Raw genomic sequence first — 72089 nt, 5'->3', positions numbered from 1 at the left:
CCATCTTTATTTCTTTCTTTGGCTGCGTTTTTGGGTGAGATTTGGGAAATGGAAGTCTGTTTTAGAGAGAGAAGTTAAGGAACAAGGAAATAATCGAACTAAGCTTGCGTTGTTCTGATTATGGTCGCCGGGTTCGCTGATAAAAGGCTACAAGAAGCATGTTTTCTTGGTTGCATGTTCCTCTCTGTGCCTCTGTCTTGTGTTTCCGAAACAGGGGTCAATAACCCATGAAGACAGTATCCGGTTCTGCATGTTGAAGTTTAATCATCGATGTTGCTATATCTAGTTTGAATGGAATCGGGTTCCTTGTTGAGTATGTGTGTTGTTTCAGATTTGATGAGAAAAGAAGTTCAATGTTTGAAGATGCTTCAAACTTGCTGATATTGCACCTGGGAGCCCGATATTATAATCAAAGTTTTGTGAATGTAAATAAATAAATAAATAAATATATATATATATATATATGTAACACCTATTCCTTATACACCAAGAGAGTTATTTTATTTAATCTCAAATCATTAAAAGCTAGGTTTCAATCCCGGGACAGACAATTTTTTTTTATAACTCCCAAACACAAGGTCTGATCTGTTCAAGAAATGAGATTTTTTGAAAAGTTTTAAACCTTTCAAAAACTCACTTTCAAAGTAAGTAACTTGTTTAGTAGTTCAAATACCCGATTTAACTCTTTTACAAAAACAGTAAAAACCGTCTAAAACCCGTGGTTTGTATTCAATCATTGAACCCATTCTTTTTCCATCCAGCCTTTTAAATCTTGTATTAAGTCAATTATAGTCAATAGGGTTTAACATTCAATACCTTGATCATTGGCTCATACAATGGGTTACATATACAAATACACCTAATTTTAGGCAAAACAATAACTATATATCAAAATATTAATCATTTCCTTCAATAGTAGTTATTATGGTTACCTACCCTTAGTTACCTCCTTATAGAGGAATATTTACATATCAAAATATATATACATTATATCTTCACTCCAAAATAAGATACATTTTAAGCAAAATACACACACACACACACAAAATAGATTTTCAGCTTCTTTCACCTTCAAGCTCCACCAATCACTACTCCTTTGCCCTTAGAAGTACTTGCTTTTGCTGTATTACATGGAAAAAAAGGTGAGATTCTAGAGAATCCCAGTAGTAACAAATTTCCTTCAAGTAATCATACAAGATCACAACATGCTACACAAGCCAAAGAGAACAACACCTTGCATCTAAATAAAATCAATGATGCACATACACCATACAGCCATATAGCCAATCGCTAATATCGTGCCCACATTCCAAGAAAAATGGAAACTAGTGCATATTCTCATGACAAATATTATCATGCAAAGGCAACTTATATATTCTCATGCACAATCAACATAAAGGCACATCCAAGCATGTGGCAATCAATGCACAATCACATTAAAAGAAAAGAGTTACTACCTTTTGCTTTTTCTTCCGTACTCCCTTCCCCTTGTTTCCTTCTTAGCTCCTTTCTTAATGGACTCAAACAAATATCAAATCCTATAAGTTATTTGAGCAAATGCAGATTAAAATATATATATATATATATATCTAGATATTCATCTAGAGTGTAACATTAACACATTCCTTATAACTGAAATTCTTTATGATCATCTTAACAGGGGCATGACATTTAACTTCCATCTTCTTAAGACTCCTATTTTGACATACATATCTATAACATAACATTTTTATAAGTCTATAAAATTCTTATTTAAACATTCTGCATTTAGATACCCCAAACACCTACTATAATTCGAACAGCACCATTCTGCCACTGTTCCTGAATTTTTCCAGCATCAACCTTCAACTAAAACATTATTTTTACTCCTCGTTATACATATATATATTCACCGTCTACACCATTCCTTCAAAAATCCCAGATTTGCTCTATCACTCATGTATACATAATTAATACCATGGTATTTAGTTTCATCCCTCACATCCTAACATCAACGCTGCTGAGAATACACCAAACATATACATACATATCATGCTTTAATTAGTTCCCAGTCTCAACAATTTATTCGCTTATGAAGATTCCAGATTTTGGCATCACTTTTCCATTTTAACTCCAAGGAAATCTGTTCACTATAATTCAGAACGTGGAGCCAAAACCAAAAGAATATATAAAGAGCTCAATTCTTTCTCCCATTGCTTCGGTCTCAACAGGCTAACTTGTTATATATAGCTTATGCGTGTAGCATTCACGTGCTTCTTGACCAGCAAAATCGAATAGCGTCCTTCCATCATTAAGTCTGGAATTTTCTTTATCCAAAGCACACCTTGTCCAATCCCTCAATAACCACATAGAGCTTATAAAATCAACATATTATAATCATACAACCAGAAAATAATTAGTTATATTTAGTCCTTATTAATCATCTATTACCCAAACCAGAAGCCATTTCCTTAAATCCTCAAAACCATTTCAGAAAGTATAACTAGAGCAAACAACCGAAAGAAAGCAAGTGCAGAAATTGTAACCACAAACTTCATCCTAACCATTAAGCATGATTTCTATAGTTTTGCTGTCATACTCTTCACTTTCTCCCTCAAAAACCAGATTTCATCTTCATCATCAACTTGAAACACATGACCAAATAACAGAAAACAAAGATGGAAGAAGATTCACGAGACTCACCTTACTTGATCTCTCTTGAAGTCTCTCAACTCTCTCTGTGTTTTCCCTTCGAATAGCAGAGGAAAATGAGAAGGGAGGAGGTGTTAGGGCATATTAGATGGGTGAGGGATGTGAAATGACCATTTTGCCCTTTGGTCTTTATTTTCTCTTCAATTTGATCCTTCTCTATTTGTTTTTTTAAGGATAATCAAATAATTCCAGAAATCAAACCTGGATATCTATATGAATTTTCTTCTTCCATTAGCTTCTTTATTCCATAAAATAATTATCCTAAAAATCTCATCTAAAAAATTATCCTCCAACTGTTTTTCCTTGAATTTTCCAAGAAAAGAGGTCCTAAATTCCTGAAATTAACTTTGTAATTATTTAGACCATATTTTAAGGGTCTTAATTTCAACAATTTCTCTAAAAATTTTCTCCTTTATCATGCTTTGTTTAAATCCATAAAATTTGGGATATTATAATTCTCCCCTTATAAAATAAATTTCATCCTCAAAATTTAAAACGTACCTTAAAGCATAAAATTTGGGTATTGTTTCTTCATGTCTTCCTCTAATTCCCAAGTTGCTTGTCTGGGAGTCAATCCCTTCCAAACCACTTTCATATATGGTATATTTTTGTGCCAGAGTCATTTTTCCTAGCGATTAATAATTCTTCTGGCTCTACTTCAAAGGTTAGATCATCCTATACACCTATCTCTTCATGTTCAATTATATGTTCAGGGTCTAGTTGATACTTTTTCAACCGAGACACATGAAAGACATTATGCAACTTGCTTAATTGCAGAGGTAAAGCTATTTGATACACCACCGGTCTAACTTTACACTACAAAAAAACAGGTGACTAGCAACGGAATTTGCAACGGAAACAAATTCCGTTGCAAATTAGCAACGGAAACAAATTCCTTCGATAATTTCTGACAGAATTGTGACGGAAATTCCGTCGCTAATTTTTTTGACGAATTAGCGACGGAATTTCTGTCCATCACTAAATTCCATCACTAATCCGTATTTAGTAATGGAATTAGCGATGAAATCTTTTTTTGTCAGACAATTCCATCGCTAATCCATCAAAAAAATTAGCGACGGAAATTCCGTCGCAATTCCGTCAGAAATTAGCGACAGAATTTGTTTCCGTCGCAAATTTTAAGAAAATAAATTACATAGGATATATATATAAGTAGGAAAATACTGTTTATCATAATCTATTTAAATCATTTAATTTTTATATAGAATAGTTTATTAGATTTTATTATAGTAGTTATTTTTTGAATTTTTTAAATAACAAGATTTTTTGACTAATTGTAAATGATTTTCTTCAAATATATAAACCACATATACATAATATAATATAATGTAATATAATATATATAAAATTAAATTGTATATCTTATCAATGTTAATTAAAAAATAAATTTAAAAATTATTTATGAAAAATTATTTATGATGTAAAATTCAAAATTAGTGTCGTTAGAAATTAAAATTATATTAAAAATATTTTTTTAAAAATAAAACATTATAAAAATAGTAAAACAAATATTTAAAAATTATTTTTTCATTAAAATAGTTATGATTAAAATTATCATATAGTATATTTTTAGTTTTTAATAATATATATGTATATAATTGTTTGTGTAAAATAATATAATATATATATATTTAATTTTACATAATAAGTCAACAGGTTCATTGCAGCTCAACTGGTAAAGCTGCACATGCGCACAGAGGAGGTCTTGGGTTCAAGCCATGGAAAAGTCACTTTGAGAAGGAATTATGTGGTGGTGACACGTGGGTGCACACATGGCAGGCAGAGGTGAGGTGGCAGGCACGCGTGGTAGGCAAAGGTGTGACACGTGGCACACACGTGGCAAGCGGATGTGAGGTGGCAGCACACGTGGCAGTAGACGTGAGGTGACAGCGACACATGGATGTGGTCCCCAGTGATGATGTGGCAATTGGTAGAGGTGTCATGTGGCATTTTATTTTATTTTTTAAAAAATCGAGTTAGCGACAGAAAAATTCTGTCGGTAATTAGCGACGGAACAAATTCTGTCGGTAATTAGCGACGGAACAAATTCCATCGCTAATTCCGTCGCTAAAAGCATGTTCTTTTGTAGTGTTACCAAAAATCTCAAATGGACCAATGTACTTTGGGCTCAGTTTCTTCGTCTTCATTGCTCGTCTAATGCCTATAATCGGTGAAATTTTGAGGAAAACATGATCTTTGACCTCAAATTCTAACGATCTTCTCCTCTTAACAGAATAGCTTCTTTGTCTACTTTGAGCAAAAACAAGTCTTTTTCTAATAATTTTGATCAACTAATTCTAGACCATACAACCTTCTCTCACTTAGCTCAATCCAGTACAATGGAGATTAACACCTCCTTCCATACAATGCTTCATATGGATCCATTTGAATACTTGCGTGATGACTATTATTATATGTAAATTCAGCGAATGGCAAGATATAATCCCATCTTTTCTTAAAATCCAAAACACAAGCTATCAACATGTCTTCAAGTGTTTGGATAGTTCTTTCTATTTGACCATCAGTTTAAGGGTGATAAGCTATGCTAAATTTCAATTGAGTGCCCATAGCTTCATGAAGAGATTGCCAAAACTTTGAAGTGAACCATGGATCCCTATCTGATACAATGCTAATTAGTACACTATGGAGTTTGACTATCTCCTTAATATATACATGCACCAGCTTCTTTAAGGTATAATTAGCTTTAATTGCAAGAAAATGAGCTGATTTTGTCAAACAATCAACTATCACCCAAATGGTGTCATACCCAGCCGCTGTTCTTGGCAAACCTCAAACAAAGTCCATCATCACACTTTCTCATTTCCATTCTGAAACCCCTAGTGGTTGTAAAGGTGCTAGAGGTTTCTGATGCTCTACCTTAATCTTTTGGCATGTGAGGTAGCAAGCTATATACTTTGTGACATCACTTTTCATTCCTGGCCACCAATATAACGACTTCAAATTGTGATACATCTTTGTCATGCATAGGTGAAGAGTATGTTTACTTTTATGTGCCTTATCAAGAATTCTCCATCTAAGTTTAGCCTTTAGTGGAATATAAACTCTTTTCTTGTATCCAACTAGCCCACTAGGTGAAAATTCATAATCTTGCGTCTCTCCTTTTTCAATTTTAATCTTGATTGATCTCACTAAGTCATCTTGTTCCTGGGCTGCTTCTATTTCATCTCTTAAGTCACTTTCCACTTGAGTGGCATTGTAACCTCCCAATATCATCTGATTTGACAGATTAAAATCTCTAAATTTCTCTAATAATTCTTTTTCCTTAATCATTAGAACTGCCACTTGCACTATTTTTCTACTCAAGGCATCAGCAACAACATTTGCTTTGCCTGAATGGTATTTAATTTCATAATCATAATCTTTCAATAGTTCCATCCACCTTCTCTGCCTCATATTCAATTCTTTTTGCTCTTGTAAATACTTGAGGCTCTTGTGGTTACAGTATAATTCTATAGTTGCTCTCTAGAGATAATGTCTCCATACCTTGAGAGCAAACACTATTGCTGCTAGCTCTAGATCATGTGTAGGTAATTCTCTTCGTGAGGCTTAAGTTGTTGAGAGGCATATGCTACCACTCTGCCCTGCTGCATCAAGACACACCCCAAGCCATGTTTACTGGCATCACTGTAGACTACATAGGTCTGTTTAGGATCAGGAATAATCAAGACTGGAGTGGACGTGAGCCTTTTCTTTAACTCTTGAAAACTAGCCTCACACATATCATCCCATACAAAGGATTCTTTCTAGTGAGCTTAGTCAGTGGCAAGGCAATTCTGGAGAAGGTCCGGATAAATCTTCTATAGTAACCAGCTAAACCCAGAAAACTTCTCATTTCTGTAACCGTTTCAGGCTTTTTCCATTTTAGCATTGCTTCTACTTTACTAGGATCTATTGCAACCCCATCATGTGAGATAACATAACTTCTGTAAGCCAAAATTCATATTTACTAAGCTTAGCATATAACTACTTCTTCTTAAGAATTTCTAAGACAATTCTCAAATGCTCCTTATGCTCTTCTCTATTCTTAGAGTATATTAAGATGTCATCAATGAACACCATCACAAACTGATCCAAAAACTGTCAAAAGATTCGGTTCATGCAATCCATGAATATCGCCGGTGTATTGGTCAGTCCAAATGGCATTACCAAGAACTCATAATGCCCATATCGAGTTCTAAAAGTAGTTTTTGGTATATCTTCTGCTTTCACCCACAACTGATGATAACATGATCTAAGATCAATTTTGGAGAATACACAAGAACCTACCAATTGATCAGGTAAATCATCTATTCGGGGAAATGGGTATTTATTCTTGATAGTCACCTTATTTAATTCCCTATAATCAATGCATAATTAGAGGCTTCCATCTTTCTTCTTTACAAATAACACCAAAGCACCCTATTGCAAAACATTGGGTCATATAAACCCTTTTTCTAGTAACTCCTCCATTTGTTTCTTTAGTTCTGCCATTTTATTAGGAGCCATATGGTACGGAGATTTTTGAATTGGTCCTACTCCAAGTATTATATCAATTGCAAATTCCACTTCTCTTTTAAGGGGTAACCCACTTATATCATCAGGAAATACTTCAGGAAATTCCTAAATCACTGGTATCTCATCTAAATTATATTTACTGCTGCTTCTGCTTGTAATGAAAAGAAAATCATGTACCCTTGACACCCTTTCTATAACCACTTTGTTGCTTGAGTTATAGAGATGAAGTTTAACTCAGGCTCTATTTCATTAATCTTTTAGGGATTAGGAAACACAAGCCTTTTATTTCCACAGTCAATCCATGCATTATTAGCTGATAGCCAGTTAAGGCCTATAACTATATCCATGTCTTGGAATGGCATGCAAATAAGATCGATGACTGTATCATTTTGCTCATACTGAATCGAACAATTTAAACAAACACAAGCAATAATAACTTTAGCACCCATAGGTGTTGACACAACCAAATCATAAGGCAATATATAAACCTTTAACTCTAGTCGTCTAGCACATTCCTAAGCAATAAAAGAATGACTAGCACCAGAGTCAAACAACTCTTGTACTAAATTGCCATTAAGTCGAATTGTACCTTAGATCATATTTGGAGACTTACGAGCATCCTCATGGGTCATGGCAAAGACTTTACCTTGATTTCTAGGCCTGAACTCCTCCATTTTTTGCCCACATTCTCTAGCAAAGTGACCAGGCTTCCCACATCTATAACAAATATTAGGCCCAAACTAACATGGCCTGTTCCCATGGTTTACACTACAATGTAGGCATTCTTTCACTTCTGCAACTCTTTAGGATCCTGGTTTCCTTAGATGGTTCATTCTTTTTGCATCTCTCCTATCCTAGGGAGTCAGATTACTTCTCTTCCTTAATGGTCCTTCAGAAGCTTTTGGCTTGCTGTAGTCCTTGATCATATTTTGAGGTTGCAAGCTACTTTTAGTAATTTTGCATACCTCCACTGTTATGTCAGAATGAGCTAGCTGCATAGGAGCCAGCTTTTCTCTTAAAATGGGCTTCAATCCATGAATCAATTTCCCAGTACTCCAACGTTCATTATTTCACTCTTGCAGTTGAGTGAAATACCGAGACAGTCGGATGAACTTAGCTAGATAATCATCAAATGATTCATTTTCAGCTTGTGCCAATGTCAGGAACTCAGCTTCTTTACCATCCCTGATTGACTGAGAGAAATACTTCTCATTAAACTTCTCTTTAAATACTTCCCAGGTAAGTAGAACGTTTCAAGCTTATAAAAGCAATTTGGTGTTTTTTCAACATCTATCTACATCACCTTCTAGCTTATATATTACCATTTGAGCTTTTCTTTCAATAGAGCACTCCATAACTCTGAAAATCTTCTCCAATTTCATTATCTAATCCTCAGCTGCTTGTACATCAAATTTGCCCTTAAATGATAGTGGTTGATGCTTACAGAATCTGGAAATCCAATATTGTAGACTTTTTTGCTCTGCCAGTAGTCTTTTAGAAGCCACTTAAAGGACCAGCTATAGGGCTCGTTGTGGTTGTAGTTCGTGTTGTTATTGTAAGCCTCCAATAAGAATATCATTTCTATTCTTTTCTTCTCTTTCTCAGTCTTGTCTAGTCTAAATCTCTCTGATTTCATTTATCGTTTGCTGTTATTCATTAAGTCTGTCCAAAATTTGCTACTTTCATCAACCCGACCTCCACTTCTACCTCCTCTAAGTATGACCATCCTTTACTGATCATGAAATAAATCATAATCAATAATAACAGCAACACTAAATTTCCAATTAACAAGCATAGGTAGACAGTTATAAAATAATAATAGAAATCAAATTCCTAAAACCACAATATAAACACCTTCATTACAATTAACCATAAGAAAATTATGTATCTCAAGTGAGTAGAGCCTTTTAACCTCTTTTCAGAACCTCACTCTGATACTAAAAATGTAACACCTATTCCTTATACACCAAGAGAGTTATTTTATTTAATCTCCAATCATTAAAAGCCAGGTTTCAATCCTGGGACAGACTTTCTTTTTTTACAACTCCTAAACACTAGGTCTAATCCTGTTCAAGGAATGGGATTTTCTGAAAAGTTTTAAACTTTTCAAAAACTCACTTTCAAAGTAACATGTCTAGTAGTTCAAGCACCCGAGTTAACCCTTTTACAAAAACAGTAAAAACCGTCTAAAACTCATGGTTTATATTCAACCATCGAACCCATTCTTTTTCCATCCAGCCTTTTAAATCTTGTATTAAGTCAACTATAGCTAATAGGGTTTAAAATTCCATACCCTGGCCATTAGCTCATACAACTAGTTACATATACAGATACACATAATTTGAGGCAAAATAATAACTATATATCAAAATATTGATCATTTCCTTCAATAGCAGTTATTATGGTTTACCTACCCTTAGTTACCTCCTTAATGAGGAATATTTACAGATCAAAATATATATACATTATAACTTCACTCCAAAATAAGATACATTTTAAGCAAAATATATATACACAATAGATCTTCAGCTTCTTTCAACTTCAAGCTCCACTAATCACCACTCCTTTGCCCTTAAAAGTACTTGCTCTTGCTGTATTACATTGGAGAAGGGGTAAGATTCTAGAGAATCCCAGTAGTAACAAATTTCCTTCAAATAATCATACAAGATCACAACAACATGCTACACAAGCTAAAGAGAACAACACCTTGCATCTAAATAAAATCAGTGATGGACATACACCATACAGTGTAATACCTATCCCTTATATACTAGTAGAATTATTCTATTTAATCATGATCCATTAAAAGCCAGGTTTCATCCTGGGAATTATATATATATATATATATATATTTTTCCATCCGGCCCTTCGAATCCTGAATTAAGTCAACTATAGCCAATAGGGTTTAACATTTGACACCCTGTCCATTGGCTCACACGACGAGATACATAATTAGATACACATAATTTTAGGCCAAATAATAATTATATCAAAAAATTTGACCATTTCCTTCAATAGCAGTCATTATGATCTATCTGCCCTTAGTCATCTCCTTATGGAGGAATATTTACATACCAAAATAGATATACAATATATATCTTTACTCCAAAATAAGATGCATTTTAAGCAAAATATATATGTACAAATGATCGCTAGCTTCTTGCACCTTTAAACTCCACCGATCACTAATCCCTTGCCCTTAGGAGTACTTGCTCTTGCTGTATTACATGGAAGAAGGGGTGAGATTCTAAAGAATCCCAGTAGTAACAAATTTCCCTCACATAATCATACAAGTTCACAAACAACATGCTACACAGGTCAAAGAGAACAACACCTTGCATCCAAGTATAATCAATGATGCATATACACCATACACCCATATAGCTAATCGCTATCTATCGCGCCCACATTCCAAAATAAATGGAAACCAGCGTATATTGTCATGACAAATATTATTATACAAAGGCAACTTACATGTTCTCATGCACAATCAGCATAAAGGCACATCCAAGCATATGGCAATCAATGCATAACCACATCAAAGGAAAAGAGTTACTACCTTTTGGTTTTTCTTCTGTACTCCCTTCTCCTTGTCTCCTTCTTGGCTCCTTTCTTAATGGATTCAAACAAATATCAAATCTTATAAATTATTTGAGTAAGGGCAGCTTAATATATATATATATATATCTCTAGATATTCATCTAGAGCGTTACATTAACACATTAACACATTTCTTATAATTTAAATCCTTCATGATCATTTTAACGGGGCATCACGTTTTGACTTCCATCCTCTTAAGACTCCTATTTGACATACATATTCATAATATAACACTTATATAACCCTATAAACTTCCTATTTAAACATTTTGCATTTGAACACCCCAAACACCATCTATAATTCAAACAGCACCATTTTGCCACTGTTTCTAAATTTTTTCCAGCATCAAGCTTCAACCAAAACATTATTTTTATTCCTCATTATATATATATATATAGATATTCACCCTCTACACCATTCCTTCAAAAATTCCAGGTTGCCCTATCAATCAGGTATACGTAATTAATACCATGAGATTTAGTTTCATCCCTCAAATCATAACATCAACGTTGCTGAGACAAACACCAAACATATACACACATATCATGCTTTAATTAGTTCCCAATCTCAACATTTTCCTTCGCTTATGAAAATTCTAGATTTTGGCATTTCTTTTCCATTTTAACTCCAAGAAAATCTGTTCACTATAATTCAGAACATGGAGCCAAAACCGAAAGAATATATATAAAGAGCCCAATTCGTTCTCCCCATGTTTCGGTCTCAAATGGCTTTGTTCTCTCTCTCTCTCTCTCTCTCTTTGATAAACTCTCTCTCTCTCTATATATATATATAGAGCTGATACTTTCAGCGTTCAAGTGCTTCTTGACCAGTAAAATTGAACAGCATCCTTCCCTCCTTAAGTCTAAAATTTTTCTTATTCAAAGCACGCACTCTTCGATCCCTCAATAACCCCACAGAGCATATAAAATCAACATATTATAATCATACAACCAGAAAATAATTAATTATATTTAGACTTGTTAATCATCTATTACCCAAACCAGCAGCCATTTCCTTAAATGCTCAAACCCCTGTTTCAGAAACTTTAATCAGAGCAGTCAACCGTGAAAAGCAAGTGCAGAAATCTCAACCACAAACTTCATCCTAACCATTAAGCACGTTTCTACAGCTTGGCTGTCATGCTGTTCACTTTCTCCCTCAAAAACCAGATTTCATCTTCATCATCGTCTTGCAACACATGACCAAATAACAGAAAATAAAGATGGAAGAAGATTCAGGAGACTCACCTTGTTTGATTTCCACTTTTAGATGAACCGATTCTCTCCTCTACTAGCCTTTCCCTTTCTTGATCTTTCTCAAACTCTCTCAGCTCTCCCTCTGTCTGCAATTCGAATAGTAGAGGAAAATAAGAAGGGAGAAGATATTAGGGTAGAATAAGTCGGTAAGGGGGTATGGAATGACTATTATACCCTTTGGTCTTCATTTTCCCTTCAATTTGATCCTTCTTTATTTTTCTTGGATAATCAAAATAATTCCAGAAATCAAACATAGATATTTTATATGAATTTTCTTCTTCTATTAGCTTCTTTAGTCCATAAAATAATTATCCTAAAAATCTCACCTAAAAAATTAGCCCCTAACTATTTTTCTTGAATATTCCAAGAAAATAGGTCCTAAATTCTTGAAATTAACTTTATAATTATTCAGATCATATTTTAAGGGTCTTAATCTCAACAATTTCTCTAAAAATTTCTCCTTCATCATGCTTTACTCAAATCCATAAAATTTGGGATATTACATACAGCCTATAGCCAATTGCTATATATCACGCCCACATTCCAAGATAAATGGAAACCAGCGCATATTGTCATGACAAATATTATCATGCAAATGCAACTTACATATTCTCATGCACAATCAATATAAAGGCACATCTAAGCATGTGACAATCAATGCACAATCACATTAAAAGAAAAGAGTCACTGCCTTTTGCTTTTTCTTCCATACTCCCTTCCCCTTGTTTCCTTCTTAGCTCCTTTCTTAATGAACTCAAACAAATATCAAATCCTGTAAGTTATTTGAGTAAGGGCAGATTAATATATATATATATATCTAGATATTCATCTAGAGTGTTACATTAACACATTCCTTATAATTGATATTCTTTATGATCATCTTAACAGGGGCATTACATTTAACTTCCATCTTCTTAAGACTCCTATCTTGACATACATATCTATAACATAAAAATTTTATAAGTCTATAAACTTCTTATCTAAACATTTTGCATTTAGACACCCCAAACACCTACTATAATTCAAACAACACCATTCTGCCACTGTTCCTAAATTTTTCCAACATCAACCTTCAACTAAAACATTATTTTTACTCCTCATTATACATATATATATTGACAAACTCAATTATTTTTATATGTTTTGATATCTTTTTAGTGGGTTTTTGTCAACTTAATTAGTCATTTTTTTGCATTATTTAATTATTAATTGATTTAATATGTTTTATTTTGAATTATCATTTTAGAGGGGCAAAATTGTTATATTTTGATTTAATTGTGGTTAATCGATTTTTAAGGGCAATTAATGTTACCTTATTCTTGAATTTTGTTTGCAAGTTTTTGGAAGATTTAGTCTAAAAATAAATAGAGAAAATTAGTTATTTGGTTATTATCAATAATGTTAATCTTTCATTTGGATTTTTGTTTATTTTATTTTTGATTGCCCCCTTAATTTGGAAAAGTTCTTTTTTTTTTTTTTTTGCCTTAATCGTGTTTGAGGAACAAATGGACACTAACCCCTCGTTTGGAAGAAGAGAAAATGAAGAAGGAAAAAAAATTAAGAAAAAATAAGCAGGAATATTTTTTAAATGTAGACAACTCTTTCAATAAAAATTCAAATCTTGGTTCACTATGAATAATTGACACTTTCTGCTAAACCCGACTCAATTGGTCACGAAAAAGTTATTCTAAACTGCTCTAAACAACAAAGAAGAATCAGCACTTATTGTGAAAAACCATCAACATTATAATTTAGCAATTCACAAGTTTTATTAGCTATTCATAACAAAACTTTTGCGATAAAGTTGCATTCTCTAATAAACATCTATTATTATTATTATTATTATTCAACCACAAGATAAATTTAGAAATTAATAAGCCTAATTTAGTACTTCACAAGTCGCCCATTAGCTATTCATAAAAAAGTTTTGTAATAAATTAAAATTGTGCTCTTCAATATATAAACCGTTATTGATATTCAATTACAACAACACAATCTTAACAATTAACGAGTTCCTATTAGCTATTCGGTACAAAACTTTATAATAAAATTGTTGTCGGTTGTCGGAATTCTAGTTGCCAACAGTAGCAGCAGCAGGTCATTGGCAAAGGTGGCTTTAAAAAACGAAGAGGTGCCTTTTTTTGGCGGGGGGTGCTTTGCCATTAACACGATTTGGGATTTTTCCACTGCAAGAGGCTTTATTTTGGACTTTCCACATAAAATTTATATGTAAACAAATTATTCACTACTCCAAAGAATTTTGGGTGTGGCTTAACGTTTTGACGCAGCAAATATTAAGAAGCACGGTAAATTTCTTGAATACGTTAGTGGCGCAACTTTATATAAAGGCAATAACAAAAACTTTATATAAATAGATCGCCCTTCTGTGAATTAAAAAGAAAACGACAGCAAGTTAAAACGAAATAATATAACTTTGGTGTAATAATTACTCTCGCAACGTACGTAATATATGTTATTAATTAAAAACAAAAATAAAATGCTTTCCTTTTTGGTTTTCAAATTTGAATAGATCTGAAATTTTTTGAAAGACAACTTACATCAACTTTAGGTGTGGTTAACTTTAGGTGAAGTTCCCTAATCATGTTTTTTGTTGTTGTTGTTAGTTGTTAAAATGTATATATACACTTATAAATTTACCTTAGAATTTCTTGTAAATTTTTGTATCAGTTCTTATAATATAAATTAGAATTTATAAATTTTCATATGGACACTTATTATTGTGATATTGTTAGTTATTAGAATGTGTATATGCATTCGTAAATTCATCTATTAGCTGATATAGATCTAAGTTTTTTTTTTTTCAAATCACTCAAATAATGCATATTATTCACTCTCTTTTTATTTCACCTTTTAACTGTATGCGGGAGACCGAAGTCAATTTGGTTTATCTCCAACATAATTCTGGTATTAAGCATTTTGACCAAATTTTGCCAGTCCAGAATTATTTATTTTCATTGAAATGTTTTAATAATATTGATCTTATAAAATATTAGTTATGAAATGTATAAATTTGATAATTGTAATAATGGCTACTTATAATTCTGGTCAAGATCGATCATGATTCATGACTAAACTGGCAGATTGACTTTGGTTAAACTAATTAACCAAAGTCAAACAAGTTGTGCGTGAATGACACGTGCAGGTCATTCAGAGGAATTGTTTTGAATTTGAAGGTGACATTGATTTTATTCCTAAAATCAAGAGGAGATTGCATTAAGATTCCACTCAAGAAAAATAAATAATTTTTGTCAAATCATCAAATTGATATGAAATTTTAAGGAAGCTCATTGTAAGAGACTCTACTTAGTTATTCAATTAATAAAATATTCTTATCTTTTTTTTAAGTATCATCTTTTTTTTGTCACCATGCGTTAACAACTCAAAAGGCAATTGTTAATAACTTAATGTGCAACAAATAACAACTATCATCGCAGGTATTAACAATACATTTTCTTAGCGCATCACAAGGATTTCAAGTTAAATATGTTTATATGTCATGCGTTGAGAAAATATATTATTAATACTTGCTATAATAATTGTTAATTGTTGCAATTTAAATTGTCAATAACTATTCTTTCAGTTGTCAATATATAGTTAAAAAAAAATAAGGGCAGTTTAGTAATTGAATAAGTGAAATCTCTTACCAATGAGGTTCTTTAGGACTTCAAATTAATTTAATGATTTTAAAGGATTTTTTTATATTTATTTTTCCCAGGCAGAACCTTAATACAATTTTCCCTTGATTTTTTTTTTCGGTGGTTTTGGCAGAAGATATCGATGTTGATCAATGAAAAGAAAAGAAAAATCAATTTCCAATTGTTTATTATCAGTGAATTACACCAACATCTTTTGCATTTTACAATATTCCTCGGAATATTGGATTATCAAATATGAGCTGAGCGAATCAATTAATAATAATTTCGAATTATTTCATTTAATTAATATAAGCATAGCATTTTAATCATATGCTTGTCCAAACTAAGTTACAGAGGTACTGTACTGACTCCTGTACTAAATATAGAAGTTAGACGTAAAATTCATTTTGATTTTAAATATAATACTTCAATCCATTTTGACTCTCAAATTGATAATTTTTGTTCAAAATATCTATATTAATTGCATATTTATTATATGTAACTAACTTAGCTAATTTTTTAATACTCAAAAATTGGTTATTTAAATCTTATATTAAGTACCGGATGTACTACTATATTGTTTATAAGAGATATTCTTGCATGCACCCAGGTGTACCACCTCAATTATGCATTGGCCAGTCATATTTTGACAGCTTGATGAATCTTTATCCTACTTGTCTGTCCTCATGTCACTCCCCTCCCTCTATTATTTTAATTACTGTTTTTTGAAATACGTGTTCCTCTATTTTCTTTTTCTCCTACTCTCTCTCCTGTCTGCAAAATTTTTTCAAAAACTTCCATTTTCCCTCTCTGGCTCTCTACGTCTCAGTGCCCCGCTCCTCCCATCTCTCTTCCCTCTCTCAAGTACCGCCGCTTCTCCCATCTCCCTCTCTCAGGCAAGTGGATATCATGAGACCCACCTCAGTCGGAGTACGGGAGAGTGGCCTAAACCGCCGATGCCAGCTGAAAAATGGGGCGCTCCACGGAGGGATCAGGGTCTACGCAAATCGTGCCCGCTGCATCACCGTCTCTGAAAAGTGACGATGCTAATGTCTAAGCTTGGTAAGCTAGTAATCGGTGACTAGCATGTGGATACCGGAGGAGGTATAGAACAAGATACTGATTTCTCACAGGCCAGAAACTTCTCTTTCTTTTTCATATTTTCCGAACAAATCAGACATCATATGTGAGAGAGAGATGGTGGGGAGGGGAGAAAAGATATGAGCAGTGAAACCCACAAACACATGAAGAGTGATTTATCAGAACCTCCACAGGGCCTCTTACCGCGACAAGATCATATATGAGAGATGGCAGGGATGAGGAAAGGTCGGAAGGGAAAGACGAAAGAGAGGGTGGCGTGCTGGGGGGAGAAAGATGGGAGGAGCGGTGGCAAATAAGGGAGGGAGAGTGAAAGTTTTTTTCTTTAAAAAAAAAATTGCAGATGGGAAAGAGGGCAGAAGAAAGAGACAATAAAAAAACACATATTACTAAAAAAATATTTAGATAATAAAAAGGGGAGTGTCACGTTGGCGGACAAGTAGGATAGAGATTTCTTAAGCTGTCAAAATGTTACTGGCCAGTGCACAAATGAGGTGGTACGCTGGGTGTATGCAAGAATTTCTCTGTTTATAAAGAAAATAAGTTATAAAAAGGGAAACAAAATGTAGGTGAGTTTTAGGACTTCGTTATCAAATTGTTTAATAAACAAGTCACTAAATGAATCAGAATGTACTTTATAACAAGAAAAAATATATGTAATAAAATTATAGGGCTGGTTGTTATTCCTCTTGTAAGCTCAATAATTCACATTAAAACAAAAAATTTTAATATGCCGCCCCATTCATAATTTATATAGATCACCTGCCATAGGAAATCAATCAATCGTCTCTCTCCAGCAACAATATTGTTCACCGTCCTAACTTTTTGTTTTCTCCATCCAATGCATTTTTTCCGCTACACACAGATATCATTTATTTGAAAACAATCTTGTTCAAGGCCTATTAACTATGAGTAACTCTTTCAGAAAAATTTGACTTAGTTCATCACACTGTGAGAAACTAGCCTTTTCGCCGAACCAAATCCCGACGGTATTATATGTGTATTTTACTGAACATTTCCTCACGGTTAGTTTACCTAAAGGGCCATCATTTGCTAATTTAGCTTTTTTAATGTTTTGAGAATTTGGCTCTTCTAAATCATCAAATTGTGTCACACGAACAATATTGTTGCTGGAGAAACGATCCTGAATCCTATATACTTAATTCAATTTTAATTTCCAATCGCATTGAGCATAACTTGATCAGGTATCACTAAAATGATTTGGTCTCTTAACTCTTCAATAACCAGAAGAGTTCAAAAACTGATTAGACATTACCTCATCTTCAATGTTTAATAATTGCCACAGATAGAATAGGTTAAAAAATTATCACAAGAAGTAGAAAATTTGCCGTCAACCAAATCATAATTGAGTATTATACATGGGCCGGCCGGTAGTAATATCAAGGAACTATGATGTTGAATTGCAGTTTTAAATTAAAGACATACAAACTCAACTTGTTATAAGTTATTACTTCAGTTCAGTCGAGATAAATTAAATTAGGAGCCATGTACAAATTTACCCCTAAATTAGTTTAACAGAGGCTTTAGAAATCATAAATTTTTTTTGGTTGCAGAAGTATACATAAAATTTTTTAAATGGTGAAAAAATGCCACAGCCTCGATTAAAACAATTATGGGTAGATTTGCAGCTTAACCCCATAAATTAATTAGGTAAACAAAAATAAAATTATTAATTGACAGGGAAATTTTTTCCCAGTTTATGCAAGGGTATCTTTCATAGCCCATATATAGTTAAAATCTTATTCCTTTCGAGACGTGAAAATCACAGAAGTGAAGAGAATTTTAATTTGCCTCTCCTATTAAAGTTTTTTTTTTCCCGGTGTACATAATCAGGGATTAAACTTCTAACAATTGCAAGAGAAGAGAAACTTTCATGCAAGGGAAAGCAATTTCCTGCACCAACAAAATAATCAATAGTAAATTATTGCAAAAAGAAGGAAGTATACATGGAGATACAAAGTGTCGATCAAAACTTCATATTATTAGTTGTCTAAATAATTAACATATATATGGGTTAAAGTGCTTTCTCATCTGGGAAGTATTATCAAATGATGTGAGATCCTATAAATGATACAGAGGCTCAATCACTTTTTATTTCTTTAACCCTTATAATAGCTTTCTTTTCAATGTAATGAATATATATAGTAAACATCTATATCTTTTTATTATATGAACTTTACAGAAAGTCTCCTATAATTTCAGCCGTATATCATGTGATGATGATGATAATATATTTTATTCTATTAACTTTAGTTATTTTCCGGGACCTCCAAATTAAATCCTTATGACTTTACCATGGAGAATAAATTTGTTGGTTAAAGTAAATTATTCTAAAAAAGCCTCTGGGAGTTGTGAGAGAGTTTTTTTAAAAAAAGGTTATGCAAATTCCTTTATTCAAAGTTTTTCTGTTTACAAGTTCTTGTTACCAAACTTTTTAAACTTTTAAAGTGCAATCAACTTAATGTAATTTAATTAAAAATAAATTATATAAGCTTAAATACATTAGTTTTTCCTTAAAATAAACCAATTTTTACACACATTATTATATTTCCCTAATAATTAATTTTTAGAAAAAATTAATTTGTATTTTACAAATTTTTAAATAACAATATATCGAATCAGTTGAATAAGATTTATTGTTTTACTAATGGATTTTTTTAATTTTAGACTGCTAAATACATCAATCAATAATATAAAACTATTAAAATAATGCTTCATTGAAATTTGGATGTCGTTTTTCTTTTTGGCCTGATGAGATGTCTCGTATAGTTTTCAATTGATATTGCTGTGTAAAGCTTGCTATAGTACGAAGGCATGGTGGATGCTTTGGCGAGAAGCCGCAAGAAGGTGCGAACGGGAGCCACGGTGGTGGCCGGTGGAAGGCCGGTCGTACCAAGGGTCGAAGACTGGATGGCTTTGGATGGGCAAGGGGTGTGCGAGGAGGGGGAGTTTGCACTACGGGGTGAGGATGGGAAGAAGAAGACATATAAGGAGGCCTGCTCGAGTGACGCAAAGTCCACTGCCGCAGATGGGGAACACGAAGAGGACTGGTGGTGCAATGAAGGATGGTGCTCTAGGATCAGAGTCGAACATACTGCGAAGGGCCCGAATATTATTCTGCTACCGGAGTTCAGGGCACAGCTTGCTAAACGTTGGAGTCGCTCGTTAATTGTCACGGTCCTAGGGAGGAAAGTCCGGGAAGATGATCTGGGCACCAGGCTGCAAAGAATGTGGGGGGACGTGACTATAGTAGACATCGGGGCCGGTTATTTCCTCGCTACATGCAGAAACGACGAGACCTACGAGCTGGCACTAACCGGTGGACCATGGCTCATGTTCGATCACTATATCAGTGTGCAGCCATGGAAAGAAGACTTCGAGCCTGAGGAGGAGGAAATCACGACCATGACGGCTTGGGTCAGAATCCCAAAACTCCCCATGGACTATTACAACATTGGTATCCTGCATGTGGTGGGGGAACAGATTGGTCACGTCATCAAAATCGATAAAAACACATCGAACCGAACCAAGGGGCGGTTTGCAAGAATCTGTGTGCAACTTGATCTGACGAAACCTCTACAACCTTGCATCTATCTTAATGGCAAGGAAAAGAAGGTAGAATATGAGGGTCTCCACTTGATATGCTTCAACTGCGGCAAGTATGGACACAACATTGACCACTGCATGATGGGGAAAAAACTAAATGAAACACCAGTGGATGAAGAAAAGAATACACGGAACATGAGCACGATGGCCGGTGACCAAACCTACAGTGACTGGATGGTTGTTCAGAGACCGTGGAGGGGAAGGAGAACAGAAGGGAAAGGGAGGAGTCAGCGGGGAGATGGACGTGACCTTGCTGGCATCAATCCAATACAATCAGGAACGAGATTTGCGGCTCTAGACTTGGTCCCAATAGAAAAAAATATGCCAAAAAACAAGGAGGTTATGAGCGTGATACCTGGGGTGCCGAAATTAAGATTAACCACAAACGGGTTGGGCAAGGGATCAAAACCAATAAAGGGAGCACCATCTAATCACATTAGCAAAGCACAAGGAAATGGGCCGGCTCGATGGATCAAAACCGTCAGCCCGATGGAAGCATACGTAAGGATTAAAGAAAAAATGGGCTTGGAAAACGTCGCACGCGTGGGTTCGGAGACACATGCAAAAGGGACAAGTGACATGGACGTAGACGCTAGACTCCAAATCATTAGACCAGCTAATGAGGTGGAGTGTAGTCGTTTCCAGGCGGAGAGGGAGAGGACGTCCCTCAACAGTGATTTGCTAGACCCAGGTGCGCCTAACCATGAACGGTATTTAACTCGAATAAATCCCCTATCAGATGACGAGATGGGCGTGGACGACGTTGGACTCGTAGAAGACTCCCAAGGTCATGCGAGTAGACCCCCGACGTGCTAGTCGCTCCTGCTCTCTATCTCTGCACTCTAATATGTTTAATCTCCTAGTATGGAATTCCCGGGGTTCAGGAAAAAAGCATTTTGCCCAGCTTGTGTTGGATCTACGTAAGAGGTACGAGATTCAGTTTTTGGCCATCTTAGAACCACGTCAGAAGGGAGAGAAGGCCGTTAAGCTTGCTCGTCGTTCCGGTTTTGACATGGTGGAAGTGGTAGAGTGTGATGGTTTCAGAGGGGGTATTTGGTGCATGTGGGTGAAAGAAGTCAGCTTTAGAGTCTTGGGTTCATCTAATCAGCTCCTTCATGGGATCGTAAATGAAGGATCAAGGGAAGAATGGTGCCTCTCGATTGTATATGGAAGCCCGAATGTTGCAAGGAGGAGGGAGTTATGGTCGGCCCTATTCAGGATAGTTGTCGTGGGGATTAACAAATGGTGCGTGACAGGGGATTTTAATGCAACGTTAAAGAACGATGAGAGAATTTCAGTCGCGCATCGACAAGTGGGGCCCGATAAAGACTTCAGGGAGTGGTTCATGAAACACGACATGGTCGACATGGAGTTCTATGGACCAAAGTATACCTAGAATAGAGGCCAGAGCTTTAGTCGAATTGATCGTGTAGTAACCTTGTCTGGTTGGGTCAACTCCTTCTCCCATGTGACAGTCACCCATCTCCCACGCTTCGGATCAGATCACTGCCCCTTCCTGATTTGTACGACAAGGAAAAGTAACAAGGAAAGATCAACCAGGCCATTCAGATTTTTCGCGCCGTGGATAACTCACGAGTCGTTCTCCGATTGTGTTCGCACATCATGGGTGCCCTCGAGAGATTGGAACGTTAATGTGTCTTGCTTCATAGCTAACATTTCACAGTGGAATAAGGACATCTTTGGAGACATTAATAAGAGAAAGAACGTGCTTCTTAGGAAAATGGAGTTACTTAATAAAAAAGCTGTGCTGGGTCTTGAAGCGGGGAGACAAAAATTGTGGGATGAGTTTGAGATAATCCTGGTGCAAGAAGAAATTATGTGGTTGCAGAGGTCAAGATGCCAATGGTACAAGGATGGGGACCATAATACCAAATTCTTTCATGGCATGACAAACTCTAGACGTCGGAGGAACGTTGTGGAGGCCCTTAAGAAGGATAATGGAGAATGGACTTATGACAAGGAAGAAATTATGAGCGTGGGGACGAACTTTTTTGAAAACCTCTACAAAGAAGGGAACCAGGTTGATGTGCCTATTGACTTCAGGAAGACCTTCCCATGCATGGAAAATCGCTTGCTTCAGGATATGGGTCAAGACATTAGAGGTTACAAGGTGAAGCGAGCCCTGTTTGATATGGGGCCCCTAAAAGCCCCAGGACCAGATGGCCTGAACCCTCTTTTCTTCCAGAGCCAATGGGAAATTGTGGGGCCCATGGTCATCAATATGGTACAAAAAATGGCTGTTGACACGTCAGAAATAAGGAAGGTGAATGGTACTAATATTATCCTTATTTCGAAGGTGGACCACCCAGAAACAATTAGAGAGTTCCGACCCATTAGTTTATGCAATGTCATATATAAAATCTTGACAAAAGTTATAGCCATGCGCCTCAGACAAATAATGCCCGTAGTCATCTCTCCAAACCAGTGTAGTTTTACCCCGGGCAAACAGGGGGTGGACAAATTATTTTAGCACAAGAGATTTTCCACTACATGAAGCAGAAGAAGGGGAGGAAAGGATTTATGGCAATAAAGATTGACCTGGAAAAAGCATACGACAGGGTCAAATGGTCCTTTGTTTCCAATTGCCTAATAGAGCTAGCAATTCCCTCAAATATTAGGCAAATTATTGAAGCTTGCATTAGCTCGGCAAATATGAAACTTGTCTGGAATGGTGAACATGGCAATAATTTCCAACCTTCGAGGGGGCTACGATAAGGGGACCCACTATCCCCATATCTATTTGTCTTGGTCATGGAAAAGTTGGCACACATGATTCAAGCAGAGGTAGACAACCAAAATTGGCTTCCATTCTGTCTACACAAGAATGGTACGCCAATCTCACATTTATTTTTCGCCGATGATCTCATCCTGTTTGCAGAGGCTTCGTTGGAACAGGCGGGCCTCATCAAGGCTTGTTTAGATGATTTCTGCTCAGCTTTTGGAGAGAAGGTCAACAACAATAAATCCCGTATCTTCTTCTCTAGAAACGTGAGCCACACAAGAGTTAATGAGATCAGTGGCTTCCTGGGTTTCACTCCTTCAGCCGATCTCGGTAAATACCTAGGGGTCCCCCTTCACCATAAGAGAGTCTCCGAGTCTACATACAACTATATATTAGATAAAATGGATGCCAAGCTAAGTAGCTGGAAGTCAAGGACCCTCTCGTTCGCCGCACGAGCCACTCTGGTGTCATCTGTCATGACCATGGTACCGTCTTACGCAATGCAATCTACACCTCTGCCACCTAGCTTATGTAACGAGATTGACAGGAGGTGTAGACGATTTCTGTGGGGTGGAACTTCGGGAGATAAAAAGGTTCACTTGGTCTCTTGGGACAAAGTGTGTTTGAAGAGAGAGGAAGGTCGCTTGGGGATAAGAGGTGCCAAAGAACAAAACAACGCCTTCATGATGAAGCTTGGATGGGCAATGATCAAGAAAAGGGACACTTTATGGGTCAAATTCATGAGAGAAAAGTATCGTTGTGGCAATGATGTCCTGCCCGCCTTCACTTCAAGGCGGTCGGGTTCTAGCGCGTGGAGAGGGATTAAAAAATGCTGGGAGTCAGTGGCTTCGGGAGTGAAATGGTCTATTGGCAATGGCAGAAGCGTCAAGTTTTAGAAGGACGACTGGTGTCCTAGGATGGAGAATCTTGAAAGGGTTGCCAGCAGGCCAATACCTGAGCATAGTAGAGACGTGACTATCTCAGACTTTTTAGATGCTAATGGCGAATGGAGGAAGGAGAGACTGGAGTCACTCTTACCAGGGAACATGGTTCAAAGGGTTATGATGGTTCGCACAAATGTTCATGATGTTGATACCCCCTTGTGGAAATGGTCGGCATCAGGGGAATTCTCCACACGGTCAGCTTATGACAGCATTTGCTGGTGAGGCTCAACTGAGTTGAAATGGCTATGGAAGTATATTTGGCATTTATAGGCCCCTCAACGGTGCCGATCGTTCCTCTGGTTAATGGTGCAAGATAGGTTACTAACAAATATAGAGAGACACCGTAGAGGGATGACCCATTCAGATTCCTATTCCCTATGTCCGGCACAACGGGAGTCTGCGATCCATGTGTTACAGGATGTGGGCCATCGTTAGAGGTTTGGTTGAGATTGACACCGAGACAGTTTCTCGGGAGGTTCTTCTTCTGTGAGGATATGAAGGAATGGGTTCGATGGAACCTAAGTCAGAAACTAGAGGTGCAGGGTATCCGTTGGGGTATTTTATTCACCCTTACATGCAGACAGCTTTGGTTGGCACGTAACACAAGAGTCTTCAGCAACGAAGAAGACTCTCCGACTAGAATCATTGCTAGGGTGCTTGCGTGTGCGAGGTGGGGATCCAAGAGCCAAGAACCTAACCCAGTTTGCTTAGCTTCGAATGACAGTTGGTGACCTCCGAAGAGGGGTTTCATAAAGGTGAACGTCGACGGGGCGGCAAATGTAGATGGTGCCAACGCGGCCTGTGGTGGGATCATGAGAGATAAGAGAGGGGAGGTACTGGGGGGGTTCCTATGCAATATTGGAGGAGGGAATAGTTTCAAAGTTGAGGAAAGTGGGGTCCTATGGGGCCTGAAGGTAGCATGGGACCAAGGTTATAGACAGGTGGTGGTAGAGAGTGACTGTCTCGAGCTAGTGGAACGAATCAAGGCGAGTGGGCTTACGGAGGTCAACGAGGACGAGGTGTTGCAGGAGATTCTCAGCATCGTGAACCGCGATTGGGACATCCACATACTTTGGTGTGCTAGAGAGAGCAATACTGTCGTCGACACGTTAGCTAAGGAGGCCCTCTCGGTCTCGCAAGGTTTCTTCTATTTCACTAACCCCCCGCCACGGGTTACGGACTTGTTACGGAAGGATATATATTGTATGGGCTAGTTTTAGCTGTCCTTTATTCCATAAAAAAAAAAATAGTACTTAGTTCAATTCTAAGAATTAAAGAGAAAAAATTTAAAATTTTAAAATTAAATTGAATAACAATAAATGATAAAAAGACAACAATCACATCAAAATTAAAACCAAATATATTTCCTAATAATACTAAATATCAAAAAAAAGTTTAAAATCTTAATTAATTATAATTATTTCATAGTTACATCTATTAATTGAAAATTGTAAAAACTAACAACAGAACGTGAATAAATCAAAATTTAAATCTTATACAAACAAGTTTAAATGTTAAAGTCATAACAAGAGGAATCTAATAATATAAAAAAAATTGGAGTTTTTTCACCAACATAATTTCTCAGGTCAGCTGATAAAAAATTTGACAAATTTTCGATCGTCTTCCTGAGCAGTGAAGTCATTAAAACTTTACTATTACTAACACACAATAATAAAGAAACAAGAAACTCAACACATAAGAAGTAGTTCTTCCATGAGACTTGATTAATCAAAGGAGCAATTATGCTGTCTACGAAGTCGCTCTTCTTCCTCTGGGGTGAAATCGTTCTTTAAATTGAAGATCTTTCGAATCTGTTTTAGGGTCTTTCCTTTGATCAAATCCGCCACAGTTTGACAAGCCAAATCAAACAACCCCTTAATCTCTAAATAGTTTGCTGCCATTAAACTATGAAACAGCCTATCCTCCACATCTACCTTCATAAACTCAGCGCCCCATTTGTTTAGCTCCTCCGCCTTGGAATCGGAGGCTCCGCTGCCGTTGGCCTTGGCGACGGCTTCATGATCCGCATGCTTCTGGCAATATTCGATCACTTTCACCAATATTTCAGTGCTTACCTTTTCCATTCGGACTTTGTCAATCGAGATGGAATCATCCGTTGGCATTTGCTTCAGCTGCTCCGATTGCACCGCGGCAGCGACCGTTATCTTGAACTCGTCGCCGTCGCTGCTCACCACTGTTATCTTCTCCACAGGTGACGACATTGTTGTTGTTGGAAGTAATAGGAACCCTCTTGATTGCTCTAAAGAATGAAACAGGGGTCGATGATTCTAAATCACATAACCTTCACCGTTAGGGGGCTCCATTATTTATAATGATGATTTGAAATGATTTTAACTTTGAAAATTGGGATAGGATAAAATTTAAAGGATAAAGATAATTTACAAATATTTTGATTTAAAATAACTAGATTTTCTTATGATTTCACTATTTTAAGAAAATATTATTTACGAGTCAATTTGTTTCGATTTTTTTTATTAGGCTTGGGAGTCATAATTTTATTCACGAAATGTTATGTTGAAATGATTATATGTATATGTATATATATGCATACTACATATGATATCCATATGCAATATTAGCCATACAATATGATAATTTTGATATAACATTAATTCAAAGCAATTTAAATTAATCATTTAAATTGAAATTAGGTCAAAGATTTAAAGGAATTCAAATTAAAATTACTTAGACATATAAACTTGCCTTCTCACGTTATTAAGAATTGGATCAAATGTAATGACTTATCTTCATGGTTCTTCATAATTTGAAAGGATTTTAATTTTGAGATAAAATATATAAGCTTTCAAGGACAAAGATAATTTACAAATATGTTAATTTAAATAACAAGATTTTCTCATGAAATTTCTCTCATGACGATTCAATTTGTTTAAATTTTATTATTACAATGATTTAAAATTACAGCCCTTAAATCTTATTTTGCAAAAGAAAAGTCCCAAAATTTGGGTCACGTGCCATAACTAACTAATCTTCTGGATTCTTACAGGTGGCATGAAGATACCACAAACACAATTACCACTCGAGATAAAAAATTTTTTATTTTTTTATTTTTTATTTCAAAAATTATAATTAAAAAATTATTTATAAGTCATGTCAAATTGGTCCTTATTCAAATTCATATTTTCTTATCATTATTTGTCTAAAATAATTATGAGCATAAAATCTAATATAATATCATTTTTAAAAATTTAATAGAAAGAAAATTTAAAATAAAGATAATCCTATAACTAATAATTTTTAAAAATAAATTTATAATTAAAAATTACACATTAAAAGTTTTTAATCTGAACTATCTAAATCAGGTTTTGAATGGTTTAAATATCATCATGTCAATGAGTATATGGTGCTTATTACTACGACAAGCAATGCGTGAGAACTGACTTCTCTGGGTCCCATATTATCCACTTATTTATTCTCACCATTAGATCAACTTTGGATAGTTGAAATTTAATATTTTACAAAACTATTAAATCTTAACCGTTTACAATTCATCTGCGAGATCCAAATAAAAAAAAAAAGTGGTGGGAAGTGGATAATAAGAGAAGTGAAGAGATTCTTTTCCTAATAACTCCTAAAACAGACAACTCCTGCCCTCTCTCATCTCTCCCTATTCTCTCCCTTCATTGTATTTTTGCTGTGTTGCCTAATCGGAGTCTTGTGATCCAGTTTCATATGGAAACCAGTTTCAATACTTATTGAGATAATAAGCATTATGATGCTCATTAAATCTCAACCATTCAAATTTAATATGAATGGCCATATTTAATATTTAATATTTTTGTTTTCTGAAAAATATTTTTCTTTAATAGGTACATAATCCAAAATAAATATAATCTATTAACTATGAGTTTTTTCAAAAGATAATTCTTATTTAAAAATACTAGTTAAAAAATTTTAAATCTAGACTATTAAAATTGTCGATCGAATTCTAGATTTTACTATAATGGCGAGCACCGAAGTTGTTTATATTTCACATGGGCGCTTCAATAGGTTGGTCCAATTCGAAGTATCCCTAAAATCCTACACTATTTACTACCAATTTCTCACCATATAACATACATAGACATAGGGAATCACACAACATAATTACAACAAAGCATGCGGGCGATAGATTGAACCCTACTTTCCTTTTTTCGATAATTCTTCTCAGGTTTCTTCGATAATTTGAACCGTACTTTCCAATGCTTGCTTATTATATCATCTGGGGAAGTGTTCCTCCTTTAATCGATTCATCCCGCATAACATTAAAACTTCGAACAGCTCCAGAAACGACGTTCACTGTCCAACACCAAATCCTACGAAACACGTGTTTGAGCAATTGACGTAGGAGTATTACAGGCAATGATGCCCAGACGATGATCAAGAACCGCACAAGCAAGTCTGGAAGCAAGATTGACATCAGAGAAGCTGAAGAAAGCGATCCAAAGACGAGAAGGATATTGTTGAGAACATCGTCATAGTTGCCACTAGGACTTGGTGCATACTCTTCTTCATGCCAAGAACTGTGCTGTAGAAACAGATGGCTATTATGAATTGCTAGCAGGTGGCTACCACGGGTTGACTCATGCGAACTAATATTGAAGTCACGGGGTAACGCCCCAAGAATTCTTAGGTGTGTGGAGGTTAAGTTGCTCTATTATCAGTCACCTTTTAAATTCATCACTTTTAAATCGCCAAAAAAAAATATTTTAATCTCAAAATTAAATGACACTGTAAAATAAATCTTATGTTTAGAATAAAAAAACTTAATATTATAAAGTAATTTTTCTAGCACTCAACATCCTAAAATTTAGGATGTTTATTGCAACTAAAAAAATATTTCAAGGGCAAAGTTGCAATAAAAATTACTTTCAAATGCCACGTGCTATTAAAAAAATATTTTAAAATGTTATGCGTATTAAAAATTATTTGAAGATACTCACTCTCATTAAAAAAATATTTTAAAATGTTGGATTAATTTGAAATTAGAAATTTCTTTGATGTTTTTTAAAAGTTGAGAGTCAAAAAAGTGACTAAAAAAAGAACAAATTAATGTGCACACACTCAAGATTTCTAGTCACGTTATCCTATGCCTTGAATATTGGTTCACATACACGAGTCGACATATGCAGAAGCCACCCCACCTCCATAGTTTGCCCTCTAGAAAGTTATAGAAATTAAAACAAAAAACAAAAAAAAAAGACTGCTCGATCTCTCCACAATGGAGAGATTAAGGGCATGTAAAAACCTAGTAATCCGATTTAGTCTGGTCTAATATGAAGTAGTACAATCCAGGTCAAATAAATAATGTGATAAAATCAGATTAGATTGGACCAAACTAGTTAGTCAAGTTAGACTAGGCTCTAAATTAAGTAGTTAGACTATCTAGACTGCTCCGATTTGGTCTAAGTAATTTTTTTAAAATAATATTTTATAATTTAAATTCTTTTTGTTGTTGTTTAATATTGTTGGAGATTCTTATGGATTTATAACCAATTGGTAAGACCATCTAGATTGAGGGTGTTGGTGGACCAAATCCAACCCAACCTGTTGTCACGTTATTATCGGACCAAACAAAATCACGTGCTACCAAACCTAACCAAACCAAAAATTATACTAAATTTTGGGTTGGGTTTCAGTTTAATCCGTCTATTATGCAAAGATGCCCTAGGACAGACCAAAAGGCAAACAACGTGTATAGGAGAGTCAAGTTATTACGTACAAAATGCTGGAGATGCAAATTAAGAGGGCAATCAATGGCATTATATTCAATTACGAAAAAATGGCCATATATAATATCCCAAACCAAGGCCTCATGATATGAGGAAAAATTGACGCAAACTACCGACTCACTGCAACAAGTATTAAAGATATTAAGCACTTGGACATTTTTTCCATCATTCATTCATATACTCTTATGAGAAAATTGATCATTTATTCCTTATCGTTTTCATTTAGATGCAATCCTTTAAGTCTTAATTATTTAATCTATTGATTCCTATGCTTTCTGAAAATATCTAGAGTTATAACGAAAGTATAAAGAACTGACAGATTAAATGACAACTATTGATTGATAAAGTATAAAATTGATTGATAATCGAATTACAACTATATGGGTAAATTGTTGATTATATTTTTCGTAGTATATTTGTTTAAGCAGTAATGTCATCCATTTCTACATTATTAGTATAACCCAAAACAAAAAAAAATCACTCCATCCTGCTTATATATCTTCATTTTATTTTTTATTTGAAAAAGTTATATTATGCTAAAAAATAAAATACTGGAGGATAACCCATGTATCGCTCTTACGATTAATCTTACTTTCAGGATGATGTTGAACTAATTTTTTTTTTGGGAAAATTAATCTTATTTCTTTAACTTTTAATTTATTTATAATTTAATTCCTTAATTATGACTAGATATGTAAGAATCCATTGAGAGATATTCGGAGAGATATTCGAATAAGTTAGAATCCGTTGAGAGATATTCGGAGAGATATTCGAATATGCAATGATTTAATGTATATGGGATATGAGAGAGAAAGAATCGGTCAAAGATATGATTTGTATAGATAGGATAGATAGTGGCCCACGTCCGCTGTGTATATATATACATAGACGAATGAGAAACAAATATACAATTTCAATCACTAAATCTTTTATGGTATCAGAGCGGAAGGTCTGTATATAAGATTCAAAAGCTTAGGGTTCTGAGCTATAATCAAAACACAGAGCTTAGGTGTCTGAGCCGCACAAAAAAAAACGATGACCGATTCAACCTCATCAACAGTGGACGCAATGTCGCCTTACTATATCCATGCTTCCGATAGTCCAGGATAGATCTATGTTGGTGAGCTCCTTCATGAGAGCAACTATGGTGAATGGATCGGTGATATGAGCAATGCTTTATTTGCAAAGAATAAGATAGGATTTGTTGACGGAACAATTTCGATGCCTGCTGCTGACTCACCGACATTGCACCATTGGATGCGTTGCAACGCCATGGTGAAAGGATGGCTTAAAAGTGCCATGAATAAAGAGCTACGAAGCAGCGTCAGATATGCCATGACAGCACGGGAGATATGGATAGACCTTGAAGAGAGGTTTGGTAAGGGTAGTGCACCAAGAGCCTATGAGTTACGGCATGCAATTGCACACATGCGGCAAGAGAATCAATCTGTGCCCACATTCTTTACCAAACTAAAAGGCTACTGGGATGAGATTGATTCCATAGCACCATGGCCGAAGTGCACATGCGGAGGATGCAAGTGTGATCTGCAGAAACAACTAATGGAATGAAGGAGAAGGATCATCTCTATGATTTTCTAATGGCTTTAGAGGAGAGGTATGCAACGATCAAGACGCAGATACTCAGCATGAACCCTTTGCCAAGGCTTGGGGTGGCATACCATGTAGTGGCTGAAGACGAGCAGCAGAAGCAGATCTCGGCCATCACCAAAACAACTTCTGAAGCGACAGCTTTTCAAGTGAAAAGTGATCGTGTAGACCGTAAAAAGGATCATCCAAGGTGCAACCACTGCAATAAACTTGGACATACAGAGGACAAATGTTATGACCTTGTTGGATATCCAAGTGATTGGAAAAAGACAAGGAGAGATCGACGAGATAAACGTGCCACACCAAAGGCAGCACAAGTGCATGGCGAAGCAAACGGAAGCCCGATCCCCGGTCTCACGTGTGATCAATATGACAAGTTGATGCAATATTTAAGCTTAGACCCTAAGGAAGGGAAGGTAACTCAACCAACGGCAAACATGTCAGGTAATTTCTTAACTAATGAGTAGTGGATAATAGACACAGGAGCTTCGGTCCACATCACCAATAATAGAACACACTTGACGGCGCTACAAAAGGCGTGCTCACCGCCTGTAAAGATACCTGACAGACAAGCAATTCTAGTCAATGGGATAGGGAGTGTTGTACTCTCACCACAAATGAAAATAGATGATGTTTTATATATTCCAGATTTCAAGTGCTGCTTATTTTCTATTAGTAGATTTACTAGAGATTTCAATTGTGTCGTGGCATTTCATGCTGACTTTTGTGTGATTCAGGACTTGAGTTCAAGGAACCTGATTGGAGTGGGTAAATGCAGAGATGGCTTGTATTATTTAACACTGCTATAGCAAGGGGGAACGGTGTTGGCAGTACATGGAAGTGACACACAAGATCTATGGCATTCAAGATTGGGTCATGCATCTTTAAACAAGTTGAAGCAGATTCCTTTTTGTTTTCAATTTTTTAAGAATAAATCTGATATGGGTCATTGTGATTCATGTATTCGCGCTAAACAAACTCGTTTGCCATTTGGCACTAGTTCAATAAAATCTACTTCTTGTTTTGATTTAATCCATTGTGATATTTGGGGCGGTTACAGAACTCTATCGATATCTGGCGATCATTATTTTCTGACAATTGTAGATGACTTTAGCAGAGGTGTTTGGGTATATCTCTTGAAGAACAAATCCGATGTTCCCTATTATTTGCAGCGCTTCATCAATATGGTTGCTACCCAATTTGATAAACAAATTAAACAGATACGGGCAGACAATGGCCTCGAATTTCAATCGACTACTATGATGAACTTCTATGCCGAACGAGGAATAATACTACAGACTACATGTGTACACACACCGCAGTAGAACGGTGTCGTAGAGCAAAAGCACCGACATATTTTAGAAATTGCAAGGGCTTTGAGATTTCAAGCCCACCTTCCAGTAGAGTTTTGGGGTGAGTGCGTATTAACTGTTGTCTACATCATCAACTGTTTGCCTTCTAAAGTTCTCAATGGCAAAACACCATACGAAGTCCTCTTTCAACAAAAACCATTATACAACCACATGAGAGTGTTTGGTTGTCTCGCGTACACAAGGCATCCAGTGCAACGTGACAAAATGGATGAGCGAGGCCTTGCTTGTATCTTCGTTGGCTATCCATCTGGTAAGAAAGGGTACCTGTTCTATGATCTTTCTACACAGAAGAAGCTTGTCTCCCGTGACGTCATCTTTGTTGAAAGGGAATTTCCCTTTGCCAAGTCGGCACCACCTACCATGCGAGTACATTCTAAACCTCCCATCATTAATGACTCACACGATACTTCAATTCCACAACCCACTCTGACTATACAGCAACATGACGAAGAACACACACGAGACGCACCTGTAGACGATGGTTCTGCCACATAGCCTTCAGGTGATACCGTTACTCAACCTCGTCATAGTCAACATGCTCACACCCAGCCACGTCACCTTGAAGACTATGCCATAGATCTCCCTCCTTCCGTCGTTCCCCCCGATCAGCCATCTTGCAATACCACTTCACCACGTTCCCCGGTAAAGTATCCTATCACTCAGTTCATTAATTATGATCAGTTCTCTCCTTCATACAAAGCTTTCTTGGCGGCCATCGCAGCGCACGATGAGCCCAAAACTTTCTTTGAAGCATGCAGACATGCTCACTGGCAAGCTGCCATGAAGAAAGAGATTGCAGCTCTTGAAGCCAATGGCACTTGGGAGTTGGTGCCTCTCCCTCCTAACAAACATGTTATTGATTCCAAGTAGGTTTTCAAAATCAAGTATCTACCCTGCGGAAAAATCGAACGTTACAAGGCCCGACTGGTTGCCCGCGGTTTTACACAAATTCCTGGTGTTGACTTTCATGAAACTTTCGCGCCAGTAGCAAAGCTTGTTACTGTCCGTTGTCTTCTTGCTATCGCTGCTAAACGCAATTGGCTTATCTGTCAACTAGACGTCAACAACGCTTTCCTTCATGGCGATCTCGATGAAGAAGTATACATGCGCATTCCTCAAGGGTTCGCTCGTGAGGGGGAGACACGAGTATGCAAGATGAAGAAATCCCTTTATGGCTTGCGTCAGGCTTCACGTAATTGGTATCATAAGTTCACTCAAGCATTGCTTCGTATTGGTTACAAACAAAGTAAAGCAGATCACTCACTGTTTGTCTTCCGAACTACAACGTCCTATGTTGCATGCTTAATATACGTGGATGATGTATTGCTAACTGGAGATGATAAGAGTAAGATAGAAGAGACAAAGCAGTATCTAGACAAAAGATTTAGCATTAAAGATTTGGGAAAACTAAAGTTTTTCTTAGGAATCGAAGTGGCACACTCTCCACAAGGCATTGCTCTCAGTCAACGAAAGTACACGCTAGACATTTTAAAGGAAACAAGCATGATGAATTGTAGACCGAGTGCTTTTCCGATGGAGCAGCATTGCAAACTACAAAATGATGAGAGAGAACCTGAGGTAGATGCAGGACGGTACAAAAGGTTAGTTGGAAAGTTGCAATACTTGACAGTAACACGACCAGACATAGTCTAAGCTGTGAACACCTTGAGGCAATTCACAGCCTCACCTAGACACTCGCACATGGTAGCGATGGAGAGAGTGCTGAGATACTTAAAGTGCACCCCAGGGCAAGGCATCATCCTCAGATCGGAGGGAAATTTAGAACTTCAGGCATATTGCGATGCAGACTGGGCAGGATGTCCATTAACTCGTTGATCGTGTAGTGGTTATTTTATGTCATTAGGAGGCTCACCTGTATCTTGGAGGTCAAAGAAACAAAATGTTGTGGCAAGATCGTCGGCCGAGGCAGAGTACAGAGCGATGGCATGCACAGTGAGTGAAGTAGTATGGTTACGGTGGCTACTTAAAGAGTTGCAGGCAACACAAAACAGAGCAACGCCGCTTTATTGTGACAATCAAGCAGCGCTACATATAGCCATGAATCCGGTCTTCCACGAGCGAACCAAGCATGTGGAAATGGATTGCTATTTTGTACGAGAAAGATACCAATCGGGGGAGATAATTCCACGTAAGATATGGACAAGAGATCAGCTAGCGGACATGTTTACCAAGGCACTTGGAAAGGATAGACTCAAGCTACTCTTGGGCAAGTTGGGCATCACGAATCTACATGCACCAACTTGAGGGGGAGTGTAAGAATCTGTTGAGAGATATTCGGAGAGATATTCGAATAAGTTAGAATCCGTTGAGAGATATTTGAATATGCAATGATTTAATGTATATGGGATATGAGAGAGAAAGAATCGGTCAAAGATATGATTTGTATAGATAGGATAGATAGTGGCCCATGTCCGCTGTGTATATATATACATAGACGAATGAGAAACAAATATACAATTTCAATCACTAAATCTTTTAAGATACGATTCAATTCGTGAACCTTTAACTCACGTGATGACTCAATCTCTCTCTTTTTTTTTTTCACTTTTTATACTACTATTCTTCATTAAGTTATGAGTCATCCATAGGACAAAAATAGCTTTCAAGTTAGTTCCATTTGGAATTTCTTTTTTCATAAAATTTAAAGAAAAGAAGCAACGATAGGAGTGGATGGATGTTGCAAAGACGAATAGAAGTGACAATCCCATCTCTTTCGCCATCACAATCACCTCTCAACATAGAGTGAAGATCAAGGCTAAGAGACTGAGTGATAAAGACGAGCTAAAAATTTAAAAATTGAGTTACACTAAGTTATAATAGAGAGACTGGGTTATAAGTAAGTTGAAAGATGAGAGGAATAAAAGACTGAATTTTCCAAAATTTTTTTAATACTCACGGCTCATTCACAAATACTTTCTATGAACTTTACATTATATATTGACATAATAATATTGATTAATGAAATTATCTAAATGAAATTGATTTCATTGTTACCAAGGAATTTTTATTAATAATATGTTGACGAAGATTATTGATTTTTTTCACAGTAAATTGGACGTGTCTTCTCAAATAAAATTTTCAATTCTGAAAATCCATAGAATTAACAATAAAGTTATTTCAATTTGAAGAAATAAAATTACCAACCTCATTGAATCACTCTTACCTCGCCCGAATAAATTGTAATAATCTACCTCACTCAAGATTTTTACAATAGATTTCTCATCGACAACATTCATAATACAACTCGCAAGTTATATAGATGCCAACATCGCTATTGCGTGCAGGATCATGTACCAACGAATTGAAAGTACAGAATTTCAGACCCCAAACAAATTAAAAAGCCAAAAAATCTTGAAACCAACCCGATAACATCAGTACATTTTTTAGACTGTTTTTTTTCTTGCGTACTCTTTTTGGTTTTAGAAGTTCGTGCATCTTTTTCGGGAGAAAATTAAAGGGTTTTCTACATTATGCAAAATTTAAGAGGGTTAAGATGCACTTAACATCTCAAAATATTTTTGAAATTGCATTCATTACCCTAAAATATTTAATGGTATAATTTTGTCCCTAAAATGGCACTCCAATTTTTAATATAAAACCCAATTGATTGATTTCAAAATATTAAAAAAATTTAAAAAATCACGTTATTATAATATATGTAACATAATCTCTTTGAAATACTTATGGGAATTGTTATATTATGCTACCTCTCGTCTTAAATATAAGATATAATCTATAATGTAAATTACACTACGGGCTAAATCTTATATTTAGGACTGAAGGTAGTATATCAACTTATAAGCCAAACAAATTAGTTTGGCGAAGAATGATAAATATAATATTTTAAAAAAAATTATTTAACTTTTTTAATATTTTAAAACTAGTTAACTAAATCTTATATTAACAATAAAGTGTTTAAAAAGCTAACTGAAACTTAACTGCGGTTAATATTTTACTGTTCGTCTTCACTAAAAAATATTTTACTGCTCATCATCATCAGAACAAAAAATCTCACTGCACCTTAACGCAAATTTAAAGAATAATTAAGTTTCATTATTTATACATATGTTTGCTGATCAAAATTAATGTTAACGTTAACACTGATTCTTTATCAATAACAATAAAGATGATTAATGAAAAAGTATTGGAATATAGATTTAAAATGCTAAGCGTATCAAATGCTGCAGATATAAAATTAAGACTTATTATATAAAACTTTCCTAAATTTAAAACCATGTACAAATAACTTCCTTGAACTTTAAAACTTAATATTAAACCCAAATTCTATGCAAATAAGCCCAAACTAATAAATTTTATACCATTTAAACTTTATTATTGTATGCATATAACCTCTTAAACTTTAAGTTACATGTAAATAAATTCTTTAAATTTTAAGTCATCTGCAAATAAAATAATAATGAATGAAACAATTAGTATGAAAATAACCTACATAAATGCAAAAGCTTGGAAATATTTATTGTAAATTTTAGAGGTTAGAGAGGTTATTTACTTAACATAAAATTCCGGGAGTTCATACAAGTTAGCCTAATAATTTTAACAATGTATATTTACTTATTTATATTTTAATAAATTTATAATAATATTTTAAAAAATATTGCATCCGAACCATCTATTATTTTATCTAATGATGGAAGCTTTTCAGTCTTGATCAAAATAATGGATACTTCAGTTGTATTAAAATATAAATAAATATGCATCGTTAAAATATTTTAATAATAATTTTATAAAATATTACATTTAAACTATCTATTTTTTAAATCTAAATTATTCTAAGAAGATAAAGAGAAAGAGGATTTGAGAGGATTCTAGCCCGATGAGTCCAAGTCAACCTAACTATTGTGGTCCTTGTTAAAAATTATTTATTTAAATCTGAAAGTATATTCTTTTTGATTTATTAGTTGAAGGGTTAAAAGATTAATTTTCTCTAAAAATAACAAACTAAAACATATTAAATTGGTACAGCTCAATTTTACCCTGAACTACTCAGATTTGAAGTCAAAAGTTATTTTATGCGTAGCAGATGGGGTGTAGAAAATCACACAGCTTTTACTATTGGGAAACTCATAAAAAAAGACTGTGAAATTAGAAAAATTCCACACGAACCGGTTCATAAAAATTATTATAAAAATCACTATTATTGTGAAAATTCACACTAATATTGTCATGAGTCCCAATTTATAATTTTTCTAATTTCATGATTTTTTTTTTTTTTGTGATTTTTCCTTCAGTATTAGCCAATAGATCTTAATTTGTTTGGTTTGAAATTCTGAATACGTACAATTTGTGGGTGCATTGGCCAACACGCAGTACTGATGTGACCATTCATGTCAAGTTCCATCATAACTATGACTGACTTCGGGTCAGAGTAAAAATCTCGGCATCACATTTCATACCGTTAACGTTGATGAATTCCTATCGGGTGGCTACCACGGGTTGACTCATGCGAACCAATATTGAAGTCACAGGGTAACGCCCCAAGAAGTCTTGGGTGTGTGGAGGTTAAGTTGCTCTATTATCAGTCACCTTTTAAATTCATCACTTTTAAAATTGCCGAAAAAAATTTTAATCTCAAAATTAAATGACACTGTAAAATAAATCTTATGTTTAGAATAAAAAAAATTAATATTTTAAAGTAATTTTTGTAGCACTCAACATCCTAAAATTTAGGATGTTTGTTGCAACTAAAAAATTTTTTTAAGGGCAAAGTTGTAATAAAAATTACATCCAAATGCTACGTGCTATTAAAAAAATATTTTAAAATGTCATGCGTATTAAAAATTATTTGAAGATACTCACTCTCATTAAAAAAATATTTTAAAATGTTGGATTAATTTGAAATTAGAAATTTCTTTGACATTTTTTAAAAGTTGAGAGTCGAAAAGGTGACTAAAAAAAGAACAAATTAACGTCCACATACTCAAGATTTCTAGTCACGTTATCCTATGCCTTGAGTATTGGTTCACACGAGTCAATATATGCATGCAGAACCCACCCCACCTCCATAGTTGGCCCTCTAGAAAGTTATAGAAATTAAAATAAAAAAAAAGACTGCTCGATCTCTCCACAATGGAGAGATTAAGGGTATGTGAAAACCTAGTAATCTGATTTAGTCTGGTGTAATACGAAGTAGTATAATCCAGGTCAAACAAATAATGTGATAAAATCATATTAGATTGGACCAAACTAGTTAGTCAGACTAAATTAAGTGGTTAGACTATCTAGACTGCTCCGATTTGGTCTAAGTGATTTTTTTAAAATAATATTTTATAATTTAAATTCTTTTTGTTGTTGTTTAATATTGTTGGAGATTCTTATGGATTTATAACCAATTGGTAAGACCATCTAGATTGAGAGGGTTGGTGGACCAAATCCAATCCAACCTGATGTCATGTTATTATCGGACCGAACCCAATCATGTGCTGCCAAACCTAACCAAACCAAAAATTATACTAGATTTACCAAAAATTATACTAGATTTTGGGTTGGGTTCCAGTTTAATCCGTCTATTATGCAAAGACGCCCTAGGACAGACCAAAAGGCAAACAACGTGTATAAGAGAGTCAAGTTATTACGTACAAAATGCTGGAGATGCAAATTAAGAGGGCAATCAATGGCATTATATTCAATTACGAAAAAATGGCCATATATAATATCCCAAACCAAGACCCCATGATATGAGGAAAAATTGACGCAAACTACCGACTCACTGCAACAAGTATTAAAGATATTAAGCACTTGGACATTTTTTTCATCATTCATTCATATACTCTTATGAGAAAATTGATCATTTATTCCTTATCGTTTTCATTTAGATGCAATCCTTTAAGTCTTAATTATTTAATCCATTGATTCCTATGCTTTCTGAAAATATCTAGAGTTATAACGAAAGTATAAAGAGCTGACAGACTAAATGACAACTATTGATTGATAAAGTATAACATTGATTGATAATCGAATTACAACTATATGGGGTAAATTGTTGATTATATTTTTCGTAGTATATTTGTTTAAGCAGTAATGTCATCCATTTCTACATTATTATTTGAAAAAGTTATATTATGCTAGCAAATAAAATACTGGAGGATAACCCATGGATCGCTCTTACGATTAATCGTACTTCCAGGATGATGTTGAACTAAATTTTTTTGGGAAAATTAATCTTATTTCTTTAACTTTTAATTTATTTATAATTTAATTCCTTAATTATGACTAGATACGATTCAATTCGTGAACCTTTAACTCACGTTATGACTCAATCTCTCTTCTTTTTTTTTCCACTTTTTATATTACTATTCTTCATTATGAGTCATCCATAGGACAAAAATAGCTTTCAAGTTAGTTCCATTTGGAATTTCTTTTTCATAAAATTTAAAGAAAAGAAGCAACGATAGGAGTGGATGGATGTTCCAAAGACGAATAGAAGTGACAATCCCATCTCTTTCGCCATCACAATCACCTCTCAACATAGAGTGAAGATCAAGGCCAAGAGACTGAGTGATAAAGACGAGCTAAAAATTTAAAAATTGAGTTACACTAAGTTATAATAGAGAGACTGAGTTATAAATAAGTTGAAGATGAGAGGAATAAAAGACTGAATTTTCCAAATTTGTTTTAAATACTCACGGCTCATTCACAAATATATGAACCAATATAGTATAAATATATAAATGAATTCGAATAAACTATTCATTTTGCTCCTTCAAATATTATGACTTCTTTATTTATGGCGATTAACTCTAAGTAACTAAACTCAACGCAGCCACTTAATAAAAAATTATCAAATACATAATAAAAAATTTCACCTTTTCTAATCTTAGTAAAATAGTACATTCGGTCCTTAATATAATAGTTCGTTTAATTTTTATTTTGGTCCTAAATATAATACTTCAATTCACTTGGTCTTTTATATATATTTATTCTTTTTTTTTCAAAATAATTCTTGTAATAATGGTAGTTCTAGTTAATACACTTAATTAGCAAGGATATTTTATAAAAGATGACACATATTTATTATAGATAACTAACTTAACTGATTTTCTTAATATACTCAAATTAGTCAACTAGCTCTTATATCATCAATCAATTATATTCTTGAAAACTTGTAATACCCGGTTTGTTTTAAAAACGGGTCGGATATAACATCAAGACATCTGAATATATTTAATTGATGAGATTTGAATAATATTGTGATTGGGATTTATGTATATTGAATTAAATGAGTTGTATCATTATTAAATGGGATTTCAATTTGAGGGTCAAATGAATAAATTAATGATTAATTTTGAGTTTGAATAATATCTTAATTGGGATTTGAATATATTGAATTAAATAGAAAACATCATAATTAAATAGTACGTTAATTGGGGGCTTAAATAGAGAAATAAATAAATAATTTTAAATTTTTATATGGTCTTCTTAATTTTCTAATCTCTAATTCAAATCTCATTTGAATAAATAAAAAAAATTACACTTCTATAAAAAGTGAATATAATTTTGAGCTGCCTTAGATAATACAATTTATTATCATTTAAATTTTAATCAAATATTTTAATCTGTGCATCGCACGGAGAAGAAATCTCCAATTAAGGATCAAAAGAAGTAAAATACTACTATATCTCAAATATATCTCATTTAACCATAGATTATGTATTTATATATTATTTTTTGCCAAAGATTTAAAATTTAGTTTTTTATTTTATTTTATATATATATTTGCTGAATTTTATTTTATATATTATATGGCCGTAATTAAGTTGATTTGAAATTTGATTGTATAATTTATCATTTTAATGCTAAGTATGATTTTTAACAATAACAGTTTTGTTTATTATTTATTTTTGACATATGCTGATAAATTAAATTAATTAAAATTCTAATTTTTTCATTAAAGTAAACGTTTAATTTTATATTTAGATGTGTGTGAAAGATCATATGCCTCCAGAACATTCGCATGTTCCCTCAATTTACAAAGATAAATTGTATTTTCCCTCCACAAATTTCAATTCCCTCGCTTTAAGGCCTTTTCTCCGGTTGTTATCAGTGATGAGTATAGGACCCGGGGCAAAAACCCTCTGCCAGGATTTTTCCTCTCCGTCGACGGTGCGGCGCAACGGCTACCTCTGGTGAGGGCGAATAATTTATTCGCCAAGAGAGGCTCGGCCGGGGAGCTTTTATTAGTTTCCCTTCTCTCTTTTGTGAGAGATCTCCGAGGCGAGGAGCGGGCGCGATGGAGGCGTCTTTTCCCTGGTGTGAACTAGGTTCGGGTTTGCGTCTTGCATTGGTGGGTGTGTTGGTTTGTGCTTGCGTGGGTTTAGAGGATGGAAGGGGCGTTTGGGAAGCAGGGACGAGATCTGGGAAGGAACCGGTGAGGTTTGGACTTCAAGGAAAATATGAAGAGAGGGGAAGGAACCGGTGAGGTTTGGACTTCAAGAAACTTTGGATATTGTGTTGATGATAGAAGAACAGGGGAGACCGAGACATTGGCATTCAGATTTACTGATCTCTCCAATTCTCACTCTCTTATTTGAGTTGTTAACTTCCTGATGATCCGTTCCTCCTTTGCATCTCAAGAAGTTGGACGGAAATAGTAGAAGCAGAAGGAGCCGACATTCCCTTTCCCTGCCATTTGCCAAAGAAACAACAACCCAGGCAAGAGATACAGTAAGGATATGCTGTACAGCTTCAGGTTTGATTCTATTTTTCCACCTTGTATGCTTGATTGAATTTCAGAAACCAATGACCTGCTATTCTTTCTATTTTGGGACCCAAATTATTTGCGATTCGATTACTTGTGCTCAGAAATCTGAAAATGGAGAAGAAGACGAATTGGCATAAAACATCGCAGTTTTGAATCGCAATTTTGAATCTTCGTTCTCCCTAGATTATTCATTGCAATATTAGGGAAATTTTTAACCTTGAAATAGGGGAATCAACTTTTGAACTTGATTCTGATTTATAAATCAAAACGACAACCACTTGCTCCAATTGCTGACGTCCAATTTTTCTGAATCATTTTCTTGCTCCTGTTTGCTCCTCTTGTTTTTTCTTGGTTTATGTTCATAATGGATGTTTGCTTTTGAACTAACAGGCTCGGAAATGTATAGATTTTGGTGTAAAACTGTAAATTTTAGGATCAAAATTAATCAGTGTATATATTTTATTGTTCATTATTTTTGCCGACAACGGCGAAGAAAGAAGCTGATGTTTGGTGCCTGTTGAAGCAAGTGGTTTCAGGACTGCTGAAAAGGGTTCCTGGAGGTTCATAGGTGAGTGAATTTATTGTAGTTTAATTTTTTTTATTCTCTTACTATTTTGATTTGGCGCATCAGGTTTCCTGAATGACATTCAAGTATAATAATCTGACAACTCAAATAGCTTACATAAACTTTAACCCATGCCCCTCTATTTTATATTATGATGCTCATTCTGTTTTGACTTAAAAGCACAATGGATGATGTTAGAGAAGATAAAAAAACATGGGATTGAATAGAACCTGTAAAAAATTCTGCCTCTGTTCTTCAGCATATTATTAACGGTATAAAAATGGTACTTCTCAGAATTTTTTGTATGTTTTAAAGGATGAGAACACTAAATTAAAAATCTATTGTTTTTGAACTATCAGACTTTGCCAAGCTAGTTTTTTCTTTATAAAGAGGAAAGTGAAATGGATTGTACATAAATCTTATAAGAAGGGCATTGGAAACTATGATACTAATGAAAATTTGGTCTATTGGATTTTAATAAAATGTTTTATAGGTGAAGGTTAAGTTGATACAATTATATATATTTTATTTTTATAATTTTTCTATTGATGTAAAAAATATGATATTTTGTGTCTTATTTTGTTTCTATTTCTATCTATTCCTTTCTCTCAATACTCATGAGTATTGCTTATCTTTGCACATGTGCACTTTAATTTTGCAAAATAGTTAGCCATGAATAAGATTGATTTATGCTTGTTATTCTATTTTTTGAGTACTGCTTACAAGGGGATAAGCAGTTTTGGAAAGAAGTTAATCATGAATAAGGTTGATATTTATGCTTGTTATTTTATTTCTCGAAGATTGCTTTCAAGGGAAAAAGTAATTAGTTTATTCTTGTCCATTGAAACATTAAGTATTGCTTCATGTATATTTCGTATGGATTTTATATATTATAATGTTTGTGATTTTTATTTATTCATTAGCTAATTTATGGCTTAATTTGTTTCTCCACAGTGACATTCAATTTGCTGTGACCTGAGCTCCAACCACTTGTGAACCCAAACAATGGTTCTAGATAGTTTAACAATTTAGGAGATTTAATATTTGTTGGGATTATTTTTATTGATGTATTTATCTTTCGATTGTATAATTTTTGTACTCTCTTTAATGAAATTAAATTATTTTTATGATTGTAAAAAATTATGTGAATATTGTATTTGATATATTATTAATATTAATGGTTAATTCTCTCATATGGCATCTATAGTGATTTTAATTTAGTTATTCATTATTTTCTTTTAATATTTATTAAAACAATGTATATTTTAAATTTAACAATTTATATATTTTTTACAATCTAGTCGCTGCTGAAAGTAAATTTAACAATTTAATTCATGATTTATATATTAAAAACATTTAGCAGTGACTTATTGTCGCCGCTAAAAGTATATATTTGGTGGCGACTTAATTTTTAGTGGCAATAATTTTTTGTTTTAGCAGCGACACAACTATACTTTTTGTGGCAACTTTTTTTGTTGCCGCTGATAAATATTAGCGACAGCTACTATGGCAATGACTTGGTGGCGACTTTTTGTCATCGCTGAAAACTTTCAGCGGTGACATTTTGACTTTCAGTGTAATTTTTGTTGCTGCTAAAAGTCAATTTTTTTATAGTGTAAGAAACCTCACGAAGTTATGTATGTGTGCAATATAACGAGGCGCATACTGATACTTGGGAACCCTTAGATTCCATGAAGTAGGTTAAAAAAAAAAAAAAAAGAGTCACAGTACTTAGTGATCATAAATTCTTTCCTCAAACTTCAATGATTCTTCTATTTATTTATAGTTTTTCTGAGCAACTAGTGGCTAGATATACAAGATTTAGATACTACATATTATCCTAATTAGTTGTCAGCTGAAGCATTAAATGTACTGTCAGAACAGTAACACAACAGTCATGAATATCTTTGAGTATAAGATACTCGTAGATAAGCATAACGTGCATATATGCTCTTGAATATTGTTTAATTACTAGTAAGTGAATAGCTAATTTAGTGAACCAAAGTTTCACCTTAGAGAAACAACATTAATTAAATTCGAAATGTAAACAAGTATCTATCTATCTAGCAGACGGAGTACTAAAGTTTGAATCTAATGGCAAATTAGCAATCATATCCAAGGAACTGCTTGAATTGGTGTTTTGATCGGTCCCTTCCATTCTTATCTCCATTGCCAAACATTCCCTTAGATCACTACTACTTGGCTCGTATCAGGCCTCTGAATTGCTAGTGGTGCGGTACATGACTTGGCTATCTCAAGAAATGTCCAAGCAGATTCAATACTGTATTGTCCCTGTAACCTTGGATCAACAGTGGACTGGATATCCTTGCTTCCAAGTTTAGGGGTGACCCATTCATGTAGAAGAATGAAAGTATTGTTTGGTTGTCCTTTTGCTGCTGGCTTTCCAGTCACCAGTTCCAGCAGAATTATTCCAGAACTATAAACATCACTCCCTTTGGTAAGGTTTCCAAAATTTCGAAATCCGTTATTATTACAAGGCAAAATTGAAAAAAAACAATTGTTAGATAGATCTCAAAATATATCTTTCCATTTAATATTTTTGTATTCAATCATATACATCCAAATTGAGTTTGAAAAATTCAAAACGAATTTCAGTGAGAACTTTCTTCCCTTTTAGAGTTCTTTAATTTCTAAATAAAACTTCAATTTGTAATCATCGTCTATATATAATTCATACAGTTAAAAAACAGAAAATTGATGTATTAAAATCTGGTTCATTAATTGTACTCCTATTTAAATTAGTGTTCATTTACAGTTCCCCTTTAATGGACTGATTTTCTTATCTGCAATCTTAAACTAATCTTGTGAGTTTTCTTAACTGACGAGATATAAACAAAACAACATTGCAACAGATGGAGTCAATTATATGGATTATACTATGCCAATATGCTGATGAGAAAATATGTATTCCATAAATAAGAATACTCATTGAGGATCAAGGTAACCAAGTGTTCTAGCAAGGCGAGTGGCGATGTGACTATCAATATCATTTGCAAAAGCTCTAGATAATCCGAAGTCAGTGATTTTAGCCTCCATATTCTTGTCCAGCAAAATGTTGGAGGCCTTAAGGTCTCTATGTACAATTGCAGGTTTACAATCATTATGCAAATAATCCAGTCCTGCAACTCAATTCGTTATATGTATCACCAAGGTAATTGTTGGAGAAAGAATGAACCCAAATTCCAGTTTGAATATTAATAATCTCAATTCATAAAGAATGACATTATTTTTAGCCATTTGAAAAAGAAATTGTTACTAAATGTAATTTATTTATTTTATATACAATTAACTAGAATATTGTTCGCTGAATAGCTTAACCGCAAGCGGACGGGTCGCAAGTAATATAAAACGTATCGTTCCCTCAGAGATTAGGGCAAAATGAGTTAAAAATCATAATTGTGTTCTTGATTAGGTGAAGTGCAACGAAAGTTGTAAAAGAGTTTGTGAAATGAGATTAGGAAAACAATGATTTAAATTAATATGAAATCAACTTGACTTTAAGACAAATAAGGGTCTAGGGTTGTTTTTCACTAAAATACTTCATAAAACTTGATTAATCACTTCTCAAATAGTAGTTAACAATAAGTTCAGTTAACCAGGGTATGCAGAATTGATTAGGCTTTCTCAAGTCAAAACCAAATTTTGCAATCTCAATAAAACATAGCAATCTTTTGCATTTGTTTAAAAAGGTTGCTCTTTGAAAACCAAAACCCCTTTTTAGGCTATGCTAGGTCAATAGATATATTTCTATTCTATCAACAAATCTTCCCCATTTAATAAGATAAATTTCTGAACTAGCACGTTTTCACTAAAGTTCACAGATTAATTTAACTTTCTCAAGCTTCAATCAATTAACTAACCAATCCACAATGATAGCCAGTCACAAGGAAGCAATAAGATCAAGGTAAAAAAACAAAACTTTATCATTAACATTAAAGAGAGAATTTAAACAAGTCTTAATCCATACAATAGATCAAAATAACCCTAGGTTGACTATTCTAGCTACACATGTTTAGCAAAGAGCCACAACTATCAGAATAGTTCCTAGCCATTACAGAAACAAGAAGAGGAGAAGAAGAAAACCAAGAAAAAAAAATTAGGAAGAAGCTTTCAATCTCTTGTAACTTTGATGCCCAATGATCCGAAGCTTCAAAACCTCTAAACCCTTCCAGAGCCAGCCTCCAAATGAGCCCCAAAGTTGAAGTATCTCTAAAAACCACCAGTCTTTCTGCATATATGCCCTAATTTTTAAGTTACATAACAAAATGCACAGCTACGAGAAGGCAGGCGTTGCGGTGGATATGGACAAGCGCCACAACACCTTACACCGAATGGGAGCTCCTTGTAAGTGGACTGGCATCGTGGCATGAAATATCCTTTCTTTATCCCCTTAGAGTATGCATTTAGAAGTGTCATGGTTCAAGTAATTCACAAAATAAGCCCGTAAATTGAACTTTGTAATTGGTTCTTAGGTTACTGTTTATTGGTCAAATTCCAGATTTTTCATCCAATTTTGAGCAGTCATAACTCTTACTACACAGATTCATTTTAAGTGATCTACCACATGCTTTTAAGCTCAGGATGTGTACTTTAATCATACCAAATTTCATGCCCTAACTCATTCATTTGATAGGTCAAATAGGAGCTAGAAGCTAACTGCTTTAGGACCTACGTTTTATCCGTTAAACCATTCTTACTTTAATTCTCACTTCATTCGAACATGCAACAACTAGCCTTATGAATTCCCATTCATTCATATAATTTGAGCTGCATGCCATTACATTATACATCAAACATTACATCATATTTCATACTTGACATATCCATAATTAATTACATAATTAGCGACATCAATCATTACATTAAAACGCATGTAAATTCTCCACTTTCTTTGCTTCCATCTTTTTGCCCTTTTTCATGTATGCCTTCTCTTTATCATTTAACCTGCTATGATTAGTTAAGGGAGGGTGAGATTCAGGAGAATCTCAGTAGCAAACAATAACCACCCAAACATACATGGCAAGCTTGGCATTCATAACATGCTTGCAACTTAAAATTTCTATAACATAGTGACATGTTTAGAAATCATCATGCATTAACCATAAAACACACAGGCCTATGAAACATTTCAAGCATATTAACAATCACAATGCATGAGTTCATAAAACCATATAAACACAGAACATGTCATACACGCAAGCAAATACCAAGCACATAAGAGTAGGGTAAAGTTTGCTACCTTGTATCTTTAAACTTTCTCTTGTTCTTCAACTTGCTCCCTAAGCTTCCCAGCTATCTAGTTTTTAGCCAATCACATCCAAACCTTCTCTTGGATGTCTCAAGGTCCTAATCACAGCCATAAGGTTCAATTACTCATTAGGACCAAGAATTACATAATATGGAAGACTTGTGTCCTTACACTTAATCCTTTTTTTTCTTAATTTATAATGTAGTGTTCTAGCTTTGTAAAAATTGTTTCCTTAGGCCAATCCTACAAAATTTTGTCCAAGAAATCCAAATATGAGCTTAGATTCATCAAGATCCAGTTCCTTCCCCTGGTCCTAGGCCAAAATTGAAATCTACCACTTAATTTTCAGTTTTGATTCCAATGCTCCCAACTTCATTCTTTCATCTTATCCCTACATAATTTTTTATTTTAAACACATTAGAAGCATCAAAATCATCAAAATCACATCCTAGGCATAAGAACCAGGTCTAGCTGAAACATTTTCTCAAGTTAGACAATCATGAAATTCAACTAATTTCAGTATAAAACCACTTGATTTGTGTTCCTTTCAAGCTGTTGGACATTATTTTGATATCAATTTCATCTCCCCTCACACTTAACAATTTCGTGCAGCATGCTCCCTAAGGGTTTCAAGCTCCCAAAAATTATTAAAATCCATAACAAAGCTCAATAACAACAAGGGTAGTGAAAACTACATCAAAAACCATGAACATATCTTGTTTTAGAGCTTAATCTTGCATGAGACCACTTGGCCTTTTTTTCTCCCCCTTCTTTCTCTCCCTAGAAACTATTTTCCTAAAGCTTCCCCAAGGTTTCCATGAGATTGGACGAAAATGAGGGGTGGGGAATGTAATATCCCAAATTTTATGGATTTGAGTAAAACATGATGAAAAAGAAATTTTTAGAGGAATTATCGAGATTAAGACCTTTAGAATATGGTCTAAATAATTATATAGTTAATTTCAAGAATTTAAGACCTATTTTCCTGGAATATTCAAGAAAAATAGTTAGAGGATAATTTTTGAGCTGAGATTTTTAGGATAATTATTTTATGGACTAAAGAAGCTAATAGAAGAAGAAAATTCATATAAAATATCCAGGTTTGACTTCTGGAATTATTTGATTTTCCTAAAAAATAGAGAAGGATCAAATTGAAAGAAAATAAAGACCAAAGGGCATGATGGTCATTTCACATCCCTGGTCCCTTTTAATCTGCCAAAAACGCCTCCTCCCTTCTCATTCTCCTTTGCTACCGACTTGAATAGAAGGAGAAGGAACATAGAAAGCTTGAAAGGGCGAGAGGAAGACGAGCGACCACGAGGAAGAATCAGAGGTGTTTTCTTTGCATGTAAGCATGCTTTTCTGATTAAGGTGAGTCCTTCAGGCTTTCGTCTATCCTTGTTTTCTTTGATTGGGGCTTTATGGGAGTGGAAGAAATAAATGAAAATCCTGTCCTAGGGAGAAAAATTCAAGAATCGCATGAAAGCGTTGACCGAAGCATAGATTTGGAGTTGTGTGAGAGTAGTCCTGTACTTTTATGCTACTGTTTATGTTCATTTTTTTTTCTGGTACCTGATTGCCGAAACAGGGGATGGGTGATTCAGGGGGTTAGCTTCAGACCTTTCTTTACTTGGGTATAAGGCTGAATATTGATGAAATTGAAGACAGGTTTTATGACCCACGTATATAGGAAATTGCTCTTGGGTTGATTCTATTTTAATGATATTCTCGAAGACGTCTTTGAACTAATACCTTCATTGTTTTACGCGGATGGCACGGGTTCCATACTTGAAAGGTGAATGAATAGGAATAGTATGATTATAAAGATTAAATAATGTTATAGGATATTTTGGAGGAAAGGCAGTGAGGTTTAATGGGGGGGAAAGGGAGATGTAAGAGATATATGTGTGTGTTTGTGTGTGGGTGTTTGGTTGTTGTCCATTTCAAATATGGAAAAATTTTCTAGATCTGCTTAAGAATGTGGAGTGAAATATAGGAAGGAAAGAGAGATGATTAAACCTCAGTGTGGACATATTAAAATATTTTTGGAAGCATGGGATGCTGTCCAAAATTGTTTAAAGTGTGAAGATAGATATTGAAATTTGAAAAAAAAAAAAGAGTTTATAGATTAGCAAGGTTGCTGAATTATTTTTGGGAGACTAGGAATAAATTATATATATAAATATTAATCTGCCCTTGCCCATATAATTTATAGGATTTGATATTTGTTCAAGTCCATCAAGAAGAGAGCCAAGGAAGAAGCAGGGGGAAGCTAGTGCGGAAGAAAAAGTAAAAGGTAGTAACTCTTTTCCTTTAATGTGATTATGCATTGATTGCCACATGCTTGGATGTGCCTTTATACTGATTGTGCATGAGAACATGTAAGTTGCCTTTGCATGATAATAATTGTCATGACAATATGCGCTGGTTTCCATTTATTTTGGAATGTGGGCGCAATAGATAGCAATTGGCTATATGGGTGTATGGTGTATGTGCATCATTGATTATATTTGGATGCAAGGTGTTGTTCTCTTTGGCCTGTGTAGCATGTTGTTTGTGATCTTGTATGATTACATGAAGGAAATTTGTTACTACTGAGATTCTTTAGAATCTCACCCCTTCTTCCATGTAATACAGCAAGAGCAAGTACTCCTAAGGGCAAGGGAGTAGTGATCGGTGGAGTTTGAAGGTGCAGGAAGTTGGCGATCTTTTGTATATATATTTTGCTTAAAATGCATCTTATTTTAAAGTGAAGATATATTGTATATCTATTTTGGTATGTAAATATTCCTCCATAAGGAGGTGGCTAAGGGCAGATAAACCATGGTAACTACTATTGAAGGAAATGATCAATATTTTGATATATAGTTATTATTTTGTCTAAAATTATATGTATCTGTATATGTAACTCATTGTACGAGCCTACGGCTAGAATATTGAATGTTAGATCCTATTGGCTATAATTGATTTGATATGGGATCCAAAAGGTTGGATGGAAAAAGAATGGGTTCGATGGTTGAATACGAACTATGGGTCTTAGACGGTTTTTACTGTTTTTGTAAAAAGGTTAAATTGAGTACTCAAACCACTAGACAGGTTACTTTGAAAGTGAATTTTGAAGGGTTTAAAACTTTTCAGAAAATCTCATTCTTTAAACAGGATCACACTTTGTATGTGGGAACAAAAAAAAATTGTCTTCCTAAGAATTGAAACCTAGCTTTTAATGATTCGAGATTGAATAGAATAACTCTATTGGTGTATAAGGGATAGTCGTGACAGGGAAGGGGTATTTATAGAAAACAAGACTGAATCTGGGCCGTTGATCTTAAAAATGTGTGGCTTGATCTAGACTGTCCATTTTCTCTTTTAATCTTGTGGTGACAAGTGTCCGATGACATCATGCTTATCTCATCATGATGACGTCATGCTTACATCGTCAATCCTCATGCTTTTAATCCAACCATACATGTGGCTTGCATCTGACCGTACAGGTGTCTTGCATCCAGCCGTACACGTAATACATTCTTTTCCCATCTAATCATACACTTGTTTTCTTCATATTCCTTCATCATTAAGGGATTAAAATAGGGAGAAAATTAATATAAAATTCGTGTCAAATACAGCCCTTACGTATTCCTCCACCTATTTGGCCATTTTGCATCGTATATGACACTTTTTCGGGTCCTGACTTTCTCGGGACCACTAGGACATGTTCTAATACCATTTTCTTACCTCAAATAAATCCATATGGCATTATATAACATGCCTAAAGAGAAAGTGATGCTCTTTCTTTATTCTTCCATTAAAATAATTAAAATAACTAATAATATTTATTTCGAAGTGATCTTGACTGAATTCTTTCTACCAGTCTACGACTCCAAGAATTTGTCTCCAGGTACCAATACTATTTATTCATCACAGGGAATTCCTCTAATTTTTCTTAAGTCAAAAGTCAACCTCTAGACATTTGACTTTGACTTTTCCTAGATAGTAAGTAAATAGGCTTTAAATTCCATTAAAACCAACCTTTTTGCTTTCTGGGGATGGAATTATGTTTAAAACCTGTGATAATTCCTCAAGTGTCTTTTCCCATTTTCTTCCAATTATATGAGGCATCCCTATACTTTAAATAATTCATTTTCAATAATGTTCAAAATCAATCAAAACCCTGGGAATTTCACAAATTTCTTCCAAGGGCATTTTCATTATTTTTAGCCTCATTCAGACCTCTGAACGTTATTCTTATTTTTCTAAAATTTTTCTAAACTATTCAGGCCTTAGCCTATCATTTCCTATTTTCTGGGATTTTTGGGCATAATTTCCATTTTTACCCCTATCAGCCTGAAACTTTGCAAAATTACAATTTTGCCTTTGATTTGGCTTAACCTCAAAATTCATCTCATTGAGGCCTTCAACCTAACTATTGGCCTACATTCATCTCTATTTCTCATTTCTGGGTCCCGAGACTTCATGCGAGTCTTTAACTTCCTCTTTTTTCTATCTCAGAAAACTTTCCTTTTGCAATTAAGTCCCTGGGAATCCCGTTGTCCTTCCAGGGAACCTCTGGGACTGCTGCCATGAGGGGTCTGATAGTCTACCCAGTTCAAGCTAATTTTAGTACTTCTAGGCCCAAAATTAGGGATGTGACATGGCGGATGTGAACACAGGCCACGACAAATTACACCGAATGGCTATTTCTTGAGAAAGATTAGGCACCGCGACGGTTGGTCCCTTTTCAACTTCTTTGTGGTTGCCCAGACTTGGTTAAAGCCTTCTCCTCGTAATCATCTTTTAGCTCTTGCACTTACCTACACAAAGAATCATGCTTTGCACCAATAATCTCCCAATGGTTAGCATAAATCAAGATTCACTTTGACAAATCATCTTTTCTAACTTTTAAGAGAAAAATCCTGCACAATTAACTTCCAAAACCCATAAAAAAGTGCTAAAACAAGTTGAATTAGTAAGAATTTCAGGAGGTTATCAAATATCATATATGATTTGTTTCTTACTGAAAAGACCTCTTCTTAATACATAATTATAAAACTATTTTTAAAATGATAACCATGGTAGAAAAAGAATTGAGTTAGAGTGTTAAAATACTACCATGGTTATAAAGAGTTTGACTTATTTCGAAAACATCCCAAGTGGCTCAGGATACTTAAAACACCCATGGGTTTAACAACATGTAGAACAAAGCCTCATGGCACAGTAACCGCCCACAAGCCCAACATAATATTCATCCCACAAAGACTTAGGGCACAAGAAACACAGGGTGTCTAACCCAGCCCACAAGTCATGCACATAAGAGTATTACATACAGCAGAGTCTTATGGCCTTCAGCCATTTTAACAACATTCCATCAAATACAGTCATCCAAACAAAAGAAAGTATATATCAACACAGTTGTGGGCCCTAAGATGGCAATATACATAACATTACATGCCTAAACCAAAGAGGACTACTAGGCTATGCTCGCCTATGCCTCTGGTTGCTTCCCTTCACCGAGCCAAACTAGATGGCTCTCCTGAAAAGTATTGATGAATAGCGGGGTGAGACGTAAAGTCCCAGTAACCAAGTATTAATTTATGACATATACAAGTAGGATGGCAAGTTGGTGAAGTAGTGCTTAAATATAGTTTAAGAAATAAATGGTACTTTAATAGATACAATCACATAAAAAGAGTATATCTCTCCATCCACAACACAATTCATATAAAAGTACATATATGCAACAACACAATGAAATATGCCCTCCCATCACCTTGCTCCTCCTTATGACTCCTTGACAAGGACCCGGGCTTTCTGTGCTGAGTAACCCGGCCAAAGGTCACCCCACTCACATCAAGCAACGGGCCCCCTCCTGTACCTACACCGCCCAAGAATGGACTATGGTGCAAGAGGTGTCTACCCAAGAGTTCATTCTCAATTCCGGGCCAAGGAAAAGGAAGAACTACAGGGGTCTAACAATAAGGCCAAACACTGGGATCAATAGTGTAGGCATGCCGCGCGGGCTTCAAGAACAATTATCCTCCACATAACAAAATCCCATCCTCCACATATGAACCCCATGCATAGTCACAATATAAATCAAAATATCACAATCTTCAAAGTAAGATGATATAATTTCAAACAAAGTATAACACATTTTCATTTCATTTAATAACATAATACTAGTATATTAAATTCAGTACTACACGAAAACACAATTTCCAATAAAACACAACTCAAACATAATTAGATCAACATACTTCCCACTTCACCAAAATTTGTCATATAATAAAATATATTTTATTCACAGGCATACTTTTACAAATTAACTAAGAAAATAAAAACATAATAAACACCTTACAATCCAAAGCGTGTATATAAAATAAATTAACCCCGGTTACCTCTACTCCAAGCTTAACCTCACAGCTTGAGAAATAAGAGCGCAAATTACAAACTCCGAAGTACAAGATAATCTACAAATAATATAGATACAATTTAATATACATACAAATAATTAACTTAAATTACATAGAATTTATTATTAATAATATCTATACATATATTTACTATCCAAAAATTCTTACTTCAAATAACATTTTTTCTACCAAATAACTCATTTAAATTATAAATATTTATAAAATATTGTTTTTATCTAATATTGTAAGAATCTCAATTTATAACTTAAGTTTCCAGTTTCAAAATTTTTCTAATAATATAGTCTTAACCTATTTTACATTTTAAACCGATTAAAATATCAATAATATATTAAGTAACCCAAATAAGTTATTTAACTTAAATTTAATCGGTAAAAACATTCTATATATCTTGAATAATACATTTTCCAACTAAAATCTTAGTTTAAAATTCTCAAAACAATCAATAAACAACTATAAACCGATTAAAATTTAATAATATATCAAACAACCCAAATAAATTATTTAACTTAATTTTAATCGGTATAAATATGATATATATCATAAGTGACAGATTTTTCAACAAAATAAATTTGATTTTAAATACCATAGGTAATAAATGGACAAATCTAAACCGATTAAAATTTCTTAATAATAAATCTTTAAATTCTACGGTCAAATATTTTCGAAACTCAATACTTACTCTATACCCAAATCACAAAATTTTCTCTAAACATTATAATGATACTACTAATATAAAGCTCTAAATATATAGGAAATATTCATAAGGAAAAATTTAATAGAAAGAAGTGTTTAATGTACCTATATGATCCCCAAAGCTTGTATGACTCCTCAAACTGCTAACACTTCTCTCTTTTTCTCTCATCTCTCCTTCTGCGCATCTCACCCTCTCTTTTTCTACTCTGCATAACACTCCCTCCTCTATTTATCCTTCTCATTTCAACCGTCCACCTCAAGTTTTTCTACCTTCATTTATTATCCTTCCCATTTTTTTCCTCCTCCCTCTTTAATTACCCGATCGAAATTCTTCTTCGCCTTCAATTCACCCTGCTTTTCCACCGACTTTGGTGGAAAAGTTGGGGTGTTTTTTTTTTTTTAAATAAAATATTATTATTTAATAATAATAAAATATTATATAAATTTTTTTTTGGGAATGTTACAGCTCTCCCCACCTAAATAGAATTTTGCCCCCAAAATTCGCGACACATATAAAAATATAACACCACAATTCAACATTGAAAAACAGATAATATCACCACATACATACTATTTTCACATAAGATAGTACACAATCAGCACATCAACACATACTTAAGAAAACAGATTTGGATAATCACGCCGCATCGCTCCTCAGTTTCCCAAGTGGCATCACCAGGAGACATGCCTTTCCAGAAAACCTTAAGTAATCGGATTGTTTTATTCCGGAGTTGCTTATCCTTGACATCTAGAATGCGTTCAGGCTCAGCTCGAAAGGTGAGATTCTCCTGTAACTCGATCTCCTCAGGCTCGATCACATGAGATGGATCTGGATGATACTTCTTGAGTTGTGACACATGAAAGACATTGTGCACATTAGAGAGATGCGGTGGTAAAGCAATTCGATAAGCAACCGGCCCAATTCGCTCCAAAATCTCGTAAGGTCCAAGATATCGAGGAGTCAGTTTCTTGGCCTTGATGGATCTACCAATGCCAGTCACTGGTGAAACTTTCAAAAATACATGGTCACCCACTTCAAATTCCAAAGGCCTCCGTCGTCTATCTGCATAACTCTTCTGGCGACTCTGAGCTGTCATCAACCTCTGTTTGATTAATTCAATTTTCTTTGTAGTTGCATCCACAAAGTCAGGCCCAACAATGGTTCTTTCACTCAATTCAGTCCAACACAGTGGTGATCGACACTTTCTTCCATACAATGCTTCGTAAGGTGCCATCTGGATGCTTGCATGATAACTATTGTTGTAGGCAAATTCTGCTAATGGAAGATGGCGATCCCAGCTACCTGGAAGTTCAATTGCACAAGCTCTCAACATGTCCTCGAGAGTTTGGATGGTCCTCTCAGTTTGACCATCAGTTTGGGGATGATACGCCGTACTGAACTTCAACTTTGTGCCAAAAGCTCCTTGCATCGCCTTCCAAAAGTTCGAGGTGAACCTTGGATCTCGGTCTGATATGATATCCTTTGGTATCCCATGCAATCTCACAATCTCATCTACATACAATTGAGCAAGTTTTTCCATAGAATAAGTAGACTTGATTGGGAGAAAGTGGGCTGACTTTGTCAGTCTATCTACAATGACCCAGATTGCATCATAACCAGCTGGAGTTCTAGGCAAACCCGTGATAAAGTCCATTGAAATGCTATCCCATTTCCACTTAGGGATTTCCAAGTTCTGGATTAAACCCGATGGCTTTTGATGTTCAATTTTGACTTTTTGACAAGTCAAGCACTTGAGTACAAAATTAGTCACATCACGCTTCATCCCTGGCCACCAATACTCTTGCTTCAAATCATGGTACATCTTGGTTATTCCAGGGTGAATGGTGTACTTAGTTCTATGTGCCTCCTCAAGAATTATCTTTTTCATTTCTTCATTATCTGGAACACAAATTCTTCTCTTGTACCTTAAGATTCCTTCATCTCCAATGTCATAATTCGATACTGCACCATTTTCTACTTCTTCTCTTGTCCTCATTAATTCCTCATCCTCCATTTGGGCTATCTTCAACTCTTTAAAGAAGTCAAAGTCCCCAAGTACTGCATTTAGAGTAACAGTCGTCTCTGTCATCTTACCCATAATTGGTATTTCAGTTAACTCCTCCAGCAAGTGATGCTCTGTTACACTCATGTAGAAGACATGCGCTGTTTTTCTACTTAATGCATCAGCCACCACATTAGCCTTCCCTGGATGGTACTTCAACTCAAAATCATAATCTGCTAAGAATTCCATCCATCTTCGCTGACGATTATTTAATTCTTTCTGGTCTACCAGGTACTTTAAACTTTTATGGTCACTGAAAATCTCAAATTGCGCTCCATAAAGATAGTGTCTCCAAATCTTTAAGGCAAACACAATTGCTGCTAGTTCCAAGTCATGGGTGGGGTAATTCTCTTCGTGAGGTCTTAATTGTCTCGATGCATAAGCTACTACCTTATTATCTTGCATTAATACACAGCCCAAACCTTTCAAAGATGCATCTGTGTACACTGTATACGGTCTTGATGGTTCAGGTATGGTGAGGACAGGTGCCGTGGTCAACTTTCTTTTCAGCTCTTGAAATGCAGCTTCACACTTTTGTCCATACAAAGGGTTTGTCCTTCTTTGTCAAGTTAGTTAATGGCATAGCTATCTGAGAAAAGCCTTTAATGAAACGACGGTAATACCCGGCTAACCCCACAAAGCTCCTTACTTCAGTCACAGACTTGGGAGTTCCCATTTCAACACTGCCTCTACTTTACTCGGATCCACGGCCACACCTTTGGCAGATACCACATGACCTAAAAACTTTACCTCCTTTAACCAAAACTCACATTTGCTCAGTTTGGCATACAACTTGTTCTCTCTTAATATTTGTAATACAATGCGAAGGTGTTTACGATGCTCCTCTTCACTCTTGGAGTATATGAGGATATCATCAATGAAGACTACAACAAATTGATCCAAGTAAGGCCTGAAGATTCTATTCATATAGTCCATAAACACTGCTGGTGCGTTTGTTAATCCAAAAGGCATCACCAGAAACTCGTAGTGACCATAACGAGTTCGAAAAGCGGTCTTGGGAATGTCTTCAGACCTGACCCTTAACTGATGATAGCCGGATCTCAAATCAATTTTGGAGAACACAGAAGAACCGACAAGCTGGTCAAGCAAGTCATCAATTCTCGGAAGGGGATATTTGTTCTTAATTGTGACCTTATTCAATTGACGATAATCTATGCACAACCTCAAACTGCCATCTTTCTTTTTCACAAACAACACGGGTGAACCCCATGGAGAAACACTCGGTCTAATAAAACCTTTTTCCAACAGATCCTCAATCTGTTTCTTTAATTCTGCTAACTCAGAGGGTGACATTCTATACGGGGCCTTAGAGATAGGTTCGGTTCCTGGAGCTAATTCAATGGAAAACTCCACCTCCCGTACTGGAGGTAACCCAGATATTTCTTCAGGGAACACATCGGGAAACTCACTTACTACTTCAATTTGGTCTATATTCCCCTCCTTTTCAGCTTGTATAGAGAAAAAGACAACAAAAGCCTGGCACCCCTTCTTAACACATTGCACTACTTGAGCTGCTGACAACAAAATAGGAACATCTGATACGTCTACGGATGTTGAGATTGAGTGCAACATAACAGACTTCTTCTTACAATCTAAGGTAGCTCTATTAGCTGACAACCAATCCATACCCACAATAATATCTATGCCTCGAAGGGGCAAACAAATCAAGTCAATGGTCGTTTCCCGACCCTTAAATACAAAGGTCAAACCTTTGCAAACTTTAACAGTTCTCACGGTTGCTCCCGCCGGAGTAGTCACACACAGAACATAAGACAAATCATCCATACATAGTCTTAATCTTTCAACACAATCAAAGGACACGAAAGAGTGGGTTGCCCCTGAGTCAAACATAGCACACAAGGGATGATTTTGTAAGAGTACATTACCTCGAATCAAGTTGGGTGAAGCACCCGCCTCTTCAGAAGTCATGGCGAACACACGCCCTGGTACAGATGACCTAGGGGTCTGGTTGTTTCTCTTAGCCTTGTTGCAATACTTAGCTAAGTGTCCCGGCTCTCCACAATTAAAGCAAATCCAGCACTCTCCGAAGTGTTGCCTCCCACATCTAGGACAAGCGAGATGGTTAGTCACACTAGGAGTAGATGCTACAGAGCCACGCTGGGAAATTTGACTCCCTCCTCCTTGACTTCTCTGGGTCTGAGCGCCGTGGAAACGGTTCCTCTGCTGAGAGTTTCCTTGATAGGATTGTTTTCTGTTGCCAAAACTACTAGCACCTGATTGGCTAGTTTTCTTCCCCACTCCACCAGTGGGTCCCGTATAGCTACTAAATCGTCCTCCAGATCCTGAGGCACCGGTTTGGCGGCTAAAGCGCCCAAGGTTGTCTCTTCTACGATACTCATCAGCTTCTCTCATCCTCCGTGCAACTTGACGGATATGAGTACACATCTTTTCAAAGGTAGTGACCTCTACTGTGGCCAATTGTTGCTTAATCTCTGGTCTGGCTTTCTCCATTAACTGAACAGCCATCCACCAAGTGTTTCGATAACGATCTAGGTATGCCACATACTTGGATAGATCTATGAATTGGCCAATAAATTGATCCTCATGCATGTTTCCCTGTTGCAGGGCATAGAACTCCGCTTCCTTCTGTTGTCTCACCTCCATTGGAAAGAAGTAATCAAAGAATAAATCCTTGAATTGATTCCAAACCATCCTCCTATCATCCATGGGTCTCACACTATCCCACCATTGCTTTGCCCTTCCTTCTAACAGAACCTTGGCAACCTGCACCTTTTGCTGGGAACTACAATTCACCGTACTAAACAGGGTCTCCAATCGGTCTATCCAAGCCTCTGCTTCTACAGAATTCAGACTACCCTTAAAAGTTGGAGGGTTGAAGCGGCCTATATACTTCCAGACTGTTGTTATAGGAATGTCTGGTAACACCTCAGCAACCTCTTCTTCATTTACTGTTTCCTGCTCATTTGACTGTCCCCCATTATGTCCAATACTATCACCATCATGATGACCTTCCATCTCTGGAGAGATTTCAGCTTCCTTGTTCCTTCGGTTATCTTCCATTTTTCTAACCCGCTCGTCAAGGGAAAGAATTACAGCTTGTAATTGTCTTAAGATCTCATCATTAGTCTGATTAGCTTGACTATTGCCATTAGGTGGCTGGCGACTTCCCTCACCAGCATCAACAGTACGCCTGGTACTTACCATCTCTCCCCACCTAAGGGTAGAACCCCACAAAAAGAAAGGTAAACACTTAGAAAGGAGAAAAGAGGAGAAATTGAAGGGAAGCATAAGTGTAATGATTGTATATTGCCAGATACTATATGAAATGCACCAGGGATCACACAAAACCTTGAAACTGATACCAAGTTGAAAAGACCTCTTCTTAATACATAATTATAAAACTATTTTTAAAATGATAACCATGGTAGAAAAAGAATTGAGTTAGAGTGTTAAAATACTACCATGGTTATAAAGAGTTTGACTTATTTCGAAAACGTCCCAAGTAGCTCAGGATACATAAAACACCCATGGGTTTAACAACATGTAGAACAAAGCCTCATGGCACAGTAACCGCCCACAAGCCCAACATAATATTCATCCCACAAAGACTTAGGGCACAAGAAACACAGGGTGTCAACCCAGCCCATAAGTCATACATATAAGAGTATCACATACAGCAGAGTCTTATGGCCTTCAGCCATTTTAACAGCATTCCATCAAATACAGTCATCCAAACAAAAGAAAGTATATGTCAACACAGTTGTGGGCCCTAAGATGGCAATATACATAACATTACATGCCTAAACCAAAAGAGGACTACTAGGCTATGCTCGCCTATGCCTCTGGTTGCTTCCCTTCGCGCCGAGCCAAACTAGATGGCTCTCCTGAAAAGTATTGATGAATAGCGGGGTGAGACGTAAAGTCCCAGTAACCAAGTATTAATTTATGACATATACAAGTAGGATGGCAAGTTGGTGAAGTAGTGCTTAAATATAGTTTAAGAAATAAATGGTACTTTAATAGATACAATCACATAAAAAGAGTATATCTCTCCATCCACAACACAATTCATATAAAAGTACATATATGCAACAACACAATGAAATATGCCCTCCCATCACCTTGCTCCTCCTTATGACTCCTTGACAAGGACCCGGGCTTTCTGTGCTGAGTAACCCGGCCAAAGGTCACCCCACTCACATCAAGCAACGGGCCCCCTCCTGTACCTACACCGCCCAAGAATGGACTATGGTGCAAGAGGTGTCTACCCAAGAGTTCGTTCTCAATTCCGGGCCAAGGAAAAGGAAGAACTACAGGGGTCTAACAATAAGGCCAAACACTGGGATCAATAGTGTAGGCATGCCGCGCGGGCTTCAAGAACAATTATCCTCCACATAACAAAATCCCATCCTCCACATATGAACCCCATGCATAGTCACAATATAAATCAAAATATCACAATCTTCAAAGTAAGATGATATAATTTCAAACAAAGTATAACACATTTTCATTTCATTTAATAACATAATACTAGTATATTAAATTCAGTACTACACGAAAACACAATTTCCAATAAAACACAACTCAAACATAATTAGATCAACATACTTCCCACTTCACCAAAATTTGTCATATAATAAAATATATATTTTATTCACAGGCATACTTTTACAAATTAACTAAGAAAATAAAAACATAATAAACACCTTACAATCCAAAGCATGTATATAAAATAAATTAACTCCGGTTACCTCTACTCCAAGCTTAACCTCACAGCTTGAGAAATAAGAGCACAAATTACAAACTCCGAAGTACAAGATAATCTACAAATAATATAGATACAATTTAATATACATACAAATAATTAACTTAAATTACATAGACTTTATTATTAATAATATCTATACATATATTTACTATCCAAAAATTCTTACTTCAAATAACATTTTTTTCTACCAAATAACTCATTTAAATTATAAATATTTATAAAATATTGTTTTTATCTAATATTATAAGAATCTCAATTTATAACTTAAGTTTCCAGTTTCAAAATTTTTCTAATAATATAGTCTTAACCTATTTTACATTTTAAACCGATTAAAATATCAATAATATATTAAGTAACCCAAGTAAGTTATTTAACTTAAATTTAATCGGTAAAAACATTCTATATATCTTGAATGATACATTTTCCAACCAAAATCTTAGTTTAAAAATCTCAAAACAATCAATAAACAACTATAAACCGATTAAAATTTTAATAATATATCAAACAACCCAAATAAATTATTTAACTTAATTTTAATCCGTATAAATATGATATATATCATAAGTGACAGATTTTTCAACAAAATAAATTTGATTTTAAATACCACAGGTAATAAATGGACAAATCTAAACCAATTAAAATTTCTTAATAATAAATCTTTAAATTCCTATGGTCAAATATTTTCGAAACTCAATACTTACTCTATACCCAAATCACAAAATTTTCTCTAAACATTATAATGATACTACTAATATAAAGCTCTAAATATATAGGAAATATTCATAAGGAAAAATTTAATAGAAAGAAGTGTTTAATGTACCTATATGATCCTCAAAGCTTGTGTAACTCCTCAAACTGCTAACACTTCTCTCTTTCTCTCTCTTTTTTTTTTTTTGACCAGGAAAACTTCTCTCTTTTTCTCTCAGTCTCTCCTTCTGCGCATCTCACCCTCTCTTTTTCTACTCTGCATAACACTCCCTCCTCTATTTATCCTTCTCATTTCAACCGTCCACCTCAAGTTTTTCTACCTTCATTTATTATCCTTCGCCATTTTTTCCTCCTCCCTCTCTAATTACCCGATCGAAATTCTTCTTCGCCTTCAATTCACCCTGCTTTTCCACCGACTTTGGTGGAAAAGTTGGGGTGTATTGTTTTTTTTTTTTAATAAAATATTATTATCTAATAATAATAAAATATTATATAATATATTTTTTTTGGGGAATGTTACACTTACCATACATTGCATCCAATGCAATTTGAAGCCTATCTTTCCATTTCAATTGACCTCCTTTCTTACCTGTAGAATCAGTGCGATTAGATTTCTTTTACCTGTGCCTTTAAAAGTCGTTCAATGCATTTATGGACTCCTATTTTATTAAGAATCAGTAAAAAGATGTTAATATATTAAAAAGTACCAAGTTCTCGTTTTTTATTATAATATATTAATAAATACATTATCTTGTGCAATCCTTGAAATTTAAGAAATAAATTAAATTTACTACCCTTGTAATAAATTTTATTATAGATATTTTAATTCTGACATGTTGGTTAGATTGCTATGATATGCTAAATATTGACATGCAAAAAATCAAGCCCTAGCTAGAAAGCAAAACTTTATACTTGATCAATGATGGTGGAGATTCCCATTAGCCATATATTCATATATTGATGCTCTGACGCCACTTTCTTCACAATATCCAATCAGAGAAACCAAGTGTCTATGATCAATAAACATCAAAAGTTCTACCTGCAATTCAAATTTTACTTTATCAATTACATGATGAATAAGGACCTAATGTAGAGCAAATTATGTTTATAATTAAATATCTGGCAAAATAAGAAAATGAAATAACACTAATAGATAGATTTGGATTTTTCACCATCAGAATTCTCTATGACCTTGAACTGATGAATGAGAAAGTACTTCACTGTAACTTGAGTGCAATTCTTTAGGGTGCCTAAATAGACTTTTCCAAATCCACCTTGTCCAATCAAGTTTTGCAAGTTATCAGTGATCTCAAGGACATGGGAGTTAGAAAAAGCACGATTTCTTAGTTCTGATGCCTCTTTGTTTCTGGAAACTGCAGATATTAATAAAAATAATCAGAACTTCTAGTTCGGAGCGTTATAAGTATTACTTCATATTATTAATGTAAGACCTATTTAACTAATTTGAGGAGATTATAAAAGCTAAATAAATGACTTAATGATAGCATATATTACATGATCTCTCTGAAAATACTTACGAGCATCACTAGATTGTATATCGGCCTAAAAGTCAGGCAAATTAGTTTAAAGAACCAAAATAAATATAAATATTTTAAAATAATTTATTTACTTTTCTCAATCTCTCTAAATTAATCAATTGGGGTCTTATATTGAGGACTGGATGTATATTCTTTTATGCATAAAAAACCAGTTATATTAGCACATAATAATACCAACTAGTAGCATCTTGTGCGTACCTTTGAGTTTTTCATTCTGAAGATCCAAATTCCTAGAGAAATCAAGACTATAACCGTCAAAGCCGAAACGGATGCTACAAGGGGAATAAGGAACTTGTGCTTTTTACATGGATCCCTAAAACAAAGACTAGGATTATCATCCGAACTGAAAGATAAGTCAAATATGGGGATATAATTAGAATCATATATTAAAATTGGCTCAATAACTTTATTGAGTTTTATATAATAATAATAATAATTTTTTTTTTTTCCATCAATAGGCTCAAGAATAGGAGGAGCCAATGAAAAAGATACAGCAATCTCATCACATTAAAATAATATTGGGAAAATGATATTAAAAGAAGTTAGAAATTATAACATTCTAATTCAGGCACCTAAGAAGTCAAATCTCAGGGAAGGAAATAGTGTCAGATCTTGTATTTTGCAAATGTAGTCAAATGATTAAAATTTCCTTGTATAAGATATTTGGAAAAAAAAACTATCAAACTTGTCATTTTCAATGCATTTCTTGTCATTAGTTGTTCAACATTTATCATTGCCAGTTCACAATTTATTAGTAAATAACTTGTCATTGTCAGTATATTTCTTATCATTTGTTTTTTAACACTTGTCATTGCCAATTCACAACTTGTTAATAAACTTCTTAATACAAGGGTATTTTTGTCATTTAACTAGATTTGCAAAGTACCAGATCAGGTATTACTTTCTCCCCAAAGATTTTGAACTCTTAGATACCTAAATTGGAATATTGAGATTTTCAATTTCTTTTTGTAACATTTTACCAATAATATTTGTAAAATAATTTTAGTTTATTCAAGGAAAAAGAAATAAAAGGTACGTAGTCATAGGTGAGCAACTAGGACGGACTAGGATGAGAAACCTCATTTGCAAATGTGAAGTTTCTTTAAGAGCCTTGGGAACTGAACCCATAAGCTTGTTGCCACTCAAATAACTGCAAAAGCATTGTGAAATACATTCATCACGTGGTCTTCAAGTTATTAAGGTATATCAGGTATTAAAAAATAATATTAATGCATTTTGTAAAACTTACAGGATTGTCAACTTTGGCAATTTAGCAAGAAATGCCGGTATCAATCCTGACAAATCATTCCTTGATAAATCCCTAAAACAAAGCAATATTTTACATGACAAAATTCCTATACTTAAGATTTTGTCCTGATTAAATTTTTAATCACTAGACTTACAAGAACACTAACTCTGTAAGTTGTGAAAATGAAGCAGCTATTTGTCCTCTAAGCTGGCTGGCGCTCAAGTTTCTTCTTTTGATAATGGTTAATAGATACAAAGGCAGGAGATGGTGAAGTTTTGAGAGCAGTAGTATATAGAGTTTAAATCATTGATGCATTTGAATAGTTAACATCAAATTAAACCAAGTCAATTTTACATCCAAGTGCCAAACATGCCAATACTTTGGAATGAGTGGAAATACACTTACAGTGAAATAATCCTTGCGATAGAGTCAATGATATCATATCTGCAGCCAAGTCCCTGCCATGCAATTTTCTCCGGAACACACGGGTCACCTTGCCATTCTACTTTGTAGATTTGTATGTTTTTTTTAATGTCTCGAATGGCATCCGCTATTGTTACCAACAATAAATAGGGTATCAGAAGTCAAAGCCCACACACACAGACACTCACACAGGAGATCATATAGAACACTAGGAAATAGCCGCTTGAGGAATATAGAAAAGCATATATACCATCTCTTTGGTAAGTTGGAGACGTTAGTGGTGATATGATTTTGTAAGTTTCGATGGCATTAAGGATTGGAGGAGCATCAGATTCTGATGTTGCACTTATGCTGAAACAAGACAATCTTGATCTGTAACGTTAATAACTGTCACCGGCTTTAAGTATTCAAGAGTTATCGGCTCTGTGTTGATACTTTCACCATTAACAGTAATATCAATTGCTCTCTTTGGTCCAGCGGGTGGCTCCTCAATTTCAACAAAGTGAAAGTAGACATAATATCTGAAAGACTTTTCAGGTGGTGTCATCCAGATAGAGTCATAGTCAAGGCTCAGAGCAAAGGAGAGATTCAATGATGCGGTCACAGACATGAGCACTTCTATTGGTAATTTGTAAGAATCGTTTATGTTTCCAACATCAATGTATTTCGACGTATTGAAGTTTTTCCAACCTTTGTCTTCAAAAGCATCATCCACACGCCACACACGATCATAAACGTCGTCCTTAAACCTATATGCTTGCAGTATTAGATAAATAAATACACAATTCATTGAAAAACCTAGGTGATGAAAGCATGCAAAACCCTAACAACAAATATAAAATTAGAGTCACCTTGTAAAATGGCCTGAAATAAACTCAGTGGAACCAACATCGACTCTCGAATCAACGAGTAGTGGTGATTGAGAAGGAGATGGGGTTAGATAAATAGAATTGGTAGGAGGTCGTAGTTCCAACGTAGAAATGAAAGGGATTCCTCTGCCAGTGTTGACTAGGCAGACTTGTATGGTGTCGATTATTGTGGGAGTATGAATAATCTCTACAAATTGATAACCAGTATAATCCAAAGCCATAGTAGTCCAAAAATCGACATTAAGGAACAAGTCAAAAGTCAGAGTTTGATTTTTGAAGTCATAATTTCCATATGCAAAGAAATCTCTGATGAGGTAATTGTTTTTTGCCCAGTTTTGGTTTCAAGGTGTAGCAGTTCCTTTTTCCTTCTGGGAAAAATCTCAGGGTCTGCAGTTGTCTCCCAAAAAGAGAATGATGTAAGTCACTTCTTTATTCAGGAGCCACCATTGAATTTGTTCCTATGAAATCCATGTCTACCTGATACGAGATTCCAATTTCTGGATCAGGGTATCCAATACTTGCTCCACAGTCAATGCTTACGAAATTTGTGTGCGCAAAAGTTAACACAAATTTATACAAGCGCAGTAGTTTATGTTTAGTTTTACATTTAACCATCGAAATAAAAGGTTAGCTAGTCCTGAGCTTTAGTCCACATGAGCAGAAACTTCGTGAGATTTAGGGTGTCATCCACCATTCTCTGCCTCTTGATTTTCCCCCACTTTTCAATGATATTAGACTCTATATAAAATGAGTTATATCTTGATATTTTTGAGTAAAAAATGGTGCGGTTTTAAATTTCTTTTATGATTTTTTAAAAAATTATTATCTAAATTAAAAAGGAACTACAATTTTAGAGTATTTTTTCTTTGAAAAATCATTAAAAAAATTTAAAACCACACCATTTTTTACCTATAAGATATCAAAGTGTCACTCATTTTATATAAAATCTAATGATAGCAAACCAAAAAAAAAATTTAAGAATTGCGGAAACATTACGGAGCAGCTAAGACAAGGTAGCTAAGACTCGAAATCCAACTTTGTCTGCTTGCCTGGGTGAGCAGCATCGTCTAGCATTGCATCACAGATATTAAGCAAAAGTTGGATCAAGATGAACCATACAATCCATGGTGGTGCCTTCTCCATGAGATTAGTTGAATTCTACGAAGACGCTATCTCTGGCTCATATTATTATGTCATGATAAATATAAATATATATAAAATAGGAAAAGTTAAGTGAAAAGAAAGAATAGAAATGGACTAACCATGCAGCTTGGGACACCTCAGATTCAAACCAAGATGAGCAGAGGTTTGTGTACGCTAGTAAAGAGGATGGGGTATGTGTTTATATAAGTAGAAACCGTAGGGAATTAATAATTGATGATAGATCTTTTAGAGGTGGCGGATTGATGAGAGGTCTTAGTCTGCTTTCATTGTTTCTTTAATTTTATGTATTTTTTGAATTACTAATTAATAATTAATGATGGATCTTCGATATGAAAAAATAAAGAACAATTATGCTAATTGACTCACGCTGGTTAGTTATGGTGACCAACCATGCATCATGCATATATACATCGACCTTAAATATGGGCCACGTAAAAACCCTACTTCCAAGTTGACTTGGTCTACGTAAACGCAAGATCCCTTAGGCTTGTCTGGAACGTGAAGATGGTCCTGCGCAATACTACTAGCTTTCATCTCTTAGTATTTTAGTTTTCCACAATTATTTCCAGTGAGAATATATACACTTTTCTGAAGAGTGTTTATTTAATTAGTTCTATTTATTTATAAGTCACATTATTAAATTTTGCATACGAATTTGCAATTTTACCGTTTATTTGGTATTATATGAATTATTGTTTTCTTGAAAAACTGTGCGGGTATTAAATAGGATAAAACTGAAAGGTTATTAAATTATAAGGCAAAGTACTGGTTAAAGAGATTTAAAATTTTTCTTGATTCGAATAAAATATGTTGTCATTGCTTTATAAATAGGAATAGAGAAATATGCAGAAATATATTCCATTAACTTCAAATTTAATTGGACCGTTCATAAGTTTATTAATTAATGTGTGTTACGGGGAACGAGTTCGGATCTTTTTCTTCTGCATTCAATACGTAGAAGCTAATGCTTTTTTTTTTTTTAGTTATTTCTATTTCATTTTATTTTTTTTTGGCTAATAAATGTTAATATTTATTCAAATTAACTACCTCCATGCAATACAACGAAAATAATAAATATGACAAAGTAGTTGTACCAACTGACAAAGATATAATATAATGAGTCCTATAACTTAGAGAAAAAAGGAGAGAATTTCAGCAGACCCCTAAAAAATACATAATTTTAAAGAGGTCCTAAAAAATTCTAAAATTTCAGTTTAATATATAAGAATAAAAATAAAATTACATTTCTTTCATGTCAAATGACCAAAATACTTTTACTTTATTTTTGGGAAAAAAAAAGGAAGTTAACCACTGCCAGTTAAGGTAACCAAGAGAAAGGTTTGAACCCATAACCTCTCAACTCACTGAAAAATTTGTGACCACCAAACCATCAAACCCTTTTTTATTTCTATAGTTCAAAACCTTACATATGTAATAAATTTAGTCTCTTAATTTACATAATTTACAATTATATAAGCATTTTAAAAATTAAAATAACAAAATTTACATGGAAGATAGCATAATTTACAGCTCACAATTTACATTATAAGAGCTTTTCGTAGAAAAATTTACAAGTATACATAAGTATTTTAATAACTAAAATAGCAAAATTTACAAGTATATGTCTGCATTTTAACAACTATTAATAACAAAATAACAAGTAAAAATTTATAAAATGCGTATATGTAATTATAAATTTTCTATTAGAACTTGTAAACGTGTAAATTGGGAGTTCTTAAAAAAAAAAAAGTAAACTAAATTTCAAGTATGCATTCATGGTTTGACCTGATCAAAGATAATGAAGAAACCGTTTGTGGGCGTGCGCGCGCGCGTTTTTTTTATTTTTTGGGGCATTAATATAGGTGATCATGATAAAGATTTGTAGTTTCCCGTCCGTTCAATTTAAATGAAATGGCCCACCTTGAATTTTCGCTATTATATTTTTATAGTGTTTTTCTTTGGACTAAGAGAAAGACAAATTGACTTGACTCAAAGTTTGATCACTTCAAACTTTCTGGGATCATATTTAAGTTGTCTTTATCACTTCAAATTTAGTTGACCGGCGAATTCGAAGTCTTGTGTAGATGTTTTCTCCCGGAAAACTACATGCTTCATCGTGACACTACATGCAAAATATATATATATATATATATAATTTTTTAACCAACAAAATATTATCTAAATATGACATTCAACTATTGTTTCTTCTTTAAAAAAATTTATAATCAAATGTTGACAAAATATAACATTTGTTTTGGCTTGAAACTGCACTATCTCCCGACTGATAACTAGAAACTAATCCTTCTAAGACAGAAAGATTATTAAAGTGGATTTTACCTTTTTTAATAAATATAACATATTTTTTTTATACTGGAGTAATTTGTTTGGTAACAGCATAATATTTCTTTATAAATCTACTATTTTATTAATAAGATTAAAAACATGTTGACAAAATATAACATTTGTTTTGGCTTGAAACTGCACTATCTCCCGACTGATAACTAGAAACTAATCCTTCTAAGACAGAAAGATTATTAAAGTGGATTTTACCTTTTTTAATAAATATAACATATTTTTTTTATACTGGAGTAATTTGTTTGGTAACAGCATAATATTTCTTTATAAATCTACTATTTTATTAATAAGATTAAAAACATGTATTGACAAAATTCCAAGAACAAGAAAAGATCTAATTAAATGTTACTACCTCCAATTCTAATTATATAAGACCTCGTTTGTAAACAACAAATGAGGTTTTATGATTAGGACCCAAGATAGTATAATTGCTACTACTCTATACACGAGATCTTATAATTAGGACCGGAGTAAGTATAATTACTAGGAGAGTTAGATCTCTACGAGTCTACTCTATTGAACTCTTATGGTCCTACAATTCTAATTGAATGAGTCCGAAATGAAATTTTAAAGGTGATAGTAAGTTGTAGTTAATGTGGGCAGACCTGGAGCTCTTGCTCTACAACTGTGAAGTAGCCAAGGGTCTCGTTGGCCACACAAAAAAAGGTAGGGGTCTCATCATTCGCATATAATAGGATCACCTAAATAAATACGTTTACATATTAATTTCTGAATTCTAGTAAATGATGAGCTGTCTCATTATGATTCATGTTATTAACAACCCTATGAATATTATTAATTATGAATTAATATAAAATATAAAATTGATAATAAATTCTACTGTTTGATATATGTATATAAGAATATTTCTTAATTAACTGATGGTTTAAAACTAATCCCTTTTAAGACGTTGACAAACCTATGTCTTTATATGCATTTTTATATAGTTTTTGTGGGTTTGTCATTATTATTGGTCCTTAATTGCATTATTTGAGTTTCATTCACATTAGAGTGCTTTAACTTGAATTAGTGCATAATAGGGATAAAATTTTCATAATTGTGATTGATTAATTTTTAAGGACAATTAATGCTACCTTATTCTTGAATTTTGGTTGCAGGTTTGTCAAAAAATTAAAAATTAAAAAAAAGGAAAGAAATATATTAAAAAATTTAAAAATAAAATAATAATAAGAGGGTCAGGTAGTAAAACTGTGCGTTTTACTGCCTGCCGTAAAGAGCGAGAAACAGAGGCACAGCAGTGTGAACAGAGCAAAGATGCGAGGGTGCTTGGCGGTGGAACAGAAACAGCGAACCAGAGGCGACTTCATCACCTTCCTCTGTTTTCTCCGCGATTT

General features: G+C 34.5%; 5 protein-coding genes and 1 long non-coding RNA gene across 6 annotated transcripts; 2 read left to right on the top strand and 4 right to left on the bottom strand.

Annotated features, from left to right (window-relative positions):
* Window positions 1–25872: 25872 nt before the first annotated feature.
* On the bottom strand, window positions 25873–26370 carry LOC114721633 (SKP1-like protein 1B). The gene has a single exon (XM_028907493.1). It carries the CDS (start codon window positions 26368–26370, stop codon window positions 25873–25875), a length of 498 nt encoding a protein of 165 aa, XP_028763326.1.
* A 4692-nt stretch (window positions 26371–31062) lies between these two features.
* On the top strand, window positions 31063–31467 carry LOC114721632 (uncharacterized). Its single transcript, XM_028907492.1, has one exon. The coding sequence runs from the start codon at window positions 31063–31065 to the stop codon at window positions 31465–31467; it is 405 nt and encodes a 134-aa protein (XP_028763325.1).
* An 18141-nt stretch (window positions 31468–49608) lies between these two features.
* LOC114721615 (uncharacterized) lies at window positions 49609–51345 on the top strand. The gene is made up of 3 exons (XR_003738100.1): window positions 49609–49823; window positions 50668–50748; window positions 51090–51345. It is a non-coding gene; the product is annotated as an uncharacterized LOC114721615 (long non-coding RNA).
* A 6945-nt stretch (window positions 51346–58290) lies between these two features.
* Window positions 58291–60843, bottom strand: LOC114721630 (uncharacterized). The gene has a single exon (XM_028907490.1). The coding sequence runs from the start codon at window positions 60841–60843 to the stop codon at window positions 58291–58293; it is 2553 nt and encodes an 850-aa protein (XP_028763323.1).
* A 3188-nt stretch (window positions 60844–64031) lies between these two features.
* On the bottom strand, window positions 64032–66424 carry LOC114721629 (probable leucine-rich repeat receptor-like protein kinase At2g28990). Its single transcript, XM_028907489.1, has 7 exons — window positions 66417–66424; window positions 65924–65995; window positions 65753–65824; window positions 64873–65017; window positions 64654–64678; window positions 64307–64488; window positions 64032–64154 (listed from the first exon to the last, which is right to left on the bottom strand). Exons 1-7 carry the CDS (start codon window positions 66422–66424, stop codon window positions 64032–64034), a joined length of 627 nt encoding a protein of 208 aa, XP_028763322.1.
* Window positions 66425–66692: 268 nt separating this feature from the next.
* On the bottom strand, window positions 66693–67436 carry LOC114721628 (probable LRR receptor-like serine/threonine-protein kinase At5g59680). The gene is made up of 2 exons (XM_028907488.1): window positions 67198–67436; window positions 66693–67095 (listed from the first exon to the last, which is right to left on the bottom strand). Exons 1-2 carry the CDS (start codon window positions 67434–67436, stop codon window positions 66693–66695), a joined length of 642 nt encoding a protein of 213 aa, XP_028763321.1.
* Window positions 67437–72089: the final 4653 nt, after the last annotated feature.

Source organism: Neltuma alba, unplaced genomic scaffold (genome assembly GCF_004799145.2).
Source record: "Neltuma alba isolate B1F8T4 unplaced genomic scaffold, ASM479914v2 tig00012051_pilon, whole genome shotgun sequence".
NCBI classification, from domain to species: Eukaryota; Viridiplantae; Streptophyta; class Magnoliopsida; order Fabales; family Fabaceae; genus Neltuma; species Neltuma alba.
The sequence above is the reverse complement of the archived record's forward strand: the minus strand, read 5'-3'. Positions and strand labels throughout refer to the sequence as shown.

Coding starts and splice junctions, on each gene's coding strand:
- LOC114721632 (XM_028907492.1), top strand. CDS start 31,063: ATGAGCAATGCTTTATTTGCAAAGAATAAGATAGGATTTGTTGACGGA.
- LOC114721629 (XM_028907489.1), bottom strand. Junction 65,825..65,923: donor TTGCCAAAGTTGACAATCCT/GTAAGTTTTACA, acceptor ATGCTTTTGCAG/TTATTTGAGTGGCAACAAGC. Junction 65,018..65,752: donor ACTTCACATTTGCAAATGAG/GTTTCTCATCCT, acceptor CTTATCTTTCAG/TTCGGATGATAATCCTAGTC.
- LOC114721628 (XM_028907488.1), bottom strand. CDS start 67,436: ATGGCTTTGGATTATACTGGTTATCAATTTGTAGAGATTATTCATACT. Junction 67,096..67,197: donor ATTTCAGGCCATTTTACAAG/GTGACTCTAATT, acceptor GCAAGCATATAG/GTTTAAGGACGACGTTTATG.
- LOC114721630 (XM_028907490.1), bottom strand. CDS start 60,843: ATGGTAAGTACCAGGCGTACTGTTGATGCTGGTGAGGGAAGTCGCCAG.
- LOC114721633 (XM_028907493.1), bottom strand. CDS start 26,370: ATGTCGTCACCTGTGGAGAAGATAACAGTGGTGAGCAGCGACGGCGAC.